Source organism: Cavia porcellus, unplaced genomic scaffold (assembly GCF_034190915.1).
Source record: "Cavia porcellus strain 051 isolate PalLab524CR breed Dunkin Hartley unplaced genomic scaffold, mCavPor4.1 scaffold_10, whole genome shotgun sequence".
NCBI classification, from domain to species: Eukaryota; Metazoa; Chordata; class Mammalia; order Rodentia; family Caviidae; genus Cavia; species Cavia porcellus.
The window spans coordinates 75,592,612-75,664,700 of record NW_026947493.1 but is presented as its reverse complement, the minus strand read 5'-3'; the positions used below and the strand labels follow the sequence as shown (position 1 = coordinate 75,664,700).

Here is a 72,089-nt window from a genome sequence, read left to right as displayed (position 1 = left end):
TGAGTAGAGTGAATTAATTGTATTCAGAATACTCTCAGATCATAGATTTTTATATCTGATGTAGGCTACAATCAGTCTCCTAAATTGTTCACCATTGCATCTTCTGGGAGAATCCCAATCCACTGTACCAATTAATAATGAGCTGAGCAGGATCCCCATGCCTTAAGTACCTTAAATGACATACTTCTAAAGAAGAAAGAAGCAGATTTCAGTGAATCAAAACCATGTCTGCCACCTGTGCCTTCTGAAGTGAAAAGTGAACTAGAAAATTAAATTGGTTTGATTATTAAATTAGATTGAGATAGTTATTCTGGAAGAAAATATATATGGGTACTTTATTACTTGTGTAAGTCTGCATTTATTATAAAGTATAGGCAAAATATGTGAAAGACAAGAGATTAGAATAACATAAGATACTGCTTGACAAAAACAAATGGAAATGGACATTTTATATAATTATGTATACATGAGTATTTCACTTTTAGTTTTTTATTATGAGAAAGAAGAGAAAATGTTTTCAAGCATTTTAATTTCTCTGGATATAGAAAAGTCCATGTTAACTGAAGGAAATTAAACTGTTGAGAGTGATATAGAACTAACTGCACATTACTATTGTTCATATAATGTTTATTTAGGCATCAAAGTGAACTAGTACTGTTAACTTTGCTCAGTTTCACTTGGAAATGGATAAAAGTGAAAATGAACAACAGAACCCAATGCATCCGTCTAGAGCAGGGCAGTTACCATCTGAGTAAATTACCTGTGTCACTGCTGGTTTTTGAAATAAAAAATAATACAAGTTCATAGGAAAGAGCATACAATTTAATCCAGACTCTGTGGTAGTAATCAATAAACACCAAAATTATGGTGTTGTAGAATAAGAAAGATTATTTTCTAATTCACAGCAAATCTATTCTAGGCCAGAGGAGACAATTTTAGGTATGTTCCAGCCTTGTTTGGCCGCTGTTACCTTAATATGTGAATTCAAGAATGTAGAAAAGAAAGAAGAGCATAAAAAGCTGTTCTTTGTTGCAGGGGAAATAGCTTCCAGATCCAAACCAACAACATCAAGACTGATGTAAAAGATACAGAGAGTGAGTACTAACAGTGTAACAGAAGCATGGCTGAGAGCATGGGCGTCCACGTGAGAGGTCCAAGAAGGCCAGGAGGACAGAAGAGGCGGACTCTGATTTTACAAATGCACCCTGATATCCCTGTTCCTTCTCTAGGGTATTCAATCTTCCATATTTGGCCACGTGCCTTGCTTTGACTAGTGGAATATTAACAGAAGAAATCTATAATGGTGAATAAGAGATCTCAGAGCCAGAAAGTACTACTTCCGTTTCATCTTTTGCTCCTGTTCAGCAAAAATGCACAGGCACACATTTTCTACATTGCTCAAGTGCATTTAATCTGAGGGTTGACAGCCAAGAATCTAAATTGAGTGGAGCTATAACAACCTCACATTCTGTCCCCAGTTCCCCTCAGCCTAAGGAGCTGAATAGTTACAGCAAGAATCTAGCCAAGGCCTAAGCTAAACTCCAGTTGATTCACCTCTGTACTCTTGGTGTGAGAATAGGGTATTTATTCCCTGTCTCCAAAATTGCTGCTTTAGGTGTTAGCTGTGGAAAATAATAATAGCTAGATTATACTGAAGTTGTATGATTTAAATTGATGTCTCATCAAATTTAATGTTCTTGACCTATAATTGAATAAATACTCTCATAAATGTATTCAATTGCATGTATACATTTTTGTGTTCATGTATGCTTCATGTATTTTTACACACACATAGAAGTGTCTGATGAGTTGAAAATTTAAAATATATATTTATTGATTATAAATACCACTTAGACAATTCATGGGCGATTTATTTAGGAATATCTTATAGTGCAGAGATTTCAAAAGCAACTTTAATCTTTTGACTAATTAATGCACATGTCTTCTTCTTCTTGTTGTTTTTCAGTCTAAAAAATTCTTACTCTCAAAACAGCAAAGCAGGAAGAAGGAAATATGTTTTATTTTCATGATTTTGAGGACCAAACTCAAAGTCTGATGCACAATAAGCGAGTGCTCCTTCAGTTACATCCCCAGCCCAGAAAACAATTTGATTAACAATTTTGATCAAGTATGTGAGTCTATATTTATGTGTACAAAAAAATAAGTGATGCTTTCAGAACTTGGTGTGTTTAGACTGGTATTTCTGTCCATATTTACCACCAGCAAGACGGAATGTGACGCGACCAAGTTTAAAAAGTCCCTTTAAAACACGCAGTGTTAATGGTTTTTCAGGTAAAGTAAAGCCATTCTGAACTATTTGTGCCTCCGAAACTCATTTATACATAGAAAGCAGATTTGTAATTTATTGATTCTTTAAACTCTGCGTAAAGGATTGGCAAGATATATTTCCTCAAGGGCTACTAAGCCAGTGGAAGTTTAGAGTGTCATAAAATAACAGAAATTACTGAGTGTTTGGGGGCCAAGAAATGGCAGGGATCTCACTTGGTTGCCGCAGAGGTCTGAAATGGTAGAGGAACCGTGATGGGGAGGTTATAATTAATAGTGACAAGATTCCCAATGGAGGCACAGACGTGCAAAAATGATTCTCTGAGACAACCAGGAATTCAGAAGACTCTCTAGGTGGTAGATCCAGTGTAGTAATTTATTTTGAATTGTCCTTCTCACCCTACTAAAAAAAAAATCTATTTGATAACTATTCACAAGCCTATTAGAATATTTTTGAACAAAAGATATCACTAATAACCAATCTTCAGGACTCCAGTTTTTTTCAGGGCTCCAATTTTTTAAATGCATAATTTAAGTAAAAAAAATATTCTCTTCATGATTTCTTGTAATATAAAGTTTAATTTGAATATAGTTATTGATACACAATTCAAGATTACTCTGATACTTTTCACAAACAAAAGTATTTCCAAATAATATTTAATTTTCAAAAGAACCATTCATCCTTAAACAACTATACATAAGCATTAATATCTAAAAAACACATAAAATATGAATATGATAAATATGTTAGGTGTATAGAGTGGTGCATCATAAAAATTAAGTAAAAATTATCCTCACTTTTTTACCTAACATTAATTACTTCTCATGGAATTTTTCCTGAGGAAAATAGGCACTTGCTAGCTAAGTAGAATATATTTCAATCTACATTGACAATTACATTATTTTATTTAAAATAATTTTTGAATTTCATGTAAGCTACAGCTGACTATCATTGCCTAAGTCAGATGGTAAATTCACTGAAATCTCTTCAGGTAGCTTAAGAAAAATATTCATGTTTTTGAATAATTATTTGTATAAACTGACAGGAAAATTCAGACATCTGGTAAATTCAGAGTTTCTACTAGAAGCAGCAAGGAAACCGTGCAGCCTCCCTGTGGGCCAGGCGGCCGGCCCTACCAGCTAGGAGGTCATGAAGCCCTGCCATGTGCCAGTGGCAGCCCTGCCGGCTGGGGATAACCGGTGTGGAAACCTCCTCCACCTCCGTGCTCCCTGCCAGGCTGAGATGGTCATAACTGAAGCGGGGAAGCAACCTGACTTTTTGGTTGTTTGATGACTGTTCAACTATTTAAAGATAACCATATACCATGTAGTAACAATCGTGGATTTTGTGTTGCCCTATCACTGTTTTGTTTTATTTTTTACTGTTTTGATTTATCCTCTGTAGAATGAATTTTTAAAAATAAAGAGATAAGTTGATAAAAATACCAAGATAATTTTATAGAAAATAGAAGATGCAGCAGTTTTAGGAAAATATTTTCTGGGCACATTTCCTTCCTAGTCTAAATAGTATCCTTTTCTTAATTAGTTAATTGCTAGCAGCTTAAAATTTCTTTGGACATTGGCTGCAACGTAGGTTAATACATACTAATACAACAGATGGTGAAAACATATACATTAGATATGACACATTACCAAAATTACCCAGAATTATTCCTATAAAAGGACCTAGAACCATGTCACAACAAAATCAGGGTGTAGAAAATGTAATTATATAATTCATGTAGATAAATAAAATTTATCTATGAAGTAAGCATTTTTTTTCTTGTGAAGGCAACATTCAAAAATTTTTTTCAGGGGGAGTTTGAGTGTAGACACCTACAAAAATTAGTTGTGGCATTTAAATTCATGGTGAAACCTTTTTTCAGTCCTCATCCATATATTTTAATGTATAGTGTTTTTTATTTTAGTATAAATCAGCATCATATATTAAAAATAAAATAAAACATTTTAGACAATATTCTAAAAAATTTTATTGAGTTTAAGGCAAAGTTTATTGTTCATCAAGGTCAACCATGAAAGTTTTATCAAGCTATTACCAAAAGTAGGGAAGTGGATTATTTATATGCTAAAACATTCATTCCATTGTCTAAACAGTTGCATTTGTGTTATTTTTCCTTGCTTAATCCAGTGCACAGATATTACGGATCTCTAACACGCTCAGAAGTTTTTAAGCAGCAAACCTGTCTCCTCCAGTCTAGCTGCACGCTGCTGCTTGTGTATCCCAGGAGGCCTTGAGTGAAGAATCACAGGCAGAGGCAGAGAGAATGTGGATTTAGAGGACACGGAAGACGCTCTGTATGAAAGCATCGATTCATCAGTCCTTGACAACTCCGAGTCTGCAGGAAGCACCAGAAAGTTTCGTAGCTCGAATGACAAGAGAAAAATGGAGTGGAAAGCATGTTTGTCTTATACAAGGTAACTGACAAAGGGGAACATTTTTGTTAGGTTTTTAAACATTAGGTAAATTGTATACTCTAGTTGAGGATTCAATCTACTGTTTATGGTTTTAAAATAGTCATTAAATTTCATATAGAAGTCAATGACATTTTTATTTTATGTAATGAATTTCACCATAAAAGTCATCCAGGAAGGGTAATATTTGTAACATTAGTGTCAGAAAGTCATAAAATATGACTGGAAATATATATATCAAATTTATGTGAAATGTAAAAAGCTGAGTGTTTATTTCATAGTATGCAAATAAAAACTGGCAATATATGTCACTGATCAGTTCTGATATATTCTAATCAAGAGACTTCCGAAGTCATGCTATAATTCCATAACAAATCTATGATTCTTTATGATGGAAATATTGGTTCACTGTTGACTTATATATGTTAAATATTAATTGATTTTAGTTATATCTGACTAATTCATGGACCATGTTTTTCTAGACAACTATACTGGAGGTTCTTTAAAAGTTTAAGCACCTCTCTTTCCAGTTTTTGTGAGGCAAAACTAGATAGCAAGAATCTAGCATTATCAATCCTGAACAATGTGACAGTTTCAGCAAGTCCAACGTTACATAAAAACTTTTGTTTTATGCCTGTTTTACTATTGCCACCACTACCGTCATCACCATGGTAACTGCTGCAACAATTACTGCTAATGTGACACTTGGTAAGGACGTGGGCCTCATGTGTCATATATCTCCGGGGCTGTGATACAGTTTTTCTTTCTTTAACCTGTGGCAGCCCATGTCATGCTTAGTATTTTTGTCACTGTCAGCACTGTGATTACTGCCAAGTAGTAACTTAGCACTTTTGTGCTCTCAAATGCAATAGATCTGGTTGAACTTACAATGCACAGATTGCTAAAATTTGTCTGTTATCAAAATACCCTACAGAAGAATTCCATTTCACTGGCCATAGAGTGTAAACTGCAAGAATATAGGACCTTTTTTTTTCCTTATATGCTTCAACAAATTATGTTTTAAATATTACTCTATGTGTTAATGAAGGGCCATCTTCCACTTGCTTAATAACGTGTAGTATATTTGATGCTGAAGGGTACATATAGTTAGCAAAATGGTAATTATGCTGAGGCAAATTAGCTTAGCTATCACGACACATGGCTGCTTTTTTTAAAGTTGACAAGAGCAGATGCAATCTAAAGATTCCAAATGAAATATAATTTTTAACTGTAGTCCTTGTTTTGTACATTTGATGTCTAGGTTTTTTAATTCTACATAGCAGCTAATTTGTTCCTTAATCCTATAAAGCCTTCAACCGTTTCTCATGGAATTAACTTTTATTTTCTAACTCTTTACATTTGATCTTATTTATTAATTTATGCAGTTCTGTTCCATACATAAATAAAAGCAAGTAATATTTTTCTTTCTGTGTCTGGCTTACCTTACTTAGTATAATTTACTTCATATTAATCTATATTGCTAAAATGAGCAGTTTTTTAATTTTTAAGATTAAAATAATAACTTATTTCATGTAGGTGCAAACATTTTAATGTAAATCTATGATCTATACATACATCTCACTTCTTATTTATGCTAACTTTTTGTTTCAAAAATCAAAGCATTATTCAGTATTTTACAAATATATTTACAATGGATATTTTTTAGTTCTCTTCACTTTGAAATTTTAAGCTGGTATACTTTCTGATTTCTAGCTTTGATGTAATGTATAAGAAATTATCCTAATCATGTTTCATATGCAAAATAGTTATTTTACAAATATTTACCTAAATATTTAGTTTTCCTTGAGTTCATATTTGGATTTAAATAATTAAAGGTAAAATTTTTTCAAATAATCTTCCACAATTTTTACTATTTTATTCACTTTCCCATAAAGTACCACTTATATAATACATATATTTTATTGCATTTCCACTATTTTAAAATGCTATATTACTGTTTCATAGGATGAAACTATCTTTGTACTTATAGCTTACTTCTTACTAACATTATATCTTTCCAAGTATCTTGAATCCTTTATTTCTATACTATAAATGAGTTTTCTAATCTCAGTCATATGTAAATGACCAGTGGTAGCGTCAAAAGAGATAGATAGAAAGGAAGCAGACTGGTACAAGGGCTAAAGTGTTTTGTTTTCACATGCAACATTTTAGTTGTTGTTAATTTTATTGTTAATTTTGTCAATTTTAAAAAGTCACCAAATATTACTGATATCACATGATATAAAATATTTGACACATTTGAGAGTAGAAAGTTTCTTTGTACTTCAGAATATAAAATAAAAGTATATTTATTTTACTAGATGGTCAACCCTTTTCATGAATGTGATCATACAAAATAATTAGTGGAGCACTCTTTTAGCTTTGTGTTTTGAGACAAGTTCTTGCTATGTATTCCAAATAGGTCTGCAACTTGCAGAGATTCTCTTGCCTCTGACTTATAAAAAGAATTCCACTATGTTTTTAATGAATGACCCATAACATCATTAAAGAATTAGTATTAATTTTCATTAATTAGATGTTAGACAGCTAAGCATAAACTTTCTTTAATAAATGTAAGTACCATGATATATGATGTCATGAATGACAGTTTTTCTGTGAATACTTCTTACAATAAATTTCACCAGCAAACTTGTCATCATAATGAAATTGTACTCCAGTTCTCTACTTAGATGAAGAAAATGCAGTTCTAAGTCTCACCACGTGAATGGGATCTGTTCTAATATTTAGTATTCTAATATATATATACTCACTGCAGTTCCACTGACACTTAAAAGTTGTTTCCTATTTTTATTTTTAAATCACTTAAATAAAGAAAATACAAACAGTATCTTCATGAAGCATTTAATTCATTTGCAATAGTAAACAGGAGAAACTGTTCAGAAAACTTGAGGTACTCGTGACAAGGGAAATAGAGTAGAACCTGCTAATGAGAATGGATTTATTCAGATATATTTGCTCATAGTGCACAAATATGACTCATGCTGACAAATGTCTGACTTTCTCTTCTAGGTTCAAACTCTTGTCACTATTGCTGCTATCACACCTTGAAAGACAGCAAAACAAATGATTGCTACTACATTCCTCATGCTTCAGTAGTTAAGATGTATCAAGCTTTCTTTCCAATGTAATCAATTCTACCTGAGTTTTACCAACATCCTTTCTAAAGAGGGAGCTGACAGACTAAGTAATCTTCAATATATTGTCTACTGCCAAGTGCCTTCCCTGTCTTTCACCAAGTGCTTTGAACAAGTGGACCTAGAGTTAGTGTCTCTGCTCCCCAATCCATCTGCCTCTGGTGAATTGGCAAGCATTCACTTTGGAACATATTTCAAAAGCAAAACCAAGCATACTGCATTTCAGACTGCATGAGACAATATTTTGCTTAGTGCCTTAGCACATTTATTTATCCTTTTATTTTCCTAGATTTCCTATTTTTTCCTGTCCGCTGCCATCTATGCCTCTTGTATAGAATTGGAAAATGTCTAAACTGATCAGTAAAAGAATGAAAGAGATGAAGTTCCGACTCCTTTGGCCTGAGCTGACTAGAGGCAATTCTGTGTTTCAGACAAAACCATCAACGCCTTTTAAATTGCAATAGTTTCCCTATAGTGCTTTCCTTTAATGATAAGATTTTTTTTCTCAGAATAGACTATTTATTCCATAGAAATATTTATATTTGGGTCTGATGCCTCTTTTCCAATTGCAATTTGTTAGATTGTATATTTGGCAACTCGTAGCACCAATTGCATTCATGAAAGCTTTTGATTTTCTGTATTCTCGGTGCTCTGACATTTGTGCACACGTGCTTTGAGCTTACCCCTCCCAAGGCTACTCAGTCTTCTTGAAGGTAGAAGGTTAAGGTGCTGGAACTCTCTTCATACGTAAAGTGGCAAATCTGGACCTGCCCCGACCATATCCTAGGCAGTCAGGTTCTTACCAAAGTTTCTACTCTTTCTTTTTTACTCTAAATCATCCCAGAGAGAGGTTCTGGGAAACTGCAGACCTCTGCTCTAGGCCAGTCCCACTAGGATCACTGAGACCAGGCAACCCGATTGCTTTTCCTGCATAATTGCTAAAAAGCTATAAATTAGGCTGTGCTTTTCCTTCCGCTCTGTGTTCTAATAAAAATGTAATGCTTTTCTTACTTCTGCTTCTTGGATCTAAATGCCCTTGCAGTCTGTTTTTGGAGAGTTGTGGGGTTTTGAGGCATCTAGTTGCTTATTTTATCATGTTTCTATTATTTGTGTGTATTAAGATTTGAAGATCACTGATGTTTAAAAAAATCTCTTTAGTATCAACATCCCTTTGGGTAGTGTATGCTGGAGTTTGGTTTGTTTTGTTGCGTTTATGTAACTCCTGTAACCATACATTGTAATAAAACCAGAGCAGGTCACAAGGAGAGAACCCCTAAAGTTTCATCACCTGCTCAGAGTCATTCATATCTTAACTTTGTGTACTATTTAAACAACTTCATTCCTTTCTCCCTGGCGCACAAAGACTGAGAAATATTACTTTTGACATGCCAGCTGGGTGGTAGAACCTGAGGGAAGTAAAAAGGATAAACAAGCAGGAAGGAAAGTGTATCAGAAGGAAAAGAATGAGGAACAACAGATAACAAAAACTACAAGAAAGAAGCAGAATCAAATTTTGTGGGTACCGATTTCTGATTTCTTCTCTGAGTTTCCATTTCATACTTTACCTTTTAGTCAGCCATAATCAATTCTCTTCCATTCCCAAAAGGTTATTTTAAGTACATACGTGCTAAATACAAAGATTTGGATATTCTTAAATGTCCCACAATGTTTCTGACATACAGGAAGTCTTGTGATACAATGTGGAATTAATGTTTTTATTACTAATTTAATGCATGAAAACATTACAGTACACTTTTTTTAGAATATGACTATTACAAAATCAAATATAATATTTGACATTGCCTTAACAGATCTTTTCATAGAAACAAAGGCTATAAAAAGTGCCTACAGTTAGCTTCAATATAATGCCTATTTTTCTAGCAAATGTTGCTTGTCCACCGATCAATAAAGTCATATAAGCTGAACACCTGTTTGGTTCTACATTTGATCCTGTAAATCCTCTTCCTGCCCCACCAAAATCCTGGAGTTAGGTATTTTATATTAAATTGGGATTTGGAGAAATGTGTTTTACCTCAAGTTCTTTAGACAGAAAATAGCAGTCGTGGGATCGTATCTGGCATCTACAGCTATGAGCTACAGTGTGTCGTGCTCAGAGCTACCAGGCAAGCATACGTACCAGTGTCAGAGGGAAAAGCAAGTGAGATTTCTACTGTGCTGAGTGCGCTTTGGGGCAGAACTTCCTGGTTAGATTCGCTGTAGATCAAGTTAACATTTGTAGAGAGAGTCATGAGAATTCCCCTCTATGGAAATCATGTTGTTTCTTAGCCTAACATTATCCCTCATTTCAAAACAAGAAGTCAACAAAGAGAAAATAAAACAAAAGCTTGTAATATTTTCAAAATTTCCCAGCCATCTACTTATGTGTGTTTGGGAGCACCTAATCCAGAATGACGATGAAATGATAGGACAGAAATTAAAATGTCCAATTTGGGTTTCTTGCTTTCAGAAGTAAAAGTAGCAAAACTGTCCTATTTACTTTTCCCTGGTGTTCTGTCCTTTCAGCTCTGCAGCCGCACTCACCGCAGGCTGCTTCAGGTTAGTGTACACAAGGAGAAAAGCAGGCTAACTACAAAGATAGACCCTGTCTACACAAATAAGAGCATTCTGAATGGGAAGCTTTTGGTCTAGACAGGGAGACTTCTTTCTAAAATCATTGTTTCTCTTTGGCATAGAAAGATGAACATGGAGAATTATAAAAGCACACAGTAGAATTATCTCTATTACTGCTAAATTGTACTGTCTATCATCTTGGTAAGGCACAATAAGAAACCCACTAATAACACTCAGGTAAAGACTCAGTAAGACACTCTGAAAACTCTTATCAGGATTATCAATGATGTCATTTTTCTTCTGTAGTTTGAAAGGAAATGGGGCTGATCTGTGGGCTGAAGATATGATGAAATAGGTTTGCAGAATACTCAGTGGTACGTAAATGCTTAGCAAACGCAAGTCCATTTTGGTAAAATAGTGACAGATCTGGACAACCTTGATGTTAGGAGCTTGAGATAGAGAACATTTCTGAGGGTGATGATTTAAATACTATAGAAATCATCCACCTTTCTCATATTTGACAACACTTCACCTACTGAAAAAAAGGTGGAGTCACCTTTTAGAAAAAATAAGCATGTATAAGACATGGCAAAGCAGGAAAAAGTCTAAATGCTGAAGAAGAGTAAGAATAGGATGGCAAATACTTGAAAAGGCAGCCGCAAAAGCCTGGGATTAAGTTCTGAAGGAGCCTGATCAAGGGTGCCGATGTAAGACCGGGTAAGAAAAAAATACAGCGGTTTGACATTTTCCTTGGTATTAGAATTAACACCCTTTCAAAGGACTCCAGCCAGTGGAAAAACTCACTAGATGCATGGCTTATTGAAGCTTGAAAAATATAAATGATCCCTGCCTGGGGAAAGGAAAATACATAAATTACTCTAGCATTTGACACAGAACAAAGATGTCAAAGAAGAAGGACAAAAAACAATGCATATTATAGGAGAGACCAGAAAAGTCACTGGAGCCTGCATTCCACAAAAGACCTGAAGAACTTGGTGCTGGTCACCGAGGCCATGTGGAAAGTATGAGGACATCAGCACCAGCATCCCTGACCACGGAATAAGTTGCTAGAGTGGACCTAATGATCTGTCAAGCGAATGTTGTATGGCCAACTAACAAGGCCAAAGGACACTCCTGGCAGAAACCAGGAGATAGCAATTATCATAACAAAACTAGAGGGTTTCTCCTAATAAATATGGGGCCAGTGTAGGTAAAATAAGACAGAGAACAGCATAAAAACTGCTTAATACATACCACAGAGATATTTTCCTATTCATGTCAAGATAATCTAAAAAAGTAGTGTTACATACCAGGCAGGATGACAGATCACCATTAAAGATAAATATCTGAAGGTTTCAAACACCAACTTCATTGTATCTCTCTATAATTAACTCATCTAGTCTTCCCAGAAACTAGATGGAACCCAGAGAGTGAAGATAGACTACCACAACCTGACTATGTTGTATCCTAATCACAATCATAGGCTGAATATATTATCTATTCCACAACAGACTAATAAAGCTTCTAGGCTATGATCATGTGTGGTCATTGTCTTGTGAATGTTTTCTTCTACATTTCAGCAAGAATAGTGTATCAGAAAAGCATAAGAGACAGTTAACAAAATTGATCTGCAGTTTTGTCTTGGGGATATATAAATATTTGCATTCTCTTTCCTTATGCATTATAAAGAGACCTGAGCCACCTGGCATGTTACATGAATGTCACTTTGAAGAAGCACATCGGTGACATTGTACTGTTGGAAAAATGTGAGCAAGAAGTAGCTAACACCCAAAAGACTACTGATGCTCTCCAGATGTGAGATATATAGTGCACAGAAACGCTCAGTGAAGATCTTGGGGCTCTATTTGCTGTACGAGTAGCAAAGGAAAAAAAAAAAAAAAAAAAAAGCAAAATTGCATCTCAGATGTACGTCATGAAGAAGGGTGACAGCCCCTCATGGGAATCAGTAGGTTTAGGACCAGCACATCTTACTTCGGTCTTTTAAGATTTTTCCCTGAAATGCTACTGGTAAAAGGTTTCTGCATATAGTGAACACCTAGAAATCTATATATGCGCACTTTGCTTTCTTTCTTGCTTGATTGCTTGCTTGCTTGCTTTTTCTCTTTCTCTCTTTGAAGTTCCTTGTGTCGCACATTAACACCTGCTAGGCAGCATTTGACAATAAGGAAGCCCCAAGTAATGGAACATGTCGATGAGCCGTGTGGTTGCCTTTTCAGTGGCAGTAGTGTATAGATCTAGTTCCCTGGATTCAGCTTTTCTACGGTCAGCTTCTCATGTGCTGCATAAAGGCCCGTGTGCAGAAGGCTTTGGCCTTGGAGAGCCCTGACTGGAAAGAGGAGGACCAAGAAGCAGGCTTAATGCAGCCTCCTTAGGTCACACTGGGTCTGTGCCCTTACAAGGTTCTGTGGCCTCATGGTTCCTTCTGTGCTCTCTCTTTGCTTTCTGGCCACCAACTGAGTGGCTTTAGCCTGCTTACATACTCTCAACAGGGTGTGTTGCCACATTACAAGCAACTAAGCTTTGGGGCCAATAAATTCAAGCTGGACTCTTAGAAATGTTTAGCCATTATAAGCCTTTCTGTGATAAGCTGATCATCTCAGATGCATTGTTTTACTGAGAGAAAGCTAGCACACAACTGTTGCCTATGACAGCCCACTTCACTGCATGCCATCAAAGAAACCATTTTACAACCTAGGAATCTGCTTATTACATTGGTACCTCGTCACCCATAAATAACCTGTTTCATAGCCTTCTGGGGTGTGTTTCTAAAGTCACATTGAAATTTTAACTCTGATGACTACTCTTAAGATACAGTGTTATTCTTCCGGGTACTATACCAGGTACTATACAGTCTGGGAAACAATAATCCAAATAATCTACTGCAGTTGTATAAGTTTCTATGCCCGGAACTTGAGACTCTGTGGGTTTGAAATTCTTAGTCCCCAGTGAGGATACACACTTGACCAGGAGGCTAAGAAAGTCTTGGAGCTTCCAATTGCCCTATAGTTGGAGCACTGGGGAATCTGTATGGTCACAGGAGGAGTTTTCATACTGACAGTTGTTAAGCACCCAGAAGAGGGACTCTTTTTCATATATGAGCATAAGAATACATACCAGAATGGTGTGAACTAGGCTGGCATCTCCTGGTCCTCATTTGCTTTATTCAAATAAGATAGATACATATGTCAGTTTCTTATTAAGAAGGGAAGAATAAAAGAAGGCTTGATGGTGGAGGAAAAAAGCTGTGCATCACACCACTAGAGAAATCATAAAATATTGTGGATAACTGATAAATAAGTGGAACTTAATAAGGAGGAACATGAGGATGAATACTTCTTGCAGTGCTAAAATCAGTGCAGGAATCAACATCTCTATTATTCTTCTCACCCGCTTTTTTTTCAGTTTTGTCTCAGGGACCAGAAGCGCACAGAATATCAGAGAAGCTGTTGCCACACCTGTGTGGAGGAAGGTTTTGTGCACTCTGTAAAATATTTTAATTAAAAAATCATATAAAACGGCAATTTTTTTATCATTTCAAATTTATTTTTATGAAATAACTGAAATTTAGAAAGGAAAAATTAATCATTCAAGTGTTTTAGGTCCCAAACTGGAGATTATATGAATAAAATATTTGTATAAAAAATGATTTTAGAGCTCTTCAGCACTGAGCCATGGAACTGCCCAATGCAACTGCGATTGAGTTCGATTCTGGTTAAGACACTGCTGTGCATTTCAGTGGAAGGTAAGAAGTCACAACCTCAGCACTGACACATGCTCAAGATAGGACACTATTTCTGCTTTTTATATAATTAGAGGGAACCTTTGTCCTGTGACAAAACTGAGTTACAAGTTGTGATAAAAACATAACAAAAATACTTTCTAAATTACTTATGGCACATAATTTCCATGTAAATATATATATATATATATATATATATATATATATATATATATATGGAAAGTATAGACTCTCTGGAGTAAAAGACATACAGATTAACTCAGTTATTTTAGATCACTGATTTTTAAAAATACAAGTAAGACTAGGTAATAGGTAGGACCAAAACAACTGGTATTTTAGATAATTGTTTCTTTTTTGTTTGTTTGTTTGCTTGCTTTTATACTTGATATGGTGAGAAATATGTAGAGGCACACTATTTTCTTAATGATAAAATTAAAACCTAAGTATGCAAAAAAAAAAAAAACCTAAAGAACAAAATGCAATTAAGAGAAAGGAGAAATCATTGCATGAAATATAAAATTAAAATGTAAAAACAAAGCAACAGGAGCTTCTCAGGCACAGAGCTGTAATTATATGTTTCATTTTTATAATAGCAGTCCTAAGTCCATGATAAATCATGATGAGAAAAAGTATTTTATGGATAAAATATTTATCCCCATGAGATACTGAAGTCTTAAGGCATCAGGTTTCAGTCAGTAAATTATTTCTTTCTAGGCACTAAATGTCATCCTGATGCCCAGGAAGAATTAATTTATTGGGTTATACCTTTAGAACATACAAGCTAATGTCAGATCATGAAATAATTATCACATAATTAGTTTTATTAATAATAGTAATATATTTGTGCCTTACTTCATAATCAGCAAGATTCTTCCATAAGTTACTCACTAAGAATAAGTTAAATACTTTGTAAGATAATTAACTTTGTCAGATTATTGAGCACTATTTAACATACTTGCATCGTGATTAGATGGCAGTCATTAACCAGATGAGGCAAACGCAGCTCTGGAATTCAGTATTACTAGGGTTTTTCATCTCTGCAACCTCAGTTAGATAGAAGGAGGGCCTGAATAATGCATGTCTATTTGATTAGGCTGTTACACCTACGATCATCCTTTAAAAGTTTATCCCTTATGTCAGAGGTGGTGAGGACCACAGCCTGTTGACTTCTAGGGATAAGATACCTCCTTTCACAGCTTTAATGACAACCCAAAGACGTAATTAGAATCATGTGCATGACAAAATCAATGACTAGAAAATGCTGAGAGTTGGTATGTGTTTCTCCTAGGAGGACTTTTATGAAGCTGGTCTTTTTAAAAGTCTAATTAAACTTTTCATATGAAAAGATATACATCTGAAATCTCAAGCCCTCTTATTCTTTCTCCAAATTCATTGCTATTGCAGAATAATTACTTTTATTTTTTATACCATGATATGAAGATAATTTTAATAATGCAAAGAGATATACTCAATATTTTTAAGTTTTGTATTTATTCAAAAAAATCTATACTACATTTATGTTTCCTGAAAAGATGCTGTACATACAAGTAAGTAAAAGCAAATAAAAATGAAGTTATATAGATGCTATTTTTTCATTACAATATAAATATTTATTTTCTAGAGAAATGCATTTTAGTGAATTACAGAAGGCAGATGACTGATATGTCCTAACAATTATTAAAATTTGGCAAGTTAAATTTATATCTTGTGTTGTTATTTCAGTAAGACTTATCTTTCAAAGTTTTTCAGTGTTGAAGTAAATAATTATAGGTTGTTAAATAATCACAAATATAAATCGTGGATATTTTGATTGACTGCCTATATTTTTGTTATGAAAACAGGTAAATTGTAGCAGTGTAAAATATAATGTTCACATTATAATATGCTAGTCTGTAAAATGGACATGGCTTAAACTTTAAGAATCATTTTGTTAAACAAAAATTCAGTGAAAGTGAATACTCTAGTATTAATTTAGAAAATGATTACAAAATGATATTTGGAATTAATATAAATCTATGTTAAATACTGAACATAATAAGTCAGAAATACATTTAAAGATATTTTTTGGAACTCTCTTATTCTTTAGCTTTTCTCATTCTCTAAAATACTCTTTTGTCTCCCCTCCAATGTTGTATTCAGTCCTTCCTTCTACATTTCTAAAACATGATAATATAGTCCCTGATTATATACATAATCAGTGCTGTCTCTCTGCATTCCTCAAATGCTATTACCAACAGCCCTATTTAGTCAAACATCACTTGGAAATACAAGATAGAAATGTCTTTACAATCTAGAATTCCTTCCCTGAAGACAATGAGAAATGGTCCAGTTGAACCCCATTCTACGCATTAATTCTCTTGTTAGCAATTATTAGCACAACTTTTTTCCTATGGAATGTTTTAAATCTATCTGATCTATCTAGGTTACTTATGATAAGACACATGGAATTTATGGATGTGTGAGGCATAATTCTCTGTAAAATGTTAGCATTATGTATGCCATTATCAGAGTAATGAATGTTGGTATTTCATGATTATACAGGTGATAAATATATTGGCTCTGAGCTATAAATTTTACACTTCTCTGTACAAATGTATCTAAGTCCTTTGAAACATTTGTTTTCCCTTACTGTCTGGTAGAAAGTTTGTCAGTAAAGTCTGCAGAATAAAAAGGTTTATTTCTTATTTCTCATATATTGGCACTTGAGTTTCTTATGGTGTACATATTGTCTTCAGGGCCAAAATCTCTATAAGATACAAGGCAGGCAGCAATACCTCATATCCAGAAGCTTCTTTGACCGCGTCCCACTCCTGAAAAGTTTTAAAGAATGACCTTTCCCCAGTGTCTAACTACTTTAATGCATGGCAGCCAGAAACATCAGACCACGCAGTGCACAGAAGGTAGAAAAGCACAAGTAAGAGCTCACCATCTCACCTCAGTTGATGATTTCTAGAACATTCCAGAAGGTTTAAGACTAGCAGTCTTTGATGGCAGTATATCATAGAACTTTTTCATTGCTTTCTTGGAATCTGAACTCTGGTTCATTGCATTCTCCCTTGCGTAATGTATCTTAGCCCTAGAGTTAATATTCACTCTTGTTTTTTTCAATATATTAATTTCTCTTTATTTCTTATTGTCAATAGTTTAATCACATTATAGTTAGCACTCCTTAATGTTAGAATACCCTGTTCAAAGAGCTCTTTCCCCTTATTATTGAACCTAAAATACGAAGGGATCTGACTCTCTTTGTGAAAATGATACCATTGTTAAATCATATAAAAGCTAAATTTGGACCAATTTTTGCCTTAATATGACAAAAAAAAAGATAACAGTGAACAAATTAGAGGTATTAACCTCCTCCTCTTGTACTTTGCTCATGTTCAGCAGATTCCTGTAATAGTTTATTATTTTTTTGGTATGGTTTGATTCCAAGCAAAATATCTGTTTTTTGTGTCTACAACTGTTGACAATACTAGACTATACCTACACAATTCCCTCCAGTTTTCTAATGCCAGCACTCAGGATTACTGAGAAGACATCGGTGTAATTATTGCATTTCTCCCTGGCATAGTGAGAGAGATTTCTGAAATATCCACAACTGATTGCTCCATCGAGAAAGTGACATTTGCTATTTTCACTATCAACTCACCAGAAGTACTGATACAGCCCCTTCACTAATAGAAAAATTGATAAAATTGAGATCTCCTCTTTGGTTACGAAATATTTAGCTGTTTTGAATTCAAAGTAAATGCAGCTTTTCCAAAAAGAAGCCCTTAAGGTCCTGAACTCGATGTGTGCCGCCTCTATATCAGCTAGGACTCATGCTGACATCTATATGACTTGACAAGATTTCTATCCATTCAACACTCAGTATACTATATTGAACACTCTAATTTGAAAAATTAAAAAAAGAGTAGAAAAATGGAAGATACAGAAACTGCTGATTCATAGAGAGACTCAAATTCCCTTGGGCAGCGGTCCTAACATTTCATTGCTAGTGGGTGGGAAAAGTCCCTGGATTAGGCCATGTCTTCTGTCTAGATCTTTTTTTTTTTTAATTTATCATTTTCATTTGGCAACATTTCAATTGGTAATTATGAATACAATATGATCACTTCAGGGAAATTTGCCTGTTATCACTTCCTTTGGCTGAGTGTTGCACCCACAAATTCCTTGAGAGCACTTCTTTTAGATTTGCTATATTTGCATTTTATTTTTTAACCACGTGATGGTCCCGTCTTAATTAATTGATATCATCTGTGAGCATATCAGTCACTGATGGATAAACTCACATGTATCTTTTCTCAGGATCATTTTTTCTAATAATAAATTTATAGTAAACTGTAAGCTTTAGAAATTTATTTTCCATAGCTACATAATGTGATAAGTACTGAGGTATTTCTTCAAGGAAAATAAATTATGTTCTCAATTATTGAACATAATTGAACATTTATTCAATTATTGGAAATTGAACATTTTACTAAAAGTTTATCAACATCTTACAAAAAATTGTGAGCATCCTCAACTACAGAATATTTTCTCTTCAACATATGGTTCTCTCTAACTATAAATCTTCATTTAGAATATAAATTCTGACACTTTATTTCAGGTTTTTAAGACCTTCTCATTGTATGACTGGTGCCGCAAAGGAGACTCCCAAGGGCTCCGCTCTCATGCAAGAACAAAGGGGTCTTTATTGTTCTGCGCACACGAGGTCCTCCAAACAGGTGGAAACGGAGAACCCCGAGTTGGGGCAAGGCTGGTGTTTTTAAGGGGGAAAAAAACCGCAATGTAAGCGTTTTTTTTGTTGTTTTTTTTTTTTTTTTTTTTTTTTTTTTTTTTTTCAGAAGCCAATCACAGCAGTTAGAGCGGGATAGTCAGCAGTTTACCTATTTGTGGTTGGTCAGCTCATAAGGGATGACCAGTGGGTCAGAGTTAATTAACTGTCTTTGTTCTGCACAACTTATCTTTAGGACACCTGGTTTCTGTATGGCTCGAGTTTGACATGTTTCTACAACCCTGATTAGCGTGATCGGCAGGCTCTATCTCTGAGTTTCCTGGCACAGCACAGCCCGAGCATATCACAGCTGCAGATATTTTCTTTGATCTTCCTGCAGGGCTGAGTTAGGACTGAGTCACGAGGCCCAGTGCTGTTTCTAGCTGAGAAACAGCATCTTGTTTTTAACCTTTAAATTTCTGGTCCTTCATCATAATAACTGGTAAGGTGTGGGACATAAAAGCCTTTTTCAGTGTAATGAAAAGAGACTAGAGGGGCTGGGGATTTAGCTCAGCGGCATAAGCGCCTGCCTTGCAAGCAGGCAGTCGTGAGTTCGAACTCTGGTACTGATAAAAAAGAAAAAGACCAAAAAAAAAAAAAAAAAAAGAAAGAAAAGAAAAAAAAGTGACTAGAAACTTTGAGAGCTTTTCTTAAAAAACACTTATGTCTTCCTTATTTATTACTAGTGATCCACACTCAGTATAAATTAATTATATACTTTTAAATACAAAATAATTATACTAACTTGGAATCTTTATATAAAACTTACGATGTTCCATTTATATTGACATACATTTAAGTTTTAATGAAATATTTTTATGAGAGAAAAGTTATCATGGGTGTTTATCTCTGAAAGAGTTAAGTTACATGAGAGACTGAGTATTATACTCTCAAATAGCAAATAAAAATATGAAAGAATTCTAAGAAACAAGATTTGTCTGTCTTTCTTTTCTTTTCCTTTTTAAAAATGAGAAATAACTTCTGGAAGTGTGCTTCTGCAACAAGCAATGAGTTGTTTAGTTTTATTTCATTTTAATACAGTTAAATTTTTATTTTTTAAGAGATTAAGAATAGTTAATATTTTGCTTATTATCTTCAAAGTCTTTGCTTGGATTGTATGACATAGGCATGAAACAACGATCAAACAATGAAAGCACAAACTTCTCTTTTTGATGCACTAACACAGATTAGTAGTGTAAGTATCATATGTATCATACATATAATACATCATATTTATCAGGTATATGATATATATTCTTTTGCCTTCTTAATTTTCTCCTTGTCCAGACTTTAGTTTTATAGCATTTTAAATATACAGCAAAATTCCTAAGACCATAGTGAGTTCTCAACACCATTTTCAGATTGGCTTCCTTGAATTTAGAGTTCCTCCATGTTTTTTCATGCCTTGGTAGCCCAAATCTGTTTAGTACGGAGTGATGTCCAATTGGCTGTATGGACCAGTTTTATTTTATTCATTCACCTACTGAACGTTTTCTTGGTTGCTCCAACTTTGACAGTTATGAATAAGCCTGCTGGGAGCTCCCACGTGCAGAATTTCATGTGGACAAATTTTCAGTTCATGTAGGGAAATATCAAGGAGTGCGACTACTGTATCTTTTTTAAAATAAGTATTATTAGTTGTGTTAGAAGCGGCCAAATTGTACTGCCCAGTGCCTGTGTCTAATTTTGCATTCCTATAACTGAAGAATGAGAGTCATTTTGGTATTTAATTCCCTTTTGCAGAGAGCTTGGCCTTTTAAGGTTCTCAGTGACATTTTCCCAACAATAGTTTATAACATAATCTCCTCTACATGAAATCAATCTCTTCCTTCCTTCCTTCCTTCCTTCCTTCCTTCCTTCCTTCCTTCCTTTCTCTCTCTCTCTCTCTCTCTCTCTCTCTCTCTCTCTTTCTTTCATCTCTCTCTCTCTTTCTTTTTCCTTCTTTTATTTCCTTTGCCTCTTTTCTTTCTGGATAAGAAAAAACATTATGGAGATTTGAGTTTGAGAATATACAAGACTGCCCTTAAACATGGAAAGTAAAATAAAGTATGGAAGTGAAAGAGTACAAAAGAGTATCCAGTACTTTAATTTATGACCGAGATCCTGCAGCGGCTGTTATTCTGAAAAGCTTAATTCTTCTCTTCTTAGATTGTGAAGAAATTGTGATCCTAAGTCTGCTTCATGAACTCCTTATTCACTCTTAAAATAGGCTTTAATACAGACCGAGTTAATATGGGTAGATTCCCAGAGAAATGACTAATGAGAAAGATTTTGATTAGCCAATTTCTTGCTCTGTTTATGATGTATCATGCTGTTTGGACAAAGACAAATTGCCTGCTTCTAGTATTTTTCTTCTGGTAAACATTTTAGCAAATCCATAAAGACCCTGGTAGAGATTAATAAAATATAAAAAGAAAATGATTCAATAGCCGAAAGAGTTAAAGTCTAACAAACCACTATATCCCAGTCAAAAGCCTTGACACACTATCAATTTGGACACTAAAAAGTCCTGGGAAAAGAGCCAAGAAAGATCACACCAAGATAAAGAGCTATAAATCTCAAGAATGATGTTCTCCCTGCTACTGCAGGACCACCTTACTTATCCCACTTCTTTTAAATTTAAAGGTATTTGCTTTATAATCTCAAAAGCAGATGCTGGGAAGCTATCAAGGGTAGGGGCAACAGCCTTAGTCACTGCCTCCCAATTCATTAAAATACCAGGGATGTGTGGATGGCACCTAAGGTGTTCACTAGCATGCAGGTATTTTGTATGAGAGTTTTCTTTATTTTTTTAATGATGAGATTTAATAAAAGAAAACATAATTTTTGGTGTAAAGGTAGAAGAATAAATCTACGTCTGATAGGGTGAAATACCTGGAGATGTTTCTATGTTTCCTGGAGTGTATTTTTAGAAATTAATTTATGCAAATGTTACAAAAGACCACTCAACGAATTAGAACACAGATGACAGACCACTGATAACTGGACATTCTAAATGGGATTTTTCATCAAAATTGTAACCTTCAAGAAAAAATTTAAGCACTAGGATTGGTCAGTAAAAATAAAATGATGATATGGATTTTGAAGGAAGTAGTATTGATCTAATCCTCTATTTATGATCTGAGTGTCTAGATGACACCCGGAAGATACTCTAGGAACCAAGAACTAGATGTAGGTGTATAATCAATAGGTAGAAGGGAACATAGTAACGCATTTCTTTTGAAATGTCTCTCTACACTTCATGTTCTCTAGTTTGAAGCCTATAATGCTACAGATATATTAATTTCAAAACAAGTTCATTTTGGTTGACAGTGATATATATATAAAATTTTGGTTGGTTTCTTGAATATTTAAATATATCAATAGCTTAAAAATCTAAAAAAAAAATCAAACTATGAACAGGTACATTCTAAATTGAGTAACTTGGGAAAATAGAATCTGAGATAGATTTGTAAGCATGAGATTCATTAAACTAATGGATTGATGAGCGTTTTGGATTACTGAAGTGATCCAAATTGGCAGAAGAGGATTTTTAAATGAGATTTAGTTACAAGGTCTCAACTAATCGGGGGCTGGGGGTTTACCTCAGCGGCACAAGCGCCTCCCTTGCAGTTGTGTGGTGGTGAGTTCGATCTCCGGTACCAATAAAAAAGAAAAAGACAAAAAAAAAAAAAAAAAAAAAGATCTCAGCTAATCAAACTCAGAGCTCTGTTTGGGGACGACTCTTCACACTTGTCCTGCATCCTGCATCTTAGCAAGGCAACCCGCCTTCCTGTCTCCTCGGTCATTGAATAGTATCTTCTTGGTCAAGAGATATACATTCAGCAAAAAATAATTTTCTTTAGATAAGGGTAATTCCTAGAAAAAGGATCAACTGATGAATATCAGTAAGTAGCATCTCCAAGGCCAATAAGAATGTGTGAATGTGTGGTTGATTCTAGTAGCAGGGCACCTCTAAAAAGTTCCAAGAGCACCCTAGAGTACCTGCTTGTGTAACTATGATAAGGAAATACACCTTCCCACAATACTGACAAGTGAGTTTTCCTACATGATTGCATGTTGATGTCTACTGGAATGATTTCAGATTCCAGCGCTCTACCTACCTAATATTACATACCTACAGTTACACATTTCTGTCATCCAGGCTGCTTTTCTTTCACTACCAAATCTAGATTCCGCTCCCACTTGGCTCATACTTGTGCTGGTTTCAGAAATTCAGCTATGGTTTCCCAGGAACGTTATCCCGGTGTGGTCTTTGCTCCTGGTTCACAGGTCTTCCCAGGTCTATACTCCCTGAACTTTCGCACTGACAGTAACAGCTGGGCAAATGTGACATACACAGGTCACTTGGATGCCTGCGTATGTAGTATTAGTCTTCTGTTTGGTTGTGAAAAAGAGCAAGTACTGCTAAAAGGCACGTGACTTTGCCTTTGTCTGCTCTTCTCTCAGAATGAGGAGCCTAAAGTGGCTGGAAGACTGCATAGTTTAAAGTTTAATGAGACTCTTGTTCCCTAGTAGAAGCATTTTCCTCCCGGGAACTGAGGCCTCCAAAATGAGCCCACAGCGTGTGGATGGGAATATCAAAATTCTCCACTGTGTTCTTGAGGGACGCTGATAAGTAAGGGCTTTCCTACTCATGTCTCTGCATATCATACTCATGTGCTGTATGCATTAAGGATACGGAAATTCATAACTGTCACTGATATTTTGTCGTGGCACGTGGTATCTATCCCCACAGCGACATCCTATCAAAGTTGCACTTTCAGCTCGATAGAGCATTCTTTTGCTTTATTAAACCAGCAATTGCTGAATGCCAATTGGTATAGAATGTGATAGGAATTTGAATCTTAGTTTAAACATTGCAAAAATTTTGATATAAAGTGTGCGCTGGGGGCCAAGGATTAGTTTAACAGCAAAACACATGCACTAGGTACGCAAGGTCATGAGTTCGATCCTTGGTACCAAAAAAAAAAAAAAAATTGTGACTTAATCATCTTAATCATGGCAGTCCACATGCCACACTGAGACAGCTGTTAAAAACATGCATAATGATTTTATTCCTCCAACTATTAGATATACTGGAGTCTCTAAGAAGATACATCAGGAGCTGATGGAGAAACACTGTACAGGAGACACAGGTCTGGTAACCATTTACTCTGTGTCCTTGTATCCCCCAGTGTTGTTTGCGAATGGGGCTTACCACTCTTTACTATTTGTTTCTTTCAATTAAGTTTACTTGTGGGTTTTGTATATACATAATGATCATACCCATCCTAGGAAATTTGCACCTGTACACAATATATTTTGAAACTCTTTTTGCCCAATTCCCTCTCCTCTATTCTCCTCATTTTCCATTTCCTTTGTTTCCATTTTTTTTTGTTTTCTTTTCCAAACTTTCCTTTCACCCTTCTCCCACCCTAGTTTTCCTTTCTTTTAGAACAATTTCTTCACATTTCACTTTCTCTACAGTATGTCTTGGTTCTTATTTACCTTTTCAGTTTCTCACACCAGGAAAAACCGTATTACATTTACACACGTGAGTCCAGTTTATTTCACTTAACGATATGGCCTCAAGTTCCATCCATTTACCTAGAAATACCTCACATTTATCCTTCTTTATGGAGTAAAATATATATATATATATATATATATATATATATATATATATATATAGTACTTACAAAGAAAATACAGGAATATAGATATATCCCTGTATTTTCTTCGGAGTTCCTTGGATGATGGGCATTTTGGTTATTTACAAGTTTTCACTACTACAGACTCTGCTGCTATAAACATTAGTGCACATATATTGCTGTGGTATGATGTCTTTAATTATTTTGGGAAAATGCCCAGAAGGGGAATAGCTATTCTAGCTTTTTTGAGGAATCTCCACACTGATTTCCACAGAGGCTGTACCATTCTACTCTCCCACCAATAGTGAGAAGGGTTTCTTTTCCCCAAAGCCCTGCCAGTATCTGTTATTGAATAATTTCTTGATGTATAAACATTCTTTCTGGAGTGAAGTGGAATCTGAGCCTCATTACAATTTCCATCTCACCAATAGCTAAGTGATGTCGAATATTTTTATATCTTATTTGTCATTTGTATTTCTTTTTCTTTTTCACTCCTTTGGTGATTTCTTTTGATATGCAAAAACTTTTTAATAGGATGAGATCCCAGTTATTGATTCTTTGCATTATTGCTGTGACATAGTAAAAATGGCCATAACTCCAAAATAGTAACACAGATTTAATGTAATCCCAGTCAAAATATTAATAATATACCTCACAGGATTACATAAAATATTCCTAAAATTCATTAGAAACCAGAAGAAACCTAGAATGGCAAAAACAATTCTTAGCTGTAATGGCTTGAAATTACCTGACTGGTAATTATACTACAAAGCTACTGTGATAAAAACAACATGGTACTGGCAATAAACAGACCTGAAGACCAACTCCAAACATATTCAGCCATCTTATCTTTGACAAAGGTATTAAACATATTCACTAGGAAAAGGATAGCCTCTTTAATAAATGGTGTGGGAAAAGCTGGCTTTCCATGTGCTGAAGACTAAAATTAGACCCCTGTCTACCACCATGCACTAAATTGATAGAAATGGATCAATGACTTGAACATTAAAAATAGAAACTCTAGACCTTCTGGAAGACACAAATAGGCAGAGCTCTTGAAGATAGGTTAGGCAAAGATTTCATGAACAAAGCCACATTATATTGTTTCACCATAGAGTGCTGCCAGGCTAATCAAGTCTCGTGACTTAGAGACATAATAGAACTTGGTGTCTCACCGACTTTTCTAGTTGTATGACTGCTTATTGTTTCTTGGCCAAGCTCTTCTTTTCTACCAGGACTCACTGTAGCCTCAAGAGCTGCTTTACAAAAGGTGTGAGATTTTCCTCTGCAGACAGCAGGCTTCAGTCAATAATGTCAAGGAGACCACATTATGATTCTTTCCTCAGCTTATTATGAGCTCTACACCAGGTCTCCTCTGTGTCATGCTAATACTTCCTCTCCAGAGTTTTCCAGGTCACATGCTGAAAAAGCAGGATGAATGCACATCACACACCGGCTCCTCCACAGCATCCTTCCCTACTCTCCCCCAGCAGAACTGCTAGCCTTTTTCGCATACATGGGTTAGAACAGTATTATCAATTGTGGAATATAGTGATTCCAGAACCCAAAGGGGCCTGTTAGATTTTTTATGGAGAGAGAGAGAGAGAGAGAGAGAGAGAGAGAGAGAGAGAGAGAGAGAGAGAGAGAAAGAGAGAGAGGGAAAACAGGACAGAACTGAAAGAATCTTGACTCTAATGACACTCTGAGAAATTCTTGATCATATATTTGAGAACCCCCAAGGGAAAGAATCTCTGTTAGTGCAGGGCTCCACTGGGTTAGAGTGACCAGCTCTGTTCCCGAGTCCTGGAACAGACACCTTGTCTGTGAGTGAGCCAGGAGAATGCAGCCTTGGCATGAAGTATTGCTGCTATATTTAGAAGCCCAGAAATATCCTTGCTACAAGGTCACAGATGCTTGTGCTGCACAGCTATGTGTGTGTGGAAAGCAGCTCTCCTACGGCTCTCAGGAGCCTCTTCTTCGCAGCCAAAATTTAGAAGAGGGACGTTGGAGACATACAAGCCTTTTCAAAACTCATTTATCTGAATAATATTAATAGGTATTGCATTATGACCTAGTCTGAGTTAGCACTAAAAAGCAAAGTATTTATTAAGCAGATGTACAAGTGAACATTTTTTTCTGAGATACTTTAAAGCACCTAACAAATTGAATCAGAACTAGTTTGTGGAACAGTGTTAATCATCAATGTGTCTTTGTGTTCTTCATGTTTACTGAGTAAAATATAACACCTACTGAAAAACTGAGACTGCGCCCGTTCCCCTGCTGTGCCACATTCATCCTAAATCGCGTGCTTGTATATGAAGTTGTCCACTTTCTATTCTCCACAGATTTATTTCTATTTACCCTTGTACAGTTTCTGTCTGTATCACACTAGCTTTATTACCCAGATTGTTGCCCTTTAGAACAAGTATCTAACAAAAACAATTTAAAGAACAAAGGATTTATTTTGACTCATGGTGTCAGTTTAAGTCTGTGGTGGCTGAGGCAGAAATATTACAGTGGAAAAGAGTGGAAAAAAAGCTATTCAACTCATGGCATCTGTGAAATAGAAAGCCGTGTAAGAGCCAAAAAGAAGTGGAACTAGGACCAGATATAATACCCAAGATCACACACTCAGACAACCAGAACTGCACTTTCCTAACCTCCTAGGCATCGCTCAAGCCAGTCAAGGTGATAATATTCACTATGACATGTGCCAGTCTCGTCAGCTTGATGGCTCAGCACACTTGCAACCATAATTAATGTCCAAATAAAATAAACAACATGACCCTTGAGTGCTTGTTTGACTGAAAAGGTGTCAGTACTTCCTTAAGTGGTTCAAAGTGAATAAGGCTCTTTGGAAATTTCGGCCCTATAGAAAGCCTTCCCAAGAAATTTACACTGGCATCCCCCTGAGCCAAGAATGGGTAGAAGCTTGCTGGTTCCTGACATGCCCTCTTTTTATCCCAGTGCACAGTACTTGGTGTATTGTTAAAGGTGTTAATCTCTTCAGCGACCACATTTCCTTTGGCATCAGCTTCGCCCAGGCTTCTTTTCTGACCAAACTGAAAGTTTTGCAGATCTTTCTGCTCTGTTTTCTGTTTCTGATTCTCACTATGAATACAGCTAAAAGCAGCCTGTGGCATCAATGTTACAGCTTTGCTTGTCTTGAAATTTCCCGTATAAAACCACCTTTAATCTCAACCGTTGTAGCATCTGGACAAAATGTGGACAAGGTTTGTTTGCTTGTTTGTCTGTGTTTGCCAGAATGTAACACAAATGGCTTCTAGTTCAATTTCCAAATGACTCATACTTACTCAAAATCTCATGAGTGCGGTCATTGCTGTTTGAATTTTGTTATTTAAACTAGACCAGAATCACCATCAATGTCTTCTAATACTATTCTCAGGATTCTCTAGCCTGCATCTCCAAATATTCCCGACATCTCAAGCCAATCGTCCCCAGGGATATTTAAGCCGTATGGTCATATACAGTTACACTTAAGTGGTTACAGTGAAGATTCCATTTCTCTACTACTTATTTATTTTATTTTGGATTTTTACCACTGTGAACAATTAACAAAATCAAACAAAACAAAACAAAAAGTTATTTTCACTTAAGATTTCAATCCATATCAGCTGCCTTCAAGGCAGAAATGAGGTAAAATGGCTTGGTAGATGGAATCCTCTCATCTCTAGCATCTAATTATAGAGGAAGGAGTCAGGAATTAGATTCCCCAAGATCTTGTCCCAGTGACCCACCCAGATGTGCTCAGAAATATATTTTACTAATTGTCTGTGTATTTCATAAGCTAAACTAGTTGTTAGTCAGTATTAACCATCAAGCTGGCTTTATAATTACTCCTAACATCTTACATAACAGGGCTTCTTAAAAACAGTGTGCATATAATTTTTCTTGCATATAATTTAGATGGAGTCCGTGGTAAATAAAGATTCTGAATAAATGTCTCTAGCATAAAATTTGAAGTCCTGCCTTTCTAAAATAATAGGTATGATTCTTATTTTAAGGCCTTATTTTTTAATTGTTCATAGATCAGAAAAATATTTTGTCAATACTGAGATATAAATAATAATAACTGATCATGAGACAAACAGACATCATCAGTTTAAGAGTAGAGAAAAATTATGTTCTTGTCATTCCTATTAAATATTACCTATATAATTGTTAGTTGTGCTATTACTATAAAAGATAAAACTTTGATGTATTTAAATATGTTTTGTTCTTGAATAAATTTATAAGATATTTTTAATAACTATGGAATATTACATGAATATCATTAAATTATTTTATGTTGATTGTTGATTAATATACACATCAACGTACAAATGAAAAGAGCAGGAATGCATAACCCAGTGCTTTTCAATATCTCATTTAGTTTTGCTCCATTTTGTGGTATGAATTGAAATATTTTATAAGAACAAAAAGTGCCTTTGGAAACAGGATTTCATTAGTTTTTCTTAGAAATCTTTAACTAATAAGTGAGTTTTAATATAGCCTGCATTTCTATCATTTTGGAGATTATTAAGGCAATTGATTAAGGCAATGATATTAAAATATTTTAAAAACAATGTAAAAATAGGGGAAGTACATGTAATGCTTTTATTATAACCTCAAGCTATTCAGAGGATACATAAATTGATATTATTCTTCAATGTTTGGTGGATTAAGAAGAAAAGAAATTACAAAGTAAAGGTTGCATATTGCTTAGTAATATATTGCGTCAATGTCATGTAATGAAAAAAGAAAAGGGTATCTTGAGAAAGTTGAATATTATTCTTTAATGGAATTTTATCCTATTTATTCTTCATGGTTTATTATAAAAAATAAATACATATCATTCCCAAATATTCTGAATTCTTAAATTTATTCAAAGACACTAATTAAGACATAATCTTAAAGTTTTATTTCTAGCATTATCACAAGTTTTCTTAAACTTGAGCCTGATTTTATTTTTATAGCTAAACATATGCATTAAAATCTACTATTCAACATCTTTCCTTAAATCCTAATATATATATATTTGTAGCTGTTTTTAGATTTTTAATAGCATTTTTGTTGCCCACAAGTTTCTAACTTTGATAAATCCAAAGTTTTATTCCCTTATTTATGGTTGCTAGTAGGAGCTACCTTCAAGGACTTTTTACAAAAACTTAAAAACATTCTTCTAAATATTTTAAAACTTTTTCTAGTGTTCAAATACATTTAATTTATTCTTCACCTAATTTGGTTGTTTAATGTCCTTGTATTGATGCATAACTGTTTCAACACATTTGTTAGTTCCTACAAGCCAGGTAGGCTTTTGACCAGGATGGAGGTTTAAAAAATCAATACATGCAGAACTGACTGTATAATGAGTAATTCGTGGCTGTAACATGTATCAATATTTTTAAGCTCTTTTTCCCCCAGTAAGGCTCAGTGGCTTTCAGTGTAGAGGTCTGATGGATTAAGTAATGGCCAAGTGGGAAAGCTTAGTTGAACCAAGTCCGTGTGGTTCTGTGCATGGAAGATTGTTACCGCATCGCATAGCAGGAGAACAGGAGAGGAAGACTGTATGCTTGTCAGTTTTCCTGGAACAGCTTTGTTGTGGCTGGTTTTCCTCATGAGAACTCTGCATTTCTCCTCAGAGGAGGTTCTCAAATCCTAGCTATCGCAGCACTTGGCTGCCACGGCCCTGGGCAGGAGGGGCAGTGGCCTCTGGTCTTCGCCTTAGCAGTGCTGCCCGCCCGCATGCAGATCCTTCTGCCTTAGCACAAGTCCTGCCTCTTCAGACTTTCTAGTTTCTGTTGCTGGCCTTTGGGTCGCCCATGCAGAGCCTTGATACAGATTAACGGAGGACCTTGCCACGGGCTCTTGGCCTTAGACTGGCCTTGTGCAGGACGTTGCCACAAGACCCTATAGGTCTCTAGTTTGTGGATTCTTCTGCATCTGACTTCTTAGTGAATTTTATAAAAGAAATCTTATAAATTTTGTGCCCTGTATTCAATGTAGTTCCTAGCCAAATCTGACTACAAGTGCTATGACGCATTATAAAATGCATGATGTTTTCTTTATCTTACTGTATGGAAATTTTTTGTTGAATATGGTTTTAAATTTTGTGATAAAGTTATAAAAAGGAAAATGTTTTTCCTCTTAGTTTAGTACTTATCAAGTGTATGATTTTCCAAACATATCAATATTATCCTCGTGGAGACAAATTTTATGTTTTCTTTCTCCCTCATCATGAATTTTATTTCATTCTATTATTATTACATTATTCTACTATTTACATGACACTACTACTGCTAATGTAATATTACTATTACATTATTCTACTATTTATTCCTAGTGCAATGCTAACTAGAAATTTAAGATAAAGACTTGTTTTGCAAATAAATAAAATCATTTGATATTTAACTAGATAGAATGAGATGAGCTACAGTTTGATTATTTATTGTGTGTACTTACCTGATAAAGTCAAATGACATGTCTATCATATGAGGAAAAATATGTGTTAGCAAGTTGTTTTGTCAATATTTTTCCTACATGTATTGAACTGATTAAAAGTATTTTGCTTTATAATGTAGAGTATTGCTTCATTTATTTGGTGTGTTGAAATGACCTTTCATAATTAGAATAAACAATTCTTAAATTTATTAATAGTTTTGTTTCATAACTTGATTTACTATTTTAAAAATATATATTTTTGTTTTTATGTTCAAGAGTTATTTGAATTGAAAAATAAAATGATTTGTTAAGCACTGGAATATTGTCTACTTCCTGAGAGTTTTGTATAAGAGTTATGCTCTTATAATAAAAGATTTGATTAAATTTACCAGAGTAACCAACTGGGCCTTAATATTTCTTTTGTGAAAAAGTTTAAATTACAATTTCTTTAGAACCCTTCAGAATTTCTAAATATTAAGAATTTCTCATTTTTAATATCAGATTTACTAAATTGTTCCTTTAAGAACTTTGTTCTATTATTAGATTATTAAAATTTCTAACATAAGGATATTTCTTCATATTTAAGTACATATAATGTGTAAGGTATCTCCAACTATTGCTAACTTGTATCATCTTTTTTATATTAAAAATTCATGTTAGGAAATTGTCAGTGCAACTAATTTTTCCATTTCTAGGATTATTACTTTTGTTGTTGTTGTTGTTGTTGATGTATACCCTTAATTTTGGTCTTAGGCCATGGATATAGCTCAGCAGTACAGTACCTGACTGGCAAGGGCAAGGTTGTTAGTTTGATTTCTGGTAGCAAAAAAAAAAAAAAAAAAAAAAAAAAAACTGTATTTAGATCCTTCTACTTTCTATTTGTATATACTTTTAGAGTAAATGTTTAAAATGATTTGTTATGTAATTTAAATATTATTGCTTGTGTAGCATAGATTTTAGTTATTGAACTTTTGCCCTTTCATGTTTAATTACTTTTATTTCTGCAGAGTTTTGTTACATAACTGATAAGACTATTGTACTGTCCACTTTTTCATTACTGGGGCAAAATAATGAATATCTATAATTTCAAGGAAAGCTTCATTTTGGCTCATGTTTTCCAAGGGTTCAGTCCATGAATAGTTGCCTGATGCTAAGTCAGAAATTGCTAGGGAAAAGGGCATGGAAGAGGAAAGTTTCTCAGTTTATGCCAAGGAAGCAGCGAGAGATAGAAGGGTCCAGGACCAAAAATATATCCCTCTAGGATGGTCCTAAGTAACCTGCTTCTTCCAACAATGTCTCCCTGTAAACACATGAAAATTTGTGAAGATGTTTTAGATCTAATCTATGATAAATACATTGTTTTTAATGTTGCTTTTTATATTTGTAATAACATGTCTGAAGTTCATGTCAACTAGTGCTAACATTTTAGAGTGTGCCTATTTTTTCAGGTTTTGTGACCAAGGTATAGAAAGAAAATTATATTTCTTTATAGAGTTTAGTACATTGACTTTATCAGATTGCTTATGATATCTTACACCATGAATATTATCCTTATACAAAGAAGTTGTATTTCTTCATCTTTATGCATTTTATTTCATTTTTTTGATTATTCTATGTATTACTTAGTGTAATGGTAAGCAGAACTTTAATACCTAGTACATTTTTTTCTCTAGGTTTTCGTATCTTCATGACTCATTCCCAAGGATCCACCACCAGCAGGCTACACATGAATCTATGAGTAAAATGTTAAACTTTCATAACTGGTGACCTCTGTAGTTCTAGTTCATGCAATTTAATAGAAAACTGTCCTCATTTCCAAATGTGGCCCATGAAGAGTTGAACTCATGAATAATCAAAGTGCTCACTGAATAACTAAGTTTAGCTTCAGTATCTTCCAGAAATTCACAAACTGTGCATTAGCACCCACTTACTGCCATGCTTCACAGGGGAGTCAATGGAAGTGCACATCCTGCCCTGTTCACAGGTTTCACTGGAAGGCTTCTCCTCTTTGTCACAGTAGCTTTTCCAGTCACTTGATGCACAAATTCCATTCAAAACACATCAGACCAACGTCAGATTGATTTCTTGGTTAAGAATATGCTTAAAGGATGAATGTAGAGCTCACATCATAGACCCAAATCCTCTTACCCTGTGCTTTATTGTCCATCACCAAAAAAGAATTCCTTCATCTGCATGTCCACTCTTGCAGTTGTTTAAGGTGATGATTTAAACCTAACATCAGTTAACCCAATTTAGCTACAAATAGAATAGTAATATTATTAACATTATAGCCAAACAATAGAAAAATATATTTTAATCCAGTAAAGAAGTGAACCAAGCCATTGTCTAGAAATTACAGAAACAAATATATGTAGAGTGTAATTCTAATCTTACTTAAAATCCTCATAAGAAAAATGACAGACACATTAATAATAGTACGACTTGTATAAAAGTATCCTAGAAATATCAAAGCTTAAGTGTACTATTTTTAAAAGACTATGAAATTACAACATTCACAAAAAGTAAGAAAATAGACACTATGTGAATTTTTTCTGAAAATTACCTTTATCTGAAAAACTTTGTCAAGAAATGTTTTGGCTTTCAAATATTGAAATTCTTACATTTACAGTAGAGGACATATTGTGGAAGCCATATAGACCCAATGACAGAATGCTAGCATTGTAGACATGTCAGACTCACAAGCTGACAGAAATTCTGCACAATAATTTTTATTGAACCTTTGTTTTAACCTCAAGTCTTGATATCAGATGTGGAATTTTGGACTTGTGGTATTACCACATAACTTAAAAGGTTTGGATTGTAGAGCATTTTGTATTTCAAATTTTTAGAATAAAAATTTTTAGACTACTTATAAAAAAGTAATTGGAAAAAAGTATACAGAACCAAACAAACGAATTAGCAGAACACTTAGAATGTAATATTCAAAATTAAATAAAAAATATAAAATGAGCTAAGACAATTATAATCTTTTATAAATATAAGTTTTTGGCTGGAGGTGAGTGTCCCCGCACCATCCCAAGCACTGGGAGTTTAAGATCCTTGCTCCCACCAGCCAAGGAACTTCAGAGCTTCCTGCCACACTAGACCAGCACGGCAGGTCTTAGGCACTAATGTCCTGGCTTCCTGCCTTGCTCGGATTGCTCCTGGTTCCTTGCACCTGCCTGCGCCCTCGGTTTATCCTAACCTACAAAGTAGAGCCCAGGCACAGACAGATTCACTGTGTAATTCCTCAAGAAATACAAAGAAGACTTAATGCTGACACTCCTCAAACTCTTCAATAAAATTGAAAGGGAAGCAATTCTTCCTAAGTCATTCCTGGAAGCAAATATTACTCTAGTACCAAAACCTGAGAAAGACCCAACTAAAAAAGAGAACTACAGACCAATCTCCCTAATAAACACAGATGCAAAAATCCTCAATAAAATATTGGCAAACAGGATGCAGCAAATCGTCAAGAAGATTATACACCATGAAGAAGTAGGATTCATCCCAGGAATGCAGGGATGGTTCAACATACATAAATCAATAAATGTAATCCACCATATCAATAAAGACAAAAGTAAGACTCACATGATCATTTCTATAGATTTAGAAAAAGCTTTTGGTAAAGTCCAAACATCATTAAATATAAGAACCTTATGGAAAATTGGAATAGATGATTTTTACCTCAATATGATTAAGGCCATCTGTGACAAACAAACAGCCTGTATCATACTCAAAGGCCAAAAACTGAAGGCCTTTACCTTAAAATCAGGTACAGGACAAGGATGTCCCTTATCACTGCTCCTATTTAATATAGTGCTGGAAATACTAACCAGAAAATTAGACAAGAGAGAGAAATAAAAGGGGTAAAGATAGGAAAAGAGGAAGTTAAATTATCATTATTTGCAGACGACATGATATTCTACATAGAAGACCCCCAAAACTCCACTGAAAGACTCTTAGATATAAAAAAAAATAAATTTAGCTATATAGCTGAATACAAAATCAACACTCAAAAATCACTAGCATTCCTATAAACTAACAACAAAATCACAGAGAGAGAAATAAGAGAAGCCGCACCTTTCACTCTAGCAACCAAAAAAAAAAAAAAAAAAAAAAAGAAATATTTAGGAATTATTCTCATGAAAGAAGTGAAAGACCTATACAGGGAAAATTATAATACACTGGAAAAAGAAATTGAAGATGATCTCAGAAAATGCAAAGACATCACTTGCTAAATGGGTCGGAATAATAAATATTATGAAAATGGCCATTCTCCCAAAACTGTTATACAGATTCAATGCAGTCCCAAAAAACACCATCAACATACCTCATAGATCTAGAGAAATCACTCCTAAAATTCATCTGGAACCAGAGGAGACCTACAATAGCAAAAAAGTTCTAAGCCCCAAAGGCAAGGCAGGAGGCATCACAATCCCTGACTTGAAGTTATACTACAAAGCAACTGTAGTAAAATCAGCATGGTACTGGAATAAAAACAGAGCTGAAGATCAATGGAACAAAGTAGGAGATACAACCACAACTACAAACAAATTCAACCACCTTATCTTTGATAAAAGGGCCAACCATGTTTCACTGGAAGCATGACAGTCTCTTTAATAAATAGTGTTGAAAAAACTGGCTCTCCACATGCTGAAAACTAAAACTAGACCCATGACTATTACCATGTACAAAATTAAAATCTACATGGATCAAAGATCTGAATATTAAAACAAAAACACTAAATCTGTTGGAAGACAAATTGGGTAAAATCCTTGAAGACATAGGAGTAGGAAGAGAATTCATGAACAGGACTCAACCTGCACGGGAAATACTTCCTATAATCAATAACTGGGATCACTCTTATTAAAAAGTTTCTGTATGTCAATAGAAATCTCCAGCATAGTGAAAAGAAAACCCACAAACTATGAAAAAATCATAGTGAACTGTCCATCAAAGGATTTCTTTCTAAAACATATAAAGCATTAAAAAAAATTAGACCCTCAAATTTCAAAGATCCAATCCAAAAATGGGCATCTGAGATGAATACACAATTCTCAGATGTAGAAATACAAATGACAAATAAATACATGAAAAAAAAATGTACATCATCATTACTCATTTGAGAAATGCAAATGAAAGCCACACTGAAATTCCATCTCACTTCTGAAAGAATGGCCAGGAGCTATAAAACTACCAACAACAAATGCTGGAGAAGCTGTGGGGAAAAAGGAACTCTCCAGCACTGGTGATGTGAGTGTAGACTGGTGCAACAATTGTGTAGGTCAGTCTGGAGATTTCTCAAAAAGCTGGGATTAGAAGTCCCATTTGTTCCAGCTATTCCACTTCTAGGCATATCCCCAGAAGAGCTGAAAACATCATACCACTGTGATATATGTGCACCCATGTTTATAGCAGCACAATTTGTAATAGCCAGATCTTGGAAACAACCTAAGTGTCCATCAACTGAGGAATGGATAAAAAAAGATGTGGCATTATTATACAATGGAGTACCTCTCAGCTATAAAGAAGGATCACATTGAGATATTTATAAATAATTGGACACTGCTTGAGACCATACTCATAACAAAATAAATCAAAAATCACATGTATAAGTACCAAATAGTTTCCTTAGTGAAAGAAATAGTAATAATACATAAAAGTATGTGGTAATTATGATTCCCCATTATATTGCTTTGAAGTCTTATAATGTTTTCATTCATTAGTTGGAATGGTTTTATTCTGGGGTGTTTTATTTTATTGTCTGTGATCATATGAACAGTTATTTTGAAGGAAACAAGACATTATAATAGCTAGTGATGATTTAATATCATCTTGTTTTGAAGTTTCACCAAGCTTTTGTTCTTCTGTCTCCGTCGGTTTTATAATGTTGTATCTCATTAGATTTTATTATATTTGATAGTATAAGCAAAATTTTTTATGGACGAAGATAATATAGTAACCATTGTTAATTTTCTGTTATTTGGTTGTGAATACCTTGTAATACTTTCATTCTCTTGAATGGTTTTACACTGTCTTTTATGTTTGATACTATAATGTATGAAGGCATACTCAAATAGTTCAAGGAAAGAGACATTATGGTACCTACTGTTATGTCAGGTTGTCTGTGATGAAACACTATGTTGCTTAAATTGCTCTGTTCTGACCTGTTTTGTTATGTCTTCTTTTATTTTATTTTTAAAATAAAAAAATAAATGTTTTAAAAGATTAAAATTTTAATGTCAAGCATAGAAGCCCAACACAAATTATTAAAGAACAAGTAACTCAATGACATCCTCTGAATTATTAGAAATTCCTGGAAGAGAAAATTAAGAAAAGGAGCAGAATATATACTAAAATTTATTATTCAGAAAAAAAACTATTGAATTAAAAAATGAAAGTTTCATAATTCCCAAGTATGATCAATAAATAGTCCAATAAATCTACTAGCCATTAAAATATAGTAAGTCTTTTAGGCATCTAGATAAAATGAACAAAAAATGTATCAGAAAAAATGTAGCATATCTGTAATAGCTCTGATTTTTACCAGAATAATATATCAAGAATAACATACTCAGATTTTTTAAGGAAAAAAATATGACTTTGTATTTCAACCACTGCCTCCTAGGCCAATATTTTAATTTGGAGAGCTCATAACTCTTCCTACAAAAATGAAGCCAACAGTTTAATAAAATACATCTTTTTCACTTCTACTAAATATTCTTTAGAGATAAGTACTACTAAAAGCACCTGCTTCTGCCTCACAAGATAGATGACAGAAAGGAACACAATTTGCTCATGAAAGAAGGTTTAATCACAAAAGGAAACATTGGGATATCCAATCTCTACCTTTAAATTATATTCTTAACTGAGTGGATATGAAAGCATTTTACAAATGTATAAGTTGTCTGATTCATCCCAGTGATCCATGACAATCACTGAGGGCCAGCTTCCTCAGAAGGATCGGTGCCTTTGCCTAGCCACAAAAATAAATGATATTTGGGGACAAAGGGTAGAAGCCCAGGATGGAGGTTTCTCTTTAGTTTCCTGATTCACTGCTGATCATCATAATAGGAGAAGAGATACTGGAGAATCCTAAGAAAAAAGAATTCCGAAATCAATTAATTCATATTTTTAACTCCCAGAACAAACTACTTCTACATGAGTTTGCTTCTAGAGGATTGAGAAACGACAGAGGTGATTAAACATTTGCTAACTTTCATGATAATCATGTAATCAAATGACCTTACCTTCACTGTTTAGATAAAGAAATAGAAGATCAAAGTAATAAAGACACTTGCTGAGGTCACCCAGAGACTGAGTGGTAGAAAAAGAATTATCCTCAAGTAGTCAGACTCAAAAGCCCTGAAGACAGAATCCGATACCACACACTTCTCTTACATTCCACAGATGGCACCATTGAATACATCTTGCTATATTTATAGACATTATCCTAGTTTTATGCCACACAGTCATGCTCTCTCATTGGCGCATCCTGTCAGAAGTCCTTACATTATAAACGTTTCCAAATATAACGCCACATCTGCTTGCCCTGACACAAGTATCCTATTTTTAAGCCTAGGAAACAGCCATGAGAACATCTCAAATAACTCAACTTTGAAATCAACGTTTAGTTTGAGACCAACATATGATACCTGCTCTGATTACATCAATTCACTGGCAGTTCACTGGAAAGTTTTCTGTAAAATTCAACCTGAAGACACCAATCATTTTATATGCTAATATGGCTTAATATATACTCACAGTAAAATCCACTGAAGCAAATTAATAACGAGCTCATCAGCTTGCCAGGTTACTCACTTAGGAGATGCACATGTGCTATCTTAACAATATCTAAGTGACTCTGTGTTTGTTACACTGATAATTTCACAGAGCATCACAACCAGCTGCAGAAAATGTGATTCTGAGTGTCATAATTGGCAGCAAAAGAATTTTCTGCCATTTCACTGTGTCAATCCTAACCTAACCGGCAAGGTAGAATAGTGTGAGCAGAGTTTTACTGTGTAACATTACATACTGTACATACGAGTGAAATGCAAACACAAGTTGCGTGTGTGTGTATGTGCAAATAACAGTTGTATAGATAATTTCTGTAAACTAGACAATATAGGAAAATCATAGCATCCAAAATAAAATATCAGGAACCAACATACTGAAGAATGATCACTTTTAGATTTGAAATACTGAATAGCTTTTCTTGGTCATACATTTACTAAGTGACTGAATGAACCCAGCTTATTTATAAATCCCTTGTGATTAGTCTTCTGTATTTATTAGGCTTCAGAAGACAACTGTATACAATACATAAACTCAATGAATGCATGAATTTTTGCCAGGATCCTACGTGTTATAGTCCTAGACTCACTATGAGAAAAGATGGGTGGGTTTAAAACAATAGAAATTCATTCTCCCATGGTGCTCAAGCTCTTGGAATTAGCTGACAATCTTTGGTATTTCTTGCTTCATACATGGCTGACTGCAGTTACTACTTTGGTCTTCATGGAATTCGCTTTGGCACTTCTTATAAGGACAAAGTTTATGCCAAATTAAGTTATGAAGATGGAAGCACTTTTCATCTTGTATACATTATCCTGTCTTCAATGGATTTAATTTTATGGAAGAGGGTCTTCTTTGGTTAGGTTAATCCCTACATATTTTTTAAAGTATTGTATGTAGAACTGTTTTCTGATTTTTTCTCAGCTAATTTATTATTAGTATATAGTATAAATATTGACTCAATGTTAATTCAGTAGCCTATTTAATATTATGTCTTTGATAGAAAGTCATGCCTAAAAATATTTTGTGCAAACAGATATTGTCAATAATAATATTTGTCTCTCTCTACCTAATTTGGTACTATATTTTCATAATTATCTCTTTTTTCAGCTTAATATAAATGCATTTAGCTATTGCTATTTCCTTGATCTAGTTCCTCATATGAAGTCATGTGTCAGGTAAATTTTACATTTTTCTTGTTTTAACTTGTCAATTGAATTCTCACCGTTAACGGAGGCTCTAATCGGGTAAGTTTTCTTTCCCTTTTACTCAGCCATAAAGTAAACATTATCTAAATATTGACTTGATGGACAAATTCAGAAGCTGAAAACATACTATCAAGTACCAGAGAAATATAATTATGCTTTCTGAAGTGTGGAAAACAAAAAGCACAAGTAGCAATTTTACTATTTTCCATCTTGCAAAATACTGAAAATACAAACCTTTCTTTTTCATATGTTTTCAGAAAAATATCCATGGGTTAGAAATGAGGTAGGAAAAGGTATATTTTAATAAGAACGTGGATAGCATCTGAATTTACAAGTAAAGGCAATGTGGGGATTGATAACTGGTGGTCAGCTTGCAATCTCTGCTCAACTGAATCAGCTTAGTGTCGGATGTGGAAGACCCACCTGAGGATTGTTGCCAAGATAAAAAGAAGAACTAGGGAGGAAGAGGTACTGCTGTTGATTCTCCATGGTGTTGTTTGTTCTCCATGGTGTTGTTGTCAAACTTCTTTCCTGATAGGAAGTTTGCTGTTGTCATCATCAAAGGCGTTCAGGACCTTGTTGTTGCTGAGAAAAACTGCGGTTTTAATCACTGAAGAAGTTTGGAACCATTCGTTGCTGAGGATGGCTGTGGTACTTTTCCAGGGAGCTCTGTGCCTTACTTTGAGCACTGCTTCCTAGATTCAGTACAGAGCTCTCAGTCCACTGGCATAGATCCTTCACCCCTCTGGCACAGACTTGCAAGTTTCCACCTCTGACCTTTAGACCTTCCCAGTGCAGATCTGTGAAACAGACTTGCATGAGTCATTGTCCTCAGCTCTAAGCCTCCAATTGGACTTGGTGAAGGCATTCATGGGCTCTAAGTCTTGCAGTATGTTCGTGCAGGACATTGCTGTGGGATCCAGGCCTTTGGATCTATTCCCTTGGTCTTTATTGTACGGACAGATTTCCTGCACTTTCTTTGTATTTGACTGGATAACCATAATACTATAAATTATGTGTTTCATTGTTTTATTTTCCTTGCAATCCCTGACTAAGACAGATATTTTTGTAAAAATTAGTTGTTAAGGTAACAAATAAAATGGCATTGTTTATGCATGCTTTTCTGCAGTATTTCCACAAATTATTATTTGTCCATGATTATGGAGAATTAATGTTAGTTTTCCAACAAATAGATTATTATAATTATGTCAGTGCACATTGAGGAGGAGTAAACTCATTTTTGTATTAAGCAAAATGCTTAAAAAGTCAATTAATCAAAATAATATTTATGTTTCTATTATAAAAGTAGTCTAGTAGCCAGGTGTGGTACACACTCCTATAATCCCAGCACTTGGGAGGCTGAGGCAGGAGTATTATTGCAAGTTCAAGACCAGCCTGGCTATAAAGTAAGCCCAAAGCCAGCTTGTGAGACCCTATCCTAAAAAGAAAAAAAGTAAAATAAAAATGTAAGAAAGAATTCTGAAGATAAGCAGGATGCATGGCGTTCTCTAGACAACATTGTTCTATCCTTGCATGTGATTTCTACCTTTAAGTCAGCTTTTTTATTATTGTTATTTTTTCCAATCATAGGCCAATGTACAATGGAAGGGAAGCACAGACTTTCTTTTATGAATCACCAACACTAACGTGGCCCTGGCAATCTTACTCAGCATTTGCATTTTTAATTTATTAGTGAAAAAACTGAATTATGTGTAGACTGTGGGTCTCAGTTAAAATTTGTAAACATATCCATCTCCCCATCTAATAGGAGTACTGAACACATAATAAAAAATGATTTATGTTTGTAAAGAATACCAGTACTATGGGGGTTGTGATTTTTATTGCAGGGCCCATATGTGAAATAGGCCATTTTAAATCAAATGGTTTCAGATGTATTAAACTCCTTCTTTCAGATTTCTATTCTTTTCACAGCAGGAATGAAGCCAAAAAAGGTTAAATCACCTTTTCAAAGTCATACAGTATTTACTGTTTAATCAATTGTCTATCCTATACGCCCTAATGATAGTTAGTCATTTCAATAAATTATCACAGAATAAATACACAACCATCGACTACTTTTAAAACGTGCTAATAATTTAAATGCCTTTTCCTACCACTTAGAATTCAATAGATCTTCCTAATCACAGAACCACACTGATTTTAAAATCATGCATTAACTTGCAGATTTTGTGTTTTATATTTATGAAATCCTACATTTATATGTATCCTGTGTGTGTAAGTCCTTCTACAAACTGTAGTAACTTGACCATGTTTATTTTTCTACTGTGCAATGTTATAGATTTAACATTCTATAGATGATAGTCATTTCAGTGATTCAAGTATTTTGAATGCCTCTAGAATTATTTTTATTTACACATTTTGGAGCTTGTGCACATCTATTTTGTTCGTTTGTTTGCCTTATAGTTTAAGAGAGGGATTGCTGGGTTATATTGTATATGTGTTTTCAATTTATTACATTTTCCACAGTATACCAATCCCTTTTCAAAGAATGTTTCTAAACAGAGTCCAAGTTGTCAAGTGCTTTTTATGAAGATATGGAATTGTTGGTTCCATAGGAAGGTAGAGGAGAGAAAGAGGGTGACCGACCATTCACAGTCATGCTGCGTTTCAGAGACGTGCCCAGATCTTCATATTATTACACTCCCTATTCCTCGGGCGACAGCACTCTGCCCATTTGAGGACAATTTCTGGAGAAATTGGGGATCAGAATATTCAGACATAACCCTGAACATCTGGGGGAATATGTTACTGAGTGATAAAAGTGCTTATGAAATATAACTATCTCTATCTATCTACCTATCTATCTATATCACTATTGCACTAGTCCATCTCACAATTATGAGCTAATGGTTCATTTAAGAACACAGTAACTAAGTGTTCAAAATACTTTGCACAATTTAGAAGTAAACGTCTTCCTTCCAACACCATTGATTTCATGAAACATATATTTTAGAGAAAAATGTTATGAATATTTTTATTGTAGTTTCTTCAGAGTGTTGAGAAAAATGTATGTTAAAGTATCTTGAATTGGTCTTTAACATTTTAATTCAAAATAAAGTCACAGTTTGAAAAAAAGGAATAACTTGTTAAAAAGTGATTCAGGCTAATGTGAAATCAATTAGGCATAACACTTCTTAAATCTTAGAAAAGGAGCTACTTAAAACTCAGTGCTCATAGCTATGATTAGAAACAAGTTTTTTATGTGATTCCATTTGATTAAGAATTATTTTTCAATTTTTTTCAATGGTTGCACACGAAATACAATTTACTTCATTTAGAGAAATGTTATGTAATGATAGAAATGGTATCATTTATCACACTTTTATTTGACTATATCCATTTGTCTTAATTCCTTTTTTTAATGCTGAGACAAAATACTCAAAACCCAAAGTTAAAGAGGGAAAGGTTTATTTAGCTCATAGTTTGTAGAGGTTTTGGTCCATAATTGTCTGGCTCCAAGGAAGAGTGGGCAGAGGGGCAACAGTCAATGGTAATAGAAAACAGCAAAATCATTGAGGAATAAAGGAAATGAGAGGAGAGAGGAAAAAGGAAAGATGGAGAAAGGAGAGGAGGTGGGAGAGATGGAGGGGAAGTGAGAAAGAAAGGGATAGAGGGACGCAGAAAGAAAACAAGGCTCTTTCTGTCTCCTTAATTGTATGCAGGCTACACATTCTAGAGTGCAGCACACACTGAATCCCAGCATTGCACTAGGAATCAGTCACACAATCTAGATTCAACTACCTCCAAAAAAGCCCCATCTAACACTGCATGAAGCTCTGAGGGGACATCCAGCCATGGTATGGTTGATACATTGTGTTAACTTGAGAAGTTTAGAAGTTTGACTAAGCCACTCAGTATGGGACCAGGGTACTCACTTTGTAAGCATCCTGAGCCTGTGCAAGAGGAGGACAGGGAGATCCTGTGAGTGCTACATTCACGCTGGGGTTGGGGTAGGCTGCTTACAATAAAAGGGAGGAGGAGAAGGGGCTTGCTCACCCCCCTTTTTGCTCTCGCTGCTTTTGCTGTCTTCTGCCACCTTGAAGTGCTGCCCCTGTGCCTTGCCACCCTGCCTTGGAGCCAGCTGATTAGAGACTGAGCCTCCACAAACAGTGAGGTACGTAAACTTTTCCTTCCTTAATTTTGGATGTTGGATAGTTTGTCTCAGCAATGAAAGATAAGTAACTAAGATACAAACCATAACATAATTATTAATAAATCTTTAAATCTATATCAATATCTGTATACATATCCACAAATATCCATCTTGCATTATTGGGCATTGTACTGAGTCTTTTCTCTGAGCTGGATTTCTGACCATGTATGTTTGTATGCGTGCGTGTATATATGCATTTTTAAAAATTTTCATTTTGAGACAATGTCTTTCAAAGGTATAAAGTAGCCAAAGCTGTGTCAATCTTACAGCCTTCCTGCCTTAGATTTTCAGAGTTGTAGGATTACAGATGTGTATCATTGCCCTTAGATTTCTACTGTGAATGACTAAATTGAATATACTTTATTTAGGTAATTAATTTTGCTTTCTTGCTAAATAAGGTTTTGTGCAGTTGTAATGTTAGCCCTTGGGAGGCTGAGGTAGGAAAATCACAAATTCAAGTCCCACCTGGGCAATTTAGCAAAACCCTCTCTGAAAGTAAAGAAAAAAAAAATGATCGAGTATCAGATATCAATATAGAGAGTACATTTTTAATCTCTAGTATCCCAAAAAAAGAAAAGAAAAAGAATTTTAACTTAAAAATGTTCCAGATGTTCTATTGTCAATTTCTTAAATTTTTATAGAAAATCAACAGATTAAGAACACAGTAGAGGCATTACGCTTTACTAGCTATGTTTTAACGAAGCAGCATTTTATTCATCAACTATCAATATGAAAAAACACCTGAAACAAATCAAGGAAGACAGAGGAAGTGTTTATTTTAACCTCTGGCTTTACAGGTCTCAGGCCTGCTGATCCTGTTGTTTTATGCTGAGGGACAGACAGTGCTTCAATGCAGGAGCACGTAGGGAAGGAGGAGCTCGCCCCATGCAGGCCAGGAAGCAGAAAGAGGGGAGTGGAGGAGGCCTCCCATATCCTCTTCAAAGCACACCCTCGGTGATCTGATTTCTTTCAAATAGGCCCCATATCTAGAAAGTTTTCCACCTCCCAATAGTGCCAAAGGCTGGGAACCGAAACTTAAACACATGGACCTTGCGAGGACATGTCAGATATAAATTGTTATACGGGTTGACTTATAGAAGGGGACCCCATAAATCAGATGCAGAATAAACCCAACAAAATCTTGTAAAGAGAATCTTTTCCTTACCTCCCCCCACACCTATTACTATCTGCTTTCCATCTTTCACCAATAATGTGAAATACTTACTTTAAAGCAATCCCTGGTGCATTGTCACTGTTTCCTGTGTCTCTTGCTGTTTTTCAAATTACATGATTTCACAATCCATTTGGGAAGTTTCTTACTGCAGACTGAAGTGTCTGCTTTTAGAAACAAATACTGTGGTTTTCTCAAGGATACATGAACGCTGTCTTCCAATTATTTGGTGTATAATATTCATTTAAGTGAATCATGATTTATATAATTCAACTTTGAGCTATTTTAATATAATTTTGATTAATTAAAATAGTAACCTAATTTATAATTGGGAGTTAAAATGAGTAAGGTCGTGCCTCTATTATTTACCCCCTAGTCTGTACATGTAGAGTATAAAATGGACATATTCCATTTTATGTAAATTCCATATTTATATGATTTATTTGTGGCAGGGTTTGAATATGCTTTTCTGATGGATCTCTTTGGTTTGGTTACCTGTGCATATAGTTGAATTTATGCAAACTATTATGTAAATGCATTATATAGCACTGTGATTTGGTGGGAATTGTAAGGCTCAGTTCAAACTCAGGTATGACTCTTCCAGTACCCAACCTGAGTGTCAGCATTATTCTAAGGTCAACACCAGGGCTGCCCTAGGCAAACAAAAGATGTCTTAAAAGAGCTAAGAGGAAACATGGAATCTTGCAAGCACCCCTGCATTTGCACCGCACACCTTAAGGACTTTGACCACTGAGGCACACAACACCCAAAGGACTTCGACCATTGATGTTTACTGAGACCCTCTCACCTAACTTCCCTTGACTTCTTTGCCTGCTTCTCCTTGCTCCCTGCAGACCACACAGGCCCAGTGGTCTCAGCTGACATCTGCTTTGAGCTGTTCTTTTAGATATAAGTGCATGTTTGCACATGAAATATTTCTACTTAAATGTATTGATGAAATAAAATTTCACCCATGTGTAAATTAAAGCATAGCCACAAAACAATAATTTAGGTCACTGAGTATCCTTATGCATAGTTTTCAAAATGTACTTACTCACATAACAACTCGTGGATGCCTGTGAGCATTCATGTGTATTCAGAGTTTCATCTCATTTTACAAATGAAGAAGGAAGTCCAGAGAGTTCAGTTACATACAGTTGTACGTAATTCATCCACGTTTACATAAATAGAAAATAATGAAGTGTATTACAGTCTCTGTGCTGCCTTTTTGCAATAATTTAAGATAAAGTAAATGAGTAGTGAAGAGATATGACATTTATTGACTATTTTAAAATATATTTTAAATGAGAAAATTGGAAACATCTATGTCTTTGAGAAATCTTTTACCTTTTTTGCATTCTATCCAATAAATAATTTTGTATGACCAAAAAACAATACATGTTCTTTGGACAAAACAATGTATGTAAAATAAAATTTCAGTGCAAGTTGAAGCAATCTCTCTGAAACCCAATGAGTTTTAAGAAATTCTTCAGGCAAAAAAAGAAAACCTCATTAATATCACTGGTTCATTTGGAAGAGAAGACAAAAGGGCTTAAAAATGTAGTGGTTATGATTCTTCAGAAGCATCCACCTGGAAAAACTGTAATATTCATGCTAATAAGAACAGAACAGAGAGACAGAGAGAGAGAGAGAGAGAGAGAGAGAGAGAGAGAGAGAGACAGAGAGAGAGACAGAGAGAGAGACAGAGAGAGAGAGAGAGAGAGAGAAACTGTGTGTGTGTGTGTATGCTTGTTTATCTTGGAATACTATTTTTATATTACTGCATGGAAAATAGAGGTTTTTATTGGAAAATCACAAACTTGAATAGTAATTTATATTACATATAATTTTTCTTTCCATTAAAGTATAACAATTGTATTTTTAATTTTTCTTGGGATTTTAATGATTTCCCTGATAGTTTGTTTTTGAATTAACAAAATATATATTTTATTTAATTGTTGCAGAAAATGGAAAAACCAGTGTTTAATTATTAGAAATAAAATGTTCATTTTTTTAAAATTTGTAAATAATGAAGTTTGTCCCTTACAAGGTAAACTGGTTCTAACTATAAGAATTGCATCATTTTAATGAATTACAAAAGTAAACACACCAATTTTCAAGCTTCTGTTTACTTCTCAAACATTATCTGCACACAGCAGGAGGAAACGCAGTTCCTGAACAGTCCATGTTACACCAGACTGTGTTCCTCCGACAAGCACCACCCGCATCAGCCATCAATTTTTACAGGGGAAGATGCTCAGCAGCCTCCCTTGAAATACTCAAGTGTCTGGATTTTAACAAGAATCCCAGCTTATACATTTGCAGTTTTGCAAGTATATAATTCTTGAGCTTGGGTACATTAAATTATTAAAAATACTGATACCAAGACACTATTTCCATTTATTTAGATTTAATTAATCTAACTAAATCTGGATTTATGGTTTATAGACATCAAAGTTAGCACAGTGTACTTGTGCTACATCTGAAGTTTGTTTTCCGTTTCTGGCTCCCTCCTTCCCTGTCCCCCTGTGTCTTTCTCCCTTTTCTCCATCCTTCCTTCTTTCCCTCTCAGGACTTTCACATGAAGCTACATCTCCAACCCCTTTAATTTCAGACCGAGTTTGTTAAGCTTGTAATTTTCTCTGGCTACATTGGAACTTGAAATGCTCCTGCCTCAATTTCCCTTCTTCCTGGGGAAGCATCCTGTTTCCACAAGCAGGAGTTATGCGTGGGAAGCGTAGGTATCACCAGTGATAAGCGATGATGGACAGTGCCAGGCACAAGAAAACTCATGGGTATTGTACATATTGCTGTGGGGTTTTCTCGGAAAGTAATTCCTTCTGCATGGCAGAAAATCAGAAGAAATCACTGCAGTCCCTGTGGTGTTTAGGAGTGAGAACATCAGAATCGTTTTGAAAAGGGGTTTGCTGTTTAACACTGAGTTCCTCTGAGAATAAGAAGTCGGAGAACAACTACATTTGAGGATTTCTGCACTAACCCTACCACAATGACTGGGTGGGACACAGCCACAAGGCTCACTCATGGATCAGGGAATGGCTAAGTCACGAAACTGGGAGGAGTTGAAGCAGTGTTGAGCTCGGCCTGTGAAGGGCATGGTGGCCCCAAGCTCCGAAGTGACAATCCAGTCGAGGTCTATGTGCTTTTGTGAGAAGGCTGGGCAGAAAGTATTGGAGTTAAATCCAGAATACTGCTTGGCACCTTAGTTTCCTACACTGACAATGGAACACAGTGATCTGTTTGCTTTCTCCTGTGCCTCTGTGATCAGAAATACAAATTGGCTTGCATGTTAGTCACCTCCAGAGGTGTGTGAAGAGAGGCTTTGGAGCAAGACAGGCACCTCAGTCCACAGTCTGCATGGCAGTGGCTTGGTACTTATAAAGTGCAGGAACACTTCAAGTGCTGGAATGAATTTAGAGCTGAGGTAGAAAGAACACCTTTGATTGACACTGCCCAGTTGTGACTCATGATCCCTGCCATGTATTTAGGGGATACTAGTGTCACAAGCACTAGGAAGAAGATGCTCATCAAACACTTGAACACTGAGTTAAGTGTTTCATATTACACAGGACAATCTCAAAACTAAGTGAGTGGAAACTGAACACTAGTATATGTTTGAATCACTTTAAGGATGTGTTGCAATACAGATTTCTGCCTTTAAATCTGAAATTCTGATTTAGATCTGTATGATTGACCCTGAATACTTATTACTCTTACTATTATTATTATTACTATGATTAAGTATTATTATTTTTGCTTACTGAACCCAAGGCTGTTGGACTGAACTACATCCTTTGACCTCTTTTAATCTTTAAAAGATAATGCCCTAAATTACTAAATTGTCCAGGCTGGGATCAAACTTGCTGATTTGGCTGTTCTAGGAACTACACTTTGAGAACCACTGTTCTAAATTAACCAATGAATTGTTTTAGGTATAATGTTTATTAACCTCCCAAACTGAATAGTGTCTCATTTAATCTCACAAATCTAGAAGCATTTTAACCTCACACAAGAAAAATTTGCATAAACTTTCTCCAGGCTTTTTTCTGTATCCTGCCATTAAAACCACTGTGGGGGTGTCTGAAAGTCACTAGACCTACTTCATTGCAATATCTGCTTAAAATATTTCCAATTAGTTTTTCACCCTACAAGTGAAAATAAGCACCATTTTTGTAGTGTTTGCTATATGCCAAGGTTTTCTGGATGCTTTACATAGTCACTAAGGACCCAGTGCACTGAATATTAACATCATTATTGCTTTGCAGATGTGGGAACAAGGACAGTCAGCTGCCCAAATTCACACACTTAATAAACAGCAAACAGTAGATCTGAACTCCAGCGTTAGTGTCCAGGAAAGTTTTTCTTAAATAAATTACAAAATATTTGACTTTAGAGTAGAATTAGATTTTTTTGCTACTTTTTAATTTTTTTACTTAATTTATATAATTAAATTAGGACACAATACATTAAAATGGATAATTTATTTACAACATACCTACAATTTCATAGAGAACTGTTTTGTTCAAACACATTTGTTTCACGAGATTCAATACATACAGATTCTTTATGGATGTATGAATATAAGTACGTTTTTATAATTTTATATATATTCCAGAATATAACAAAACCTAATTAAATTAAATAAGATTTTATGAGCTGTAATAATAGAACAAGGTTTTATTGTGGTCATAATAAGTACATTTTACAAAGTGCTTATGTCAAAACATTCATTGCATGTCTACAAGTGACATTAAATGAAGAGCCTCAACTTTTAATCATAATCAAATAAAGCTAATAAAACAGTAGATATCAAACTTACAGTAAATCTATTTTTGGGGGGTACAGGAATTGAACTCACAACTGCACACTTGCAAGGCAGGCACTCATGCCACTGAGCTAAATCCCCAGCCCAATAGTGAATCTAAATACAATCGTTAACCCTTGTGACCAAGGAGCTGAATCTCTGAACCAACTACTTTACTCTTGGTACCACTGCATGGGGGCATCCCTATAGCCTCAGTGCCAGAGACCGTGCTGTGGGCGGGACGCAGAGGACAAAGTAAAGCACTTTCATAGGGTAAGTCGATACCCCCCTGAGTGGGAATATAGTCTGCCTGGCTGTGCTGCCTTGAAGAAGATCAAACATATGCTGGCTAAAGAACTCCAGATCATGAAGGGCACTCATCCATCTGGACACACCACAGAGTCAGTCTGTGAGTATTCCCATTTGGGAGTAAAGAGGCTGGCTTCTAGAAGAAAGGAGTTTCCAGTGGAGACAAATAACTCAATGACAGGCTGCCTACTTTATTGTTCTGACATTTTATAAAAACAAACAAACAAAAATGATGGGGGGCCAAATAATCTCTCCTTCTCATAGAGTGAATAAGGAAGTTGGGATGACAAGGAAGAGCTCAGGGCAGGGCAGGCCTTGCTTGGATTTAAGTAGAAAGGGAAGACTGTCTGTCCCAGTGTGCTTACTCAACGTTTCAGAGAAGGCCAGAGCTTCAGGCTTTATATATAGTTTAAGTAATAAATTACTAAACTATCAATCATTTATATTTTAAGGAAAATTTATTAAGATGAATAATAGGCTAATTTATTTTTAACAATATTTGTAAATCAAAGCAAATATCAGATTACATTTGGATAATATGTTTATTTCTATTTATGGATCCTGAAAAAGCTGCACATATTAGTTGAATTTCCAGAAGGTGATAGAAGAGTTACTTTCTAAGTATAAACAACAAATAAGAATTTATGGTGAAAGTTTAACTTCATTTGGGCAAATATACTCCTTTGGTTATGTCTCTTGCAAAACTTAAATAATTTTCTATTGATATTTATAAAATTTTACAAATCAGTGGAACTCATTTTTTCCTTCTTGTGGTAAAATAAAAAGTTAATTATCTTATCATAGTGTAACTTAAATATGTAGCAGGATGACATATTAGGTCCACTTAAATAAAATGAAAGTTTATCTATAACTGACCATTGCAGAAATCACCCAGCCCAGTCTCAGCTGACAGACCGGGTAAGTCCCGGAGTGAAATAAGAGGTAACAGTGAGACGACGCTCCATTCTTCTGACTTCCATGTCAGTGACTTCTTTCTGTGCCAAATTTCATACCATTTTTTTGCTATTCCCACAGTTATGTTAATTTCAATGAGCTTTAGGAAAACCACATTAAATGCTTTGTCTGTAAAGCGTTGTCTGTGCTGACACTGCAAAATAGACCCAACCTGTGTGAGCCTTCACAGCTGTGAACAGGCAGACCTCCATCATTGTGCTGTTCACTTGTAAGAAATACATTACACTTGCCATATCTAAGTTATGAAGCTCAGAAAATAACACTAGCCCACATCAATTAGGGATGACATTAACTAAATATTGGCTTGGATACACTTAGAGTTATTGTTACCTGCCATAAAGAAAGATTGTGGTTAATGAAAGTGGTTGACAAAAGAACATTTCATGAAACAAGATGCCACTAACAATGATCTTTCTGACATTAGCAATGTCTCAAACACAGCAAACAACACAAGCTGGCTACTGAACAAAAATTCTTAGGACATACAGTTTTTAGCTGCAAGTGCGTCAGAGTGCACCTTATGCAGAATGGCACAAGTGTCAACTTTGTGGGAAGTACTGTTTTTGACGGTAGGAATTTGGTGATAAACAAAATAGCCTAAAATCCTTATTGTTGGAAAACTCAAATTGTACTATTCAAAGTTTTCTAGTACTCAGAATTACCATATATTTACCAATTCACTTTAAATACAACAATCTAGCTAATCTCATCAACTTCTATAGATCAATATTATTGCTTCCATTCAGATGAAAAAGAGAGTTTATGTGTCCTGGAAAGCAGTGTTTGCATGCTGCAGCTGAGACTTGAACCAAGCATTCTTTCTTAAAATATGTTCCCTTTAAGGCTATAGTGTTGCCTTTGTTCCTTATGCCATTTCTCTGTCCTTTGCTTCTATCACAGTTAGATATAATCGTAGATGTAACTGGGAATATTTTCAAAACTCTTAAAGTGTTTACACACAAATATCTGAACCCTCTGGAGCACACAGCACAAATTTGTTTATGACAGCAAAAACCATAAAGTTTTTCTCTGCCTCCTAAAGATAAGCTGCTTTTGGATGATTGAAATGGATGCTCATGCCTTACTAATCTTGTACCAAAGCATAGTGAATTTTATGTGATGAAGAAAAGAGAACTTCTAGGGAATGTTGCTATAGTTCAGGTTTTAGGATTTCCTAGGGGGTAAGAACACAGAATAAGAACCAAATAAAACTATAATTAAATGTCACAGGGAGCTGGGTGGCGTAAGGGCAGTGCATGCTTCTGAATCTAACTGACCTATTTCACAATCTTCTCATGGACACACCAAGTCACAGGGAACAGCTAGAGGAATTCTCCAAATCTTTGAGTTTCATCAGCTCTAAAGCTTACTACCAGGAATCAGAATTATTACTTCAGAGTTTATGCTGTGTTTATGTAAAATAAATTGTACATCTTACTCCCTTAAATATCTAGCAGATCAGAGATAATATTTGTTTTTTATATATAGCACAAATATATCCACACAAAAGGCTGAGGCATGATAATTAGAGATTTTTTTTCTGCTGTCAGTGGTTGTTCTATATAATATTTTTTCTTTTCTTTTTATAAGAAAGTAAGCATGACTGTGATATGCCTCAAGTGGGTGGCACATCTGCTTAATAGATTCAGGTCGTAAAGGCTGCCAACCTGATCTTTGTGTCTTTTTTTTTTTTTAACTTCAAAGCAAGTCTTGGAATTTAAACAGTTGAAATGTGAAGCAGTGACTTTTTAGAGTCTCTGCTGCCCGTTGTGAAAGATGTATGAATTGAAACTCTCAGCCTAGCACATAGAATACTGACATCCTTAATCACAGCCACGCTAGGGAACGGTCCATTTAGCTGAGTGTGATCAGAAACACCACACCTGCTCCAGAAGTGATCCACTCTGTGTGAGTGAGCATGTGATGGGGGGTTTAGACTTGCAGTCTGAACTTGTAATGTCATAAGCTCTTCCATAGCTAAATGGTTTTACATTTAAAAATCACACACATCCCAAATTCTTTCTTGCCCCAATTTCAAGTTAAAAATGAAAGTTAAATGTCTTTATCAACATAGAATTCCAAATTCTCCACCAAGAATTGTTACATAAAACCCATTTTCTAAAGCCTTTCACCTGTCTATGAGTCTCTTCTTTTGTTAATATTAAGAGAAAGTTTGAGGAGTGAAAAAAATTGCAGAAGGATTGGTCATGCTCCTTAAAATGAAGATTTAGTTGTTCCTAAAAACAGGTATATAATTTGTGCCTGATAGTCATAGTCAATAGCAAAGTTTTCCAAATCTATAAATATGTTTCTATATTTTAAAGATTTGAATACATCCAAATCTTTAAAAGAAATTCATCCAAAGAATTATACTTATTATGTGACAATATGGTATCATCTAATCCAACAATAGAAGCAAACCCTTTACACATTAATTTCATATCAATACACAGAATAATAAGCGATGAACTATAAATTAATGGTGATTAAAAACCATATATTAAATGTTAAATATGTAAATACACTGTAACTTTATAATTTACCATCTTTCAATCTATGCATTTATTAAAACACATGTGATTTAATTATGAAATTTTGTTTACAAATTGCTCCTGAAAGGGGCTGGGGATTTAGCTCTGCAGCATAAGCGCCTGCCTTACAAGCAGGCAGTCCTGAGTTCGATCCCTGGTACCAATAAAAAGGAAAAAGATAAAAAAAAAATTGCTCTTGAGATACATAATGAATTTTTAATACAAAGAAAACATTATAACTTTGTTTTTTTCTTTCTCATTTTTATCAGTACCAGGGATCGAACTCACGACTGCCTTCTTGCAAGGCAGGTGCTTATGCCGCTGAGCTAAATCCCCAGCCCCACAACTTTTTTTATAAATATAATACTAAACATTGTTCCTAAACGGTGTTACTAGGGCTGAAAACATAAAATGAATATCGAGGAATATGTTTAACATTACCTTTAAATTTTTACAGTACAAATTAATTGAGGACATTTGTCCTTTACCCCTTAAGGCACAGGAATGTAAAATTCTATGTTTCCCATGGTGTTCTCAGAAGTAGGCTGGCTCCAACCCTGCTTCTCCATCTGGAGCACGAAGTCTGTGGCTCATCCTTCCATTCCCCCAGCTGTGGTTCACTGTTAACCTCAGCAACGCGAGGGACGCTAAAGATGGAGGAGGCTGGCGAGAGAAAAGGCCTGTTCCTTTTGGTTCTGTTTACGCTGTTTTTTTCTCTTTTGTTTTTCTGTCACTTATTCCGTTTGGTTCCCCATGGTAATGAAAATTTGTGTCATAGCATGACTCCATTTTTTTTATGCCAATACTTCCTAAACCACCTTCATCATGCACCCTTCCTAGACAGAATAGCATTTGTGAAACACTGAATGCAGTTAAGGAAAGATGTGATAATTATCTTTTAATTTGATTAACTTTATTGATACCACTTAGGTACATACAATGATCACAGTCATCCCATGGAATTTGAACCTGTAAGTGATGCATCTTGATTTGTCTTTGCTGAGGTCTCTCTCTTAAGTGTCTGAACAGTGCACCCACCAAGTAAGTCTTGCTTTTCAGGTTCTGGTTTCTTTGGCACGTGGCTACCCTTCCTACCTTTTGCATTTTGATTATCTCAACCTCTTCTCTTTGGTCCACCAGCTCTAGGTGGTTAGATACATCCTTTAGCCTCTGTATCCTTGAACTTTAGTATTCCTTTTTCTGTCATGTTTTCAATAATAAATACTGACCATTGTCTAATCCTTGTACACATTTGCAGCTCTTCATCAGGTACACTTTACTTTTTCCCCTTGCATCTGTATTGGCCTTGGAATTTGCTTTGACCTGTATCATGAGGTAGAGATGAGACACAGTGACTTTCAGTGGCTCTCTGGGAGTTAGTCATGTACCCCTGCATAAGAAGTGCAATTGTCGTGCTCTGAGTGGAGTTCAGCCAGAACCAAGTTTTGGCTGCTCTGACTGAGATGCCAGGTGTATGGATAGCCTTTCATATTTCCTCAATCCAGCTGAACTCCCAGTTGAATGTGACTCTGTGACCACTCAACTGTAGAACACTTGGAATCCAAGGGCTGCTCAGATCATTCAGGCAGCTCACACTTACAAGAATTTTGAGAAATAATCCATTCTGATTGTGTGACTCCATTAAGTAAAGGCATAGCAATAGATAATTGATACAGTACTTTAAGTTCAAAAGTGACTGGATTTTATAGTAGTATTCTCTGAAAAATTTCTGTTGCTCCTATCTCTCCGCAGAGGAAAACGCTAATGTGAATAAAATGCTTGATATTTAACTTATACTATAACTTTTGCTAATGTTTTCTACATGTAAATCTGGCTAATATATTTTTAAAGTATACCTGAATTTTAGATATTGAAAAATCTGATTTTTAAAAACTTTTTTGTTTAGAGAAAAAAGCAAAACAGGAAAAAGGGTAAAAATAATACAGAATTTAAAAAAAAAAACAGTTAAGAAACCACTAGTTTATAAATTACATATAGTTATCTTAGAAGTAGTTTCTCAAGTCAGAAAATCAAAGCATAGAAAGTGGATAATCAAACAATGACAGCACAAACCGTTCAGAATTTATCAACTAAAGAGCAGTGTGAAAGCCTATTATTGAAGAAAGAGCAGGTTTATTATAGAAAATGTTTATTACTTAACAACTACTAGCTGACTTCAGTCTCAGGTCACTGACAATGTTAAAAAGACTCTGATTCAGATTATTATGTACATCATTTGTGTATAAAGAGAGTGAATTTAATATTATATTACTAATTAATGTACAGATTACAAACAGCTTTTGGTATTGTAAAGTAAAATACCATGACAACACAAAGTATTATGCAAGAAGACAATTATGCTAGTGAATCTAATTTGAGTCATTGAGTAAATTATAGCTAAACTGAGTTTTAAGTAGTGAGTTTGAAAATTGGTTTATGTGAACAATTCAATAAAATTACTGTGAAGTCTATATAATTGTAGAAAGCCACAAAATTATCAGTCATAATATTAAGGAGAATATTTATGGTAAGAAAGAGATTTTCGTCGTCAGACAGACCTGAGCAAGATTTAATCCTGGGATCAGGTACTTATAAAAATGATAAGATAGACAGAAAAGATATTTCTAGGAACCACATAATATCCATTTATATGATTTGAAGACATTCTATAAAGGCAGGATTTTAGTATATCGAGATAGACAGCTGACTATCAAATCTGAAAGGATAAGGAGTGTTTGAGCAAAAAATGTGGGAGGAATAACTCTCGGAATCTTGTCTTTAGGAGTCTTTAATAGTCTTCAATTTCAAGTCAGGGGAGGAGGGAAGCACACGGCCAGTAACTGTACTAAGCTTACTGCTGTGTTAACTTTTCCTTTCTGTTACTCTTCTCTAGTACGCCCAGGTGCACTTCTAAATGTAATTTCTTCCTGCTACGATCTTAACCAGTACATCTTACAGAAAACCAATTTGTAGTCTTGTTCAAATACATTGTATTTCTTGGAGTAAAGATTAATTTCTCTTCATTTGGTAACTCCCTAAAAGAGAGGAATAGTGTGGTTTTCGCCCACTGGGTACATACATTGAATTCCTTAAGAGCAAGACAAAGAGTTAGCTAGAAGATATATGTGGTAAGTAGAGAAAAAGAGCGATTTTTCTACTTTTACAATAACATCGCTGCATCTTTTTTTTACATCAGTAGAAAACTGCAAAATATAGTGGTTATAAAGCTAGTAAAAGATGTTTCTCTGTATGGCAATTTGATCTCATACCTAAGAAAAAAAATTGCAAACAAATCGCATATTTGGACAAGTTGCATGGCTAATAATTATAAGCCACTTCTCTGTCACTCATTATATGTATGTGTGTAGGTGATTATATACACACACACACATATATATATATATATATATATATATATATATACATATATATATGTATGAGGTGACTCAATTTTCCCAACATTACTTAAGTATATTATTACAACAGATGAAACTGAAAAAAGTATGTGGTAAGCATCATTATTGCTAAGACCATTTGGCTAATAAATGGTGAGTTTAGCAATTATAACCAAGTTATGCATATAGTACTTATAATTATGGTATAATTTTAATTATTATAGTGTAAACCATAATTACTTTTTCTAAAATACATGTGTATGGGAAAGTTTCTTCACTAATATAATGAATAAAAGTAAATAACAGCATACTACTATCTCCTTAACTTGCATAAAAGACCCATTAAAATCCATTTGATCAAATTCATTGCTAAAATTAAGGGAGGAGAATTTTGATCATCAGTGGAAGAATATGGTCTTCTCCACCTTTATTTAAAAATATGCATGCTCTTTAAATAACACAGAAAAGAGACATTTTAAAGTAAACATACACCAGTCTTACCCTAAATCATAAGGCATTCTATCCTCCGTTCAGTAATTTTCCATGTTATGAGACAGGGTTTCTTAAGGCACAAACCAGTCAGAGAACATTTCCATACTTCTTTGCAGCTGGTGTGCACGCCTGCCATCTGAATGCTGCCAGTTTAAAGCAAACCCATGAGGCATAATTGAGAAGTCGGCGACATCAGATAGTGATTGTGTATTCTGGCAGCCACTTGGAAGAAGGGCAGCTGCTTGGGATGATGGCTTTCACCTTCATTTGAAATTTAAGCTGCTCTGTAAAAAGTTGGGACTCTGTTTATATAGACACTTTGACATGAATAGGTAACTTTAATATTTTTAAATTTTCTGCACATAAATCAGACCTGCAGCAATTAATTATGATGGGCAGCAAATGAAATAGACTACTTAACTATTTTTATAAGTGTTTCATTAGCTTACACAGCTCTGATCAGTTCTGAATGTATCTTGAACGTTGCCAAAATTAGAAAACAGCCCTGAGCCTTATCTCCAAACATGACAATTCAGTAGTTGAAATGTTACCTTCTGTTGATTTTTTTTCATTTCTCTAATAGTTTGTTTGCTGTATGCTAATAATTTAGCAGTAATGTGTGTTTTATGTTTAAACGTACAGTTGTTATTATTTAAATATTTGATCAATGAGTTTTCTTTTGTCCATCTTAGATATGCAAGTTAGAACTATATTATATAATATGTGTATATATAAATAGATTATATACTATTATTCTGTTAGTGAAGAGCCAGTGGTGCTTGGTCATGTGTTCTTTCCAATCTCTCTTTTTTTTTTTTTTCAAGTGTTGATTTGCTTCAGATTTCAAAGAGCTAAAATAAGTAAGCCCCACCAGGACTAAACTGGAGGTCTCTCCGGGAGGAAGAAGAGTTCTAGCGAGGTGAGTCCTGGAAGCACTAGAAGCAAAGCAGGCTGCGACTTCTCTGCCACTAGGACCCAGTACCTGGGAGAGCCAGAAATATAACTTGGGAGCCTGGGAGGACCAGCCAAGGCCAGAGCGCCTTGACAGATCTGGGCATTGAAAACCTCCTGCAGTCCTGGGAAATGCACCCCTGGAAATTTGCAAGTTGTGTTCTTGCCTGGGGCAGGACATTTGCTTAAAAGGCCCTAGCAACCCTGACACGTCCACCTGTGGCTGATGCCTGGGCACAAAAAGAAACACTGATAGCTCACACTGAGTGGAAAACAAGGTACCCAGACTTCAAAGGAGTATGAGTCAAAGGTACGGTATAATTTTTCCTTTCTTCTTTTCTCTGGAAATATAAGGTCCTCTTTGTCAATGTGACAACCTGTACCCAACATAAATATTTCTTTTTGTCTGAGTGACACTTAAAATTACTTGTCCTGGAAGTCAAAGAGTCAGTGGGTTTGAATGATAGGTCAAAGTGAAAGCGTATGTGGCCTTTGACATAGCCTACAATTTGGTCTCTTTTTTGTATGTGGTAAGAGAGGCCAGATCAAATGATTTCTTTTATTTTAGATGGCCTGCTTTGACATGCTCCCATCGCTAGAGCCCTAGAAATTGATGTGAGGAGAGAGGCCCCTGAACTTTCTGATGCTCATTTCATCTCTTCTCACATGAAAATATCTTGTTAATACATCCACAGCAGTGTCTACTACCTAACATGTGGGGCCACTCTGCATATCCCCCATGTACTGCACCAATGTGATCTCTTCTAGATGAAAAATTTCTTCTAGTTCCCTTATAAATAAATGTGTAAGAAGTCTGGATAGCACTTATCCCTCTGATCTGACAGTGGAAGTCTCTCTCTCTCTCTCTCTCTCTCTCTCTCTCTCTCTCTCTCTCGCTTTCTCTCTCTCTCTTTCTCTTTCTCTTTCCCACAGTGGAAGCTAAACTACCTTTATGGTACTTCCAAGTATGGAGGGAGCAAATAGCATTTGCCACACACATAACAGTACATATGATACAGGGGACTTCATAATTTGTTACAATAATAAAACACTTGCAATATGAACTGGAATTTGAAACACTTCTTTATTAAATTTATAATAACCCAATGTCCTCTAGCATCCTTTTATTCCCTGCATATGACCAATGTGTGACATGAATCCAGCTTTGTGAAAATCAGTGGTCCTGAATGTTTCAAGCTCTTGGCAATGGTGTTAATCTCTGTAATCCCTTCAGGCATGTGTAACTACTTTCAGTTCATCACAATGTAAAGTAGAAAATTATATGGACTGATATTTGAATGTTCTTACTCTATGAACCCTCATTGTTCAGTCTAGGAAATATCATGGAGCTTCTGTGAATTGCTGAGTGTGTTTAACCCATGTTTAAACTTAAGAATCACGTGAATAACCACAGAATAAGATCATGGATTGGGTCATCTCCTGTGAGATGGACCCAAACTAAATTGTCTTTACTATCTAATCTCCATAAACTCCAATTCTGGGGAGTGGATCATTGTAACATTTCAGTCCATTAGTGAGTGCCTCTCATACTCAGTGTCCAGCACATCCCTAAATGTCTGAACATTTTCATTTCTCATTGCACTGTCCGCCTGGATAATGGCTACAGGTTCCTTTCAGGAAAGGTGGAAAAATATAGGCAGGACAAGATTTTGATAGTGTGTTAGTATTGTGAGGGTTGGGTATGGTCTGGGAGTAAATTGATAGGCTATCACTATCTCAAGGACACAGAACAGGTGTCCCTTTACAAAACTTGAATTCTTTCACTTAAAGACTTTATTGGACTACTTATCTATTTATTGTAAATGCACCATAGTTAACTAGCTCACACTATGAATCTCTGCAAATCCATATTCTGATCACTGCTGTGATTCCTTTGCTCAAAACCATAGCCACAAACATCAAGTTTTTGGCAATTAAGTGCAGTCATGTGGCCACTGCAACCCTGAGATCCTTTTATTCTCAAGACATTTTAAGGATCACAGCTGGATGATGAGTTTCTAGACTACTTTCAGCCCATCTGGAGCATTCTTCAAAGATTCTGAGATCTCTTTCTCAAATTTATTTCTCAAAGTCAAGGCAAAATTTTGTCACCTACACCATCTAGAGAAGTTGAGAAGATTCATATGATCGATCCATTCTAATATCACAGCACCATTCCCTTCTGAATACCATCCTTCCGAGTGTACTAACACAGTACTTTTAGCATTTGTATTTCAATTACTGCAGGATATTCTTGCCCTTTCAATCCCTCAACCTAAAACATCAAATCCAGAATCTCTATCTAGTGATTCATGTTGATAACCAAACTGATATTCTTTCTTTAATGATGTCATACCTTTGAGACACATTCCCATGATTGCATTCTGTAAAAATACTTAGTTACTTAGGTGGGTAATATACTTCCTTAGGTCATATTTCGTGCCACCTTACTCTTTGGGGTCTGATAAAACCTAAGTCTAGTTTTGTGGCTCTAAGAACGCAAAGAGGTGGTAGGGATAGCACCTAAGACAAATAGCCAGGACACACAAGGCAAATCTCACACAAGATTCTTCAAGCAAAAGCAAATTCATTCACAGCTGAGGACGAAAGGCTACTTTTAGTGGCAAAAGCTTTGCAAATTCACAGATTCCAATTCTCCGGCCTCATCAGAATCTTTCCAGGTCCCATTTTGAGAACCCCATTCCTTCCTGCTCAGTGCTTATGTTGTAACACAAGATAATCTATGGATGTAGCTCTCTGTTGTGACTCTGACTGAAGCTCTGGATATATATATATATATATATATATATATATATATATTTTTTTTTTTTTTTTTTTTTTTTTTAAATTCTCAATTTTGCAGGCTTTGATGAAAGAGTTTCCTTCAAAACTAATGAAGGGTTAGGTCGTCCACATAGAGTTCGAGTAGGAGAGTTGAAATCTTGAGCACATTATTTACATTACTCAGTTTCTTCAAGACTACAGTGACAATCTGTTAATCCCATACTTTCCTTAATTTAGGCAAAATATGCTAGGGTGGTAAAAGCACAGTCATGAGGAAATTTGCTTTTTATAAGTAAATGGTGAGAAATATACATTGTCAATATTTTGTGATGCCAAGCCATTGTCAGCTCAACTTAGTCTTTACCACTGAGAATAAAAATCCTCCGTGCCTTTAAATGTAATAACCTAGAGAAAAGTCCTGGACATCCTAGAATCAATTCAGGAAACTTATCTTCAGGATTATGTTCGTGTAGTAGTAGATCAGTTATCAAAGTTTAGGTGAGAATTCAACCAGAGAAACAGAATGAGCAGGGATTGTGCTAAAATATCTTTTGTGATTCTAGATTGGATTACAGGATCATGCATCTGTATCTGGAAAGGCAAGGGTGACACAGCACAGGAAACTCCGGACACAGGCTACCATCACGCCTTGCCTCTTCGGTTAAAATTTTCACGTGAGTGAACCAGGCCACCAAGAATACCTAGGATAATAGCTAAATTCACTTGACTGTGATCTTTACATCAAAAGAATGACAAGATTAGTACTCAACTGAAAAAGTTGGTACTGAAATTTAGATAAATTCACAGTTAAAAAGATCATCTCATATATAAATATGAGTATATATGTATATATCCTCATGCTTTAGAAAGATAATCAGAAATTTTATTACTAGAAGAAATGTGTGTAAAATTTTAAATAAATAGTTGCTTGCCTTTCAATCCCACAAAAGACAAGGTGGAATGTTCCTTTATTTAAATTCGACATTGTTATAAAGTGTGTTATTACTATATTTGTTCTGTTTCATGTTTTGAGAACTCCTCAAACTATGTAGTTCAGGCTGGTCTTGAACTCGTGTAGCCCAAGATGGCCAGAACTTTTGGTGATCTTCCCACTTCAGCTTTCCAAATGTGGGATTATACACATGCACCACCATGCTTTGCAGGAAATGGATTATTTTGAGGCAAAAGGTCATGTGTCATTTGCTTGTGTTAAATTAGAATTGATTTATATATTATCCAAGAAGACATTTTTCAGTGTGTAGTAAGATATTTTGCCCAAGGAGAGGAGTTACACATATGTGTGTGTTCTGAGTGCAGACAATAATTTAAAGGATAGGACTTTGGGTACATTATATTATTATGAGAGAACATAAATAAAATTAACCTACCGTTAACCTTTGTAGAACATTTATATTTAGATAATGCACCAGGAATTTACAAAGGAGAGAGAGGGAGAGATAGATAGATAGATAGATAGATAGATAGATAGATAGATAGATAGAGGTGTTAACAAAGGAAGAAAGAAAAATACAAGATAAGTTGAATATTGAAAGAGACAATAGAATATTCCTCTCAAGGATTGCCTAATGACACTGAGAGTTAAGTCAGTAATATTAGAAGCCTTTTGGTTTTAGCAGTATGTGTTTAATTCCTATGATCATGAAAATCTCTACCTATGAACAGTAAGGAAATCAAACCAACATGTTTCACTGCTGTGTTAGTCTATTTTCTATTAACAAAATACTCAAGACAATGTAATTTGTTAGAAATGAAAGTTTTCTTGACTCAGCTTTATGCAGACCAGAATGTCCAAAAGCCTGGCACTGACATCTGCGTGGCCCCTAACTCCGATTTTGTGCTGCCTCAGAGCATGGCAAACAGCGTCACACAGAAAGACACAGCCACAGAGCTCACACCTCGTGCCCTCTTTGTGTGAAAATTCTGGGGCCTCCATCTTCTTCACTTTAGCTAACTGATTCCCAAAGCCCCACTTAAAATCCCTTCACCAGCTGATTTATGAGCAGCTTGGGGACACGTACCAAGCAAGTACTGACTGGGGTATGAAGACATAAGCACTGGAAATGAAAGTTTTGAAGCAGGTTTTGAAGACATGAGAAAGGCTGTAAGTCAAGTGTGGATGGATAAATCTACTTGGTGTGTTGTTGCTTCATGATATTTTTTGGTTTTTTAATGAATGGATTAAATATAAAATATAACGGAAAATTAAAATGATGATAATAGTTTCGCATAAACAAAGAAAGAGAAGTCTGTAGTTCTAGGGAAGGATGTAAAGAATGGAAAGGTCATGACAGAGAAATATACTGTCCTTCTTGAGCAAATGGCCACTTTCTGCATTAAATCCTGAGGGTTACGTTGTCATATATGGATTGATTCCTGTGTGTTTACAGATTTGCACCTTAGACTATAAGGAATATCTTTTTTGAAGTCTGTTTTTGTTCTTCTGCTTAGCTGGTGAAAATAAGAAAGTAGAAAAATATTATTGAAGTAAGTGGTACAAGTACAAATAACAGAAAATGTTTCCGGAAATAAATTTTGTCTAAATTTAAACTTTTTAGATGATTTCAAATATTCTTGAGGGTTTCTTTCATGTGTAGAATTTGAGGTATTGTGTGATTTTATTATTGTTTGCTGCTTTTATACATATACTTAAATATGGTTAGAGTTGTAGGAACTAGGTGGGATAAAATGTTTCCATTAAAGTTATAATGCAATGAAGATATATCACATTCACAATGGCATAAAATGAAAAGAGAAAGTGGTGAGGTCTGGAAAAATGAAAGCAATGAAAAATAGACTCTGTTATGGTTTCACCAAGAATATTCTCCAGAAATCTCATGTGTTCAGAGTTAGGGTTTTGGAATGTGATTTGATTATGGCATCCCCTACTCTTCAATGGATTCATCTTTTATTTGTTTATACATAAATGAGCTGGAGGAAGTGAGAGCTGATTGGAGGAGGGAGGTGCTGAGGGATGAGGTGTGAAGTACTGTATTCTTATTTCAGATTCCTTTCCATCTGTTTTCTCCTCCTCTTCTTCTTTCTTGTCTTCATTGTTTTCTTCATCTTCTTTTCCCCTTCTTTTATCTTTTCTCTCTCTCTCTCTCCCTCCCCCCCCCCTCTCTCTCTCTCCACATTCAAGCAAGCACTTTTCCTCCATCATGCATCTCAGCCATGATGTTCGCACCTTTGAACCTCCCTAACCAGGACTGAAATCTTTGAAATCACAAATCAAAATAAGTGCCTACTTTAAAATCATGCATGATGGACTAGCTGTCCAAATTATGGAAAGCTGAATAATGCATTCACTGAGCAGATGAAGATGACACACTTAGTATTAAATTACCAGTGGTTTTAAAATGAGAAATATCTTAAGATGCATTCTTTTGGAAGCATATTTGCGATCTTCTGATTTACATTTTAATGAAGTCTGTTTCAGAAAATTCTTGAAGGACGTGACCTATCTGAATAGATTAAATAAATCTGAATAAATATTAAAACATAGTTATTTCAGATATATCCAAAATTTCTCTAGCCAATAATGGAACATGCAGGTCATTCCTAGTAAGAAATTTTACTTAGAACAATTAGAATGAGCCAAGTGATGTTCTACTCAACTAGAGAATGTCAAATATGCTGGACAAATATAACACATATTCATTGTACTGAGTCTACTATAATTTTGAGGAGCTAAAAGCAATCAGAATCAGAATTTCTAAGTGGAAACATGCATTGAGACCCTGAAAGATGTAAGGCTCTTTGCCCCCAGTACCTAAGTATCATGTTTGCAGGATCATAAGAAGATAAAGTCTTTAATTTACTCTATGGTAAATATAAAATTCAAATACTGTGTGAAAAAAAAGGGTGGGCAAGGAAAAGGGTATTACCCATCTCTGTCTCAGGAAAAAATTGTAAATAAAACGTTTCTCTACAAATCTGTAACCTTATGCTACTTTCACAGATGAAAGGTTTAATTTTAGACTACCTGAACGGTCCAGCTGAGAAACTAAGTTAAAGTGGTTTCTGGTGGCAGACACAGTCATCCAAATAATGCAAGGAAAAATTGTCCCTAAAAGAATAGGAGATTTATTGAAACCCTCATAATTCCTGACAATGACATAAAATATGAGTTCATGGTAATATATTTTTAAAAATGGAGAAGCATATTGATTTGAACATGAACAAAATATCTGATCTGCAGAGCTTCTGATATTAGATTTTCTACATACTGATGATAGAATGCATGTGAAAGAATGAAGTATAGGAAGCAAATACTAAAACTACACCAAAGCCAACACACTTATACTAATGTTCTGCCAAATAAGCATTGTTAAGTGTATTAAAGCAATATAAAGCACTTATATAAAAATGAAAATGTTAACTCTGTAGGAAGTTTAACAATTAAAAATGATTCTAAAGCAGAAACAAAAATATACTGTACATTTAAAAAAGCTAGTAAACAGAATTTTGAAATTTTTTACTTTAAAGAAATGAGAATTTTTTAAGGTAAAATATTTTAACCAAGTAAACCCTTATATATTGTATATATTTATTAAACATTAGGTGACACTCTATGAATATATATATATATATAATTTTTAAGTATTTTATTTATGTTAAAATAACATTATTAGGGTGTTAAATTAATATGACAGAACCTTATTGAATACTGGAGAAATTAACAAATTCATAACCATATGTAAAAATGTAAGAATATGTTTGAAATAACTGACAAGAAACAGTTCAATACTAATCTAAAACCAATAACATAAAACAGACACAAAAAGTTTTTACAAAATTAATGTCAACATTTAATTTAAAGTTAATTTAAAATTTTAAAAATACATTTAAAATATTTTTAAAACATTTAGAACAACTTTAAAAACTGGCCATAGACTGAAAATATTGAAATCCATAGTTCAAACTACAAGATACTTATTTGAAAGCTTATCTAAAAGTCAATGAAATGGTTTCAAACTGTTATGTTTCCACTAAAGCACTATTTAAAACACACAATTCACACCAATGCTCATGTGTATGAAAATCAAAGAGCTAAAAGTTTGTTGACAAATAATCCAACCTAATAATTTAGATAAAAAGAGTAACAAAGAAACAAAAAATATAAGGAGCAAAAAAAGTTTAAAAATAAGCAAGCCAAATGGAAAGAGAGAAAGAAGGAACGAATGAATGAACGAATAAATGAATGAATGAAAGAAAAAAAGCGTTTGCCTATTCTGCACTTGGCCCTGGCTTCCATACATAGCACACACACACACACACACACACACACACACACACACACACACAGGAATATATGCACATAAATGACAAGTGTTATGCAACCAGATATTGATTCTATAAATGTTAAATTTTGATTAATTTATGCAAAATAAAAAAGATATTACAGAGAAGTACAGAGGCATTATCACAAATTAAAATATATTGAAACAGAAAAAATGATTTCTCCTATAGTTTGAAAATTTGATGTTAAATTATTTTTAATATATAAATTATATATAACTAAAAAAATTTAGAAAACTAAATTTTCTAGAATTTAGAAGTTGTGAAGAGGGAAAATTGATGCACAATATAGATATTGAATCACTAGTTAAATGTTTTGAAGGAAAATATCCAAAGAAAACTAAGTGACTGTCAAATACTAACCAATAATCAGAGGCTGGAAATGTAGTTCAGTGATAGAGGAATAGCCTGAGCAACACAGAGCCTGAATTCCATCTCCACCATCACAAAATCAAAGCAAGATGATCCACAATGCATCAGCAATGGGTAAAGTGCAGGAATGCAGAGATGTCTGAGAGAATTGAAACATGTAGAGAATTTACTGATTTCTAGTAGCTCTGCCCTCATACACGCAGATCACAAATACTTAGGGGAACCTCAGCAGGTAAATCTAATAAGAGCAGCCCAAACTGGAAGACTCTTTTCAGGCTATGATTCCCCAAGACTGGGAATAAACTTAACTAGAAGATCACATATTTGAGGACAATACAAAAACTTTACTGGCACCAACAGGCTTATATCAAAGCACATTTCAAAAATTATAGGCTTAGTTCTTAGTAATTTGCAATATTTTATTGCTTCATGCAGTCATAGGTGGGGTTTTTCAGAGGTAGAGGGATATAGAGTGTGTGATGCTGGGAGTGATTCATGGTGCAAAGCTAGGCTCAAGGGCACTAGGATTAAGGGTGTGAGTGCTACCTGCCCTGAGTAGTTTGGATATGATATAATGAATACAAAGAGCTATGGTTACTCCCTTCATTGTCTTGCTAACTCCTGCCCACCAGAATTATTTCTCCTGTCCCACATCATTCTGGCATTGGAGCCAACTGATCATCGGCTGAAACCTCTACAAACTGTGAGCTAAATAAACCTTTCCTCCTTTAATGCTGAATATTGGGATTTTTGTCTCAGCAATGAGATAAGAAACTAAGACATAACAACAACAGAGGAATTATTAGAGGCATGAGAGTAAAGTAACCTATCTTATTCTCAACCCTCATTTTTATTTTCTAAGAATGTGCAGTAAGAGCTTCTCATCCTACATCTGTCTGATATTTTGAACTAGACACTCACTTATGCATAGGATATATTCTAGTCATCATAGGATTTTTAGCACTAGATGCCCGCCCAACCCACTAGTCATAATAACTGAAAATATCTCCATAAATTTTTAGATGATTCTTCTTGAAAAAAAAGTCAAAAATTGAAATCTCATGTTACTTGACAATTATAAATAGAAATAAATTGCTTTGGAATTTCACAGAAGTTAGTGCCACAAATAAAAATGAGATAACAGTTAATAACATTTTATTCTCAATGAAGATGCATCACAAAATGCCTACAAAAGAAGCAAAAAAGAAATACTATGAAATTAGTGCAAATTTAAGTAGCTTTTAAAAAGCCTAATTGATCATTAGGAAACTTTCAGAAATGAAATGATATAGCAAAAGAGTGATTTTAAAAAGAAACTGAGAATCTCAAATAAAATATTTTTATGAAAAATTGAGATAATATGAAACTTTACATAGTTGGAGTAGCCCCAGGACCATGAGAGTTACTGAAATAGTGCATATCATAGATTTAGAAGAGAATAGTGTTTATCAGGGAATTACTAATGCTCTCTTGAGGACAGAAATGAAATTAAATGTTACTTTAAAATGCAAAACTACATATAGGTCAAATAGAGTATCAATATCTATTTTATTAGTCCACATGCCTAATATTAAAAGTTTGCAATTATAATTGAGGATAATTATAAAGCAAAATCTACAAGCTAAAGAAAAAGTCTTTCTTTTTGTTTTCTTTCATATTCATGTTTATATTGATTAGTTCATGATTCTTTGTTCAGTTTGCCTTCAATATGTGCTTGCATGATCCTTTCCATTGCTGGCCAAAATACCGGATACACATAGCATAAAGGAGAGGTTTAAAGTGGTTCATGTTTTAGGGAGACTGTCTCCATGGTCATTTGGCTGCAATGCAGAAATACCACAGCACAATGGCATGGTGAAGCAAAGGTTTTTAGGTCATAAAATCTAGAAAGTAGAACAAGAGAGTCCCACTAAAGAAGGAGCAAGGAACTAGACTTTGTTCCCAATTCTATACTTTGCTTACACACCAAAACACACTCATAAATGAGTTTCAACATTTCCATGGGCTCATAACAAAGCCAATCAATTCAAAACTTCAGTCTAACCATGATATCCTACTCCGTGTCAACAAACATCTCTCCTTAAACACCTCAATCTCCCAATAGACAAATAGCATGTTCATAGTTCTTCCTAACTTAATAAACTATCTTGGATGCAACTAGAAAGACAACAGCCCCTTCCCCAAGGTCTCAAGATGTCTAGCATTACTAAAGGTCCAGGCAAAAGCCTCTTTTGAGACTCAAGACAAACTCCTAATTTCTATCATAATCAACAAATTTGCATCAACGGAATATATGAGACAAGTCAAACACGGCCATTCCAAAAAAGGTGAACAGGCTTGAAAAGGACAGAACTAAAGCGAGTGTAAAATCCAGCTGGAGAAAGATGGAGCCCTGTAGGTCCACCTCTGATATGTGGGACACAGAGTAGTGAGAAGTGAATTTCAAAAGGCTTGGGTGGCTGCTCTTTTATGGTTTTCCTGTTTGGAACACACATGGCCTCTTTTTGAGGTTGGCTTGTGCCACTGCCTGTGGCTTTCCTCAGCAGACGGTCCATGTTCCAGGCATCTTCAGCTTTCTGAGATCTCCTCTGTACCTCTAGCTTCCTTCCCACAGCTTCCCGCAGTGTCCTCTCAATGACTCTCTGCCTCACTTCCCAGGTCTTGCTTTGAAATCTTCAAGTTTCAATGACATCGTAACTCTTACACTTTGCATGCTAGAGAACCCGCATTTTATGGATAGCAGCGAGGTCCATGGCCAGTGTAAACTGCTGCTGGCTTCCGTGGCTTCAGCTGCTGGCTTCAGCTGTCTCTGAGTAACAAGGTGACTCAGCACAGTGAAAGAAATACTGGGGAACATGTTCCTGCCTAGCACATCCTGAGAAGGCGCAAGAGGTTCTCTTCTCAAGTTGAAATATTAAGGGAATTGAGCAGATTCACAGCTGTCTCCAAAGTAGAAACATTATGGTTAAATAGAATCACAGGATGAAACTGTTCAGTTTGTGGCACTCGGGAAGCAGAGAAGGAGAAGTTTCAGAGAGTAGAGGGGAAGGACTAGATGTATACCCCAGTACTCCATGCTCCACCCAGAAATATCTAGAAAGGTGTTCTACTTAGTGTCCTGGTATACCCCACACCTATCAAGTTGACACTCCATCCAAACAGCTAAATATTCTATACTTCTAATTTCTATTAATAAATTAGCATTTATATATTCAGCTCAATGATGCTTAGTTCTATCTAAATGTTGAATAGCAAAGACAATACTGAGCGAGATGGTGTGTGTGCCTTTTCAAGTACAATTTAATTCATACTAAGCTGATATTATGTCCAGTCGGGTGAGATGTCTGTTGGTTTTATAGGTACTTGATGAATTTAAAAAAAACTCTACAATATAAATTGTTGCTTTTAATCATCTTTTGCAATCACATAAGCATGTATTTAATTGCGTAATGTTGTTCAAGTAAATGATAATCATTCCAATTATGGTAATAATTTTAATTGTTTCATAATGAAGACCTTTATTCCAAGAAACAAGGTGATCATAATACAGTAGGTATTTAAATGTATTTATTAAAATATACATTGCCATTAATCCTATTCAAAAAACTCTGTAATCTTTAAATTTACTTATCCATTTGTTCTTGGCAACATGTTTAATCGTATTAAGGCTTTAAAATAATTAAAAATTCATCATATTTTTGACCACTGTTTTTCTGAAAAATATACACACTGACCATAATAAATGGCCTTAAAAAACTAGAAAGTATGTCATAAAAATTGTGCTGTGGATACAGCAAAAAAAGCATAATCTTTGGAAGCTAAAATAAGATGTACCAAGTGTCAAAAGCTGATGTCATGCATCACAGAGCTTAGCTTTAAAAAAGTACATACAATAAAGGCTGGAAATGTGTCAAATAAATATGCCCCACATGTATAAATTTCCTGTTTGCTAAACTTCTTGAATTGCTTTATATAATGTTATAAATACTTTAACCAACAGTTTAGTGTTTAGTGATTTCACAATGTTAAAATTAAAATGAAACTTGTGAAGAAACATTTTATTAGAAAACAGAATTGGAAAATTGCTCCTGACAATGGAGGGAACTGTTGAAGCTTATACTATTGTACTGTTAAAGGTCAACTCTAAATCCCAGTTCAGCTGGCTGTAGTTTAAAAATCCAGCTGCATTGTGAATAAATTGAGAGATCTATGCACCAAACAGAGCGATTTTTCTAGTAGGACAGAACAGAATAAAATCCCATTCTCTATTTAAAAAGCAAGTAAATAGTGCTCCAGATGATAAAGGACACTCAGCACTGTATCTTTTCAGTGTTTTCAGTTTGCTTGTTATGTAACAGCCTTTTAATGATACTGTAGTTACTCTCTCTCTCTCTCTCTCTCTCTCTCTCTCTCTCTCTCTATATATATATATATATATATATATAACCAATCATTTAAAATTTCCTGACCTATCATTTCATAACTTTTGTCTCTGTTTTTATTTTATAAAGTTCACACAAACGTGTTTAACATTCTATAATAGAATAGAAAGAATCTGAAAGATTTATTATGATTATGCTGAATTTTTGATATAAATTTTTATATCTAGTTCACATTAAGGAAATTTATACACACTTTAAAAAGGAAATTGTTTTGAAGTCAAGGAAAGATAGCAGCCTAGAACATTATATATTTTTACACTTTGTGAGTATTAAAAGGCATTCAGTCAC

The 72,089-nt window shown here is 34.9% G+C and overlaps 1 long non-coding RNA gene across 1 annotated transcript; it reads right to left on the bottom strand.

The window, feature by feature from the left end:
- Positions 1 to 37,850: 37,850 nt before the first annotated feature.
- Positions 37,851 to 58,076, bottom strand: LOC106025743 (uncharacterized). The gene is made up of 3 exons (XR_001199329.2): positions 57,943 to 58,076; positions 40,488 to 40,864; positions 37,851 to 38,154 (listed from the first exon to the last, which is right to left on the bottom strand). It is a non-coding gene; the product is annotated as an uncharacterized LOC106025743 (long non-coding RNA).
- Between the last annotated feature and the right edge of the window lie 14,013 nt (positions 58,077 to 72,089).